The 64,523-nt window shown below is 44.1% G+C and overlaps 2 protein-coding genes across 2 annotated transcripts; both read right to left on the bottom strand.

Annotated features, from left to right (window-relative positions):
• Nucleotides 1-623: 623 nt before the first annotated feature.
• Nucleotides 624-29,005, bottom strand: LOC142471085 (vomeronasal type-2 receptor 1-like). The gene is made up of 11 exons (XM_075577882.1): nt 28,810-29,005; nt 28,354-28,590; nt 21,458-21,659; nt 12,433-12,654; nt 11,491-11,782; nt 10,327-11,088; nt 5,318-5,545; nt 4,455-4,578; nt 3,478-4,377; nt 2,208-2,247; nt 624-804 (listed from the first exon to the last, which is right to left on the bottom strand). Exons 1-11 carry the CDS (start codon nt 29,003-29,005, stop codon nt 624-626), a joined length of 3,384 nt encoding a protein of 1,127 aa, XP_075433997.1.
• Nucleotides 29,006-33,160: 4,155 nt separating this feature from the next.
• On the bottom strand, nt 33,161-40,218 carry LOC142471086 (vomeronasal type-2 receptor 1-like). Its single transcript, XM_075577883.1, has 8 exons — nt 39,448-40,218; nt 39,281-39,312; nt 38,554-38,775; nt 37,656-37,947; nt 36,482-37,312; nt 35,086-35,313; nt 34,224-34,347; nt 33,161-34,146 (listed from the first exon to the last, which is right to left on the bottom strand). The coding sequence occupies exons 1-8, from the start codon at nt 40,216-40,218 to the stop codon at nt 33,236-33,238; spliced, it is 3,411 nt and encodes a 1,136-aa protein (XP_075433998.1). The 3' UTR covers nt 33,161-33,235.
• Between the last annotated feature and the right edge of the window lie 24,305 nt (nt 40,219-64,523).

Raw genomic sequence — 64,523 nt, forward strand, 5'->3', positions numbered from 1 at the left:
TTGTACATGAAAAATAATAATGAAGAACAACATAGTGCAAATAACGTTTTTTAACCCAAGTAAAGTGTGCCGGAAGAAGCTCTCTTCGGATGGAAACTCACATGGTATCAGAAATAAAAAAAGCATCTCCAAAACTGGGGCAAACCAAGGATTCTGTGTAGAGAGATGCCGTTCCCCCCCTTGAATGTAATGCTGGTATAGCGTAGTCTCAGTCGGATGACGACATCATCTCCGCGATGACGTCATATGAGGAAGTGATTCGGCTGTGATGTGGAATCAGCCTTCCTACACGTGTGGTGTTGGGGGTAAGTGATTTTACTTTGTAGGGGTATTTATAGCTGTTACTTTAGTGTCACATGAGGTGTCTGGTCTGATGAAAGGACGCTCTGGTCCTGAAACGTTACCCTGATTAGCTCTGATGCTGTAAACTTTGATTGAAGTTTTTTTGAAAACTCTTTACAAGTCTCCTGTGTGCTTCTTCTTACCTTTATTTTGTGAGCAGCTATAAAAAAGATTAAAATTATCCGGGCCCCTCCTTGGCGCAAAGCTGAGGCCCTTTGATATTAACTTCTCTACTGTCTCACTTAAGGTCTTACTATTAATATTAAAAATATTTTTCTTTATTAGTGGTCGTAAATCCTTTGTATTTGTCCCCTGTTATCCTCCTCTCGTTCCTTGGACTTTCCTCTGTCCTCCTCCTCTCGTTCCTGGGACTCTGTTTTTCTGCGAGTCCACTGATAACGTTCCTTTTCTGCTAGTGGTACAACTTTATTTGCACTATGTTGTTCTTCATTGTTATTTTTCCTGTACAACGTTGATATGGGTTAATTAGAGGAGTTATAGGGAGCGGTTATATGGGGTAAAAGTATTAGTTATATGGGGTAATAGGAGGAGTTATAGGGAGGGGTTATATGGAGCATTAGGAGGAGTTATAGGGAGCGGTTATATGGAGCAATAAAAGGAGTTATAGGGAGTGGATATGGGGAAATAGGAGGAGTTACATGGGTTAATAGGAGGAGTTATAGGGAGCGGATATATAGAGCAATAGGAGGAGTTATAGGGAGGGGTTATATGGAGTAATAGGAGGAGTTATAGGGAGGGATTATATGGGGCAATAGGGGGAGTTATAGGGAGCAGTTATATGGGGTAATAGGAGAAGTTATCGGAAGCGGTTATATGGAGCATTAGGAGGAGTTATAGGGAGCGGGTATATGGGGTAATAGGAGGAGTTATAGGGAGTGGGTTATATGGGGTAATAGGAGGAGTTATAGGGAGCGGTTATATGGAGCAATAAGAGGAGTTATAGGAAGGGGTTATATGGAGCATTAGGAGGAGTTATAGGGAGCAGTTATATGGAGCAATAGGAGGATTTATAGGGAGCGGTTATATGGAGCAATAAGAGGAGTTATAGGGAGCGGTTATATGGAGCAATAAGAGGAGTTATAGGGAGCGGTTATATGGATCAATAAGAGGAGTTATAGGGAGTGGGTTTGGGGAAATAGGAGGAGTAATATGGATTAATAGGAGGAGTTATAGGGAGTGGATATATGGGGTGATAGGGGGAGTTATATGGGTTAATAGGAGGAGTTATAGGGAGCAGGTAATTGGGGTAATTGGATGAGTTATAAGGAGTTTATACATATGGAGTAAAGGAGGAGTTATATGGGATAATAAGAGGAATTATATGGAGCATTAGAAGGAGTTATAGGGAGCAGTTATATGGGGTAATATGAGGAGCTCTATGGAGTAATAGGAGGAGTTATATGAAACGTGTATAGGGGGTAATAGGAGGAGTTATATGTATCATTAGGAAGAGGGTAGGGTGCAGGTTTGTGTTTTGAACGCCCGCTTTACAAAGAATTGCGACAATTGAATTGAAAATATTAAAATAATAAATACAACTTTATTCATTTTGACAAGTGTTGGACCGGGTCCTTATTTATTAAAAAAACGGGTAACGGGTACCCGGCCAAAATGAAAGGTTCTACCCGGTCGGGTGCCCGGTTACCCGGTTTGGCACTTACCTGCAGGGCGGCGGCAACATCTAGGACCAGCAGCAGCAGCAGTCCTGTGGCGTTGGCAGTGCTGGCGGCATCTTCAGCCGGCGGGGGAGCTGCAGGAATCACTTCCACAGCAGCGGAGCAGGTAAACAGTGTCTGCGTGAGCCGCCGGGGAACCGCGTGACCAAAGCAGGAGATGGAGCCTACCTATTGGACAGACGGCTGTCCAATAGGAACGCTCCGTCTTCTGTTTCGGAAAGGAAAATAATAAGATTATTTCCAGCTGCCCTGACAATACCCGACGCCGGGAGCCCACTTCTCAGTTGACGGGACCGGGTAATGTCCAGGTAGCTGGAAATGTGCCGGGTAATTCCGGGTACTCGGTACACCACTAATTTTGACACATTTCACATAAAGTATAAAATAAATAACAATTATACTTCAATTATTTACAAGTCCTGAAGATTCATTTGAAATTAGATTTTCTTTCATCTCTAAATTAGAACCTGTAGCTTTCCCCCTGAGATGTTCTCACAAGTTCATGTCGGGTCCCCATCAGTAGCATGGGAGAAACCCGCTCAGCCTCTGTGCATAATATGTGGTGGGTGCACCAGGGAAACAAGGTACTGTATATAGATGGTCTGAAACCTACCCTTTAAGAGAAGGGAGTGGGCAAAGAAAAAGCCCCTTTAACTCTCCTGCCCCAAAAATAATAGTAATAGTAATAATAATAATAGTTATTTTTGTGTTGGCGAGTGCATGTTTAAGGGGCTTTTTCTTTGCCCGCCCCCTTCTCTTAAGGAGTACATAGTTACATAGTTACATAGTAGATGAGGTTGAGAAAAGACATAGGTCCATCAAGTTCAACCTATGCTAAATTTAGACAACAGATACTTTATCCTATATCTATACTTATTGATCCAGAGTAAGCCAAACAAAAAAACCCATTAAGGGGAAAAATTAATTCCTTCCTGACTCCAAGAAATGTCAATTGGATTTCTCCCTGAATCAACATCCTTCCCATGTATACTTATTTGGTATATCCCTGTATACCTTTCCCATCTAAAAATATGTCCAACCTTTTTTTGAACAAATCTATTGTATCTGCCATCACAGTCTCCATGGGTAATGAATTACACATTTTAACTGCCCTTACAGTAAAGAATCCTTTCCTTTGTTTCTGGTGAAATGTCCTTTCCTCCAACATTAAGGGATGGCCCCGAGTCATTAGTACTGCCCATTGGATGAATAGTTCATAGTAGGGTAGGAATCGTCTGAGTAGGGTTCAGACTATTTATGGGTCCCCATCAGAAAAAAAGTCTGCCCCATATTATGAACAAAAACATATTTTCTACAATCACTTAATCAGACATTTTATTTATTTAGGAGAAACAGTGAGATGAATAACTATACATTAAACAAAACCTCAAAGGCAAACATTTATGGATGAATGTCAATTGGAATTTCTAAGTCTGACTTCTGTTTTTCCCCATGAGACGTTCTCTTGAGTTCATGTCGGGTCGGAACAATATGATGAAACATTTGGGCACAAACATGCAGACCACCAGAGCCCAGCTGGAGGACAGGATGGCAAAGACCTCCATGGCCACCGTGTACTTGCCACGGGCACTGAGGGAGGCCGGGATATAGGACACCCAGACACTGAGGAAGGCCAGCATGCTGAAGGTGATGAACTTGGCCTCGTTGAAGTTGTCAGGAAGCTGTCTGGCTAGGAAGGCAACAATTAAGCTAATGGTGGCCAAGAGGCCGAGATATCCCAGCATGCACCAGAAGGCAGTGGGGGAGCCCTCATTACACTCAGCGATGATGACTCCAGGTTTGGTTTGAATGTTGTTTTCTTGGAAGGGAGGAGAGAGGACCAGCCAAGAGATACACACAAGAAATTGTAAGAAGGAGCAGAAAGCTATGATCGTGTAGGACACCCGAGGGCTGGTCCATTTCCTCAACCTACTTCCCGGTTTGGTGGCCATGAAGGCAAAGACAACCATTATGGTTTTAGCCAAGATGCAAGAGACACAGAGGGTAAAGACCATGCCAAAAGAAGCCTGGCGCAGAAGACACTTCTCAGGATAGGGGTAACCAATGAAAGCCAAAGCGCAGAGGAAGCAGAGGGATAGGGACACAAGGAGAAGACAACTCAGAGAGTAGTTGTTGGCTCTGACAATTGGAGTGGTCTTGTAATAAATGAAAAGTCCTAAGACAGAAACTGGTATAATGGAGGAAAAGACACTGATAGCAGCCAAGGTGGTTCCCAAGGGCTCTTCATATGAAAGGAACTCAGTGGTCTTTGGAAGGCATCTGTCTTTCTGGAAATTTGCCCACTTATCCCATGGACATTTAAAGCAATCAACCGAGTCTGAAAGATAAAAGTGAAACATTCTTGACCACCTAACTTTTCGGGCTTGGTCGGCAGTGCTTCTGCGATCTGCTCACCGGTAAGATTGGAGATCTCTCCTTGGGGACATAGGACACATTGGAAACAGCAGCCAGGCTCCCCTTTCCTCAACACCTTCCTGAAACCAGGGAGGCAGCTCTGACTGCAAACTGAGTGTGGAACCTGGAGGGACAATGCATGTTCAACAAGTCACAAAATGTTATGCAGTGAGAAGAAAGACAAACTCAATGTCCATAAGTCCCTTCTCTTTTAACACTGTATCCCTCTATGGTGCGAAGCCAAAAAAATTAGCCAAAATGTAAGTCCAACTGACAAAGAAGGGATGCACAATATTTATATAAGTAACAAATGACTAATGGCCCATCGGATTAACACAGCAGGGGTTTCTGCGTTTGAATGAGACTCGTGCTGTGTGAATCTGGCCGGGCTGTGAGTCCGATTGAAACACAGGGACCCATGCTGTGTTAATATGATGTGCCATTACAGCCTGCTGTGGACCATCTCATGAGTTACATCAAAATGGTAAAAAATTGTCCTTGGCAAGCAGTCTACAACTGGCAGTTGCATCTGTAATTGTAAACTTTCAATCCCTTCCAATACTAATAATAATAATAATAATAATAATAATAATTTCTTTTTTTAACAATGCGAATGTATGCAGCATTATACACAGAATTTTACAGGCACAAACACTTCCTTTCCCATCAAGCTTGCAATTGAATTTATGGCTCGTATTAGATAAGGTGACTTGCCAAGGTCAAAAGTAGAACTGACACTGGGATTGGAACAAGATTCACCAATTCATTTACTTGTGAGTTTGGAAATATATAACATGCTCATCTCTTTTATCCTGAGTATCTGTATATGCAGAACTCACACTCAAAGCCGTGGCACTGCATACCTGTCTTCCCTCTGATGCCCACACCACAGCACTTGCATTGATATTAAAGGTTTTTCCATCTGAGGCTGTGGTATCGTAGCTTCCTACCGTGACCTGCCTCATCATGCCACCTGCACCCAGCTGCCAGTTCACAATATCGTACACCGCAGGTGGGTCCCCATTCCTATCAAAGAAGACCTCTCTTCCATTGCTCAGCTTCACACGTACGTTCTGGATGTAGTGTAACATCTGCAGGGGGGAAAAGGATTATCCCTCATTTATTTGCCCTGTATGGACTGAATATTTCTACTACACAGAATTCAATTGCTCGACGCTACTGGAAAGATAGATATATAATGGGACAACAAGTGTTGTTATCCTTTCTCACACTCTGTGTTTTGTTTGTAATCCCGAGTATCTGTTATTCCCCCGTCCCAAACAAGGGCTGTGTATTCCCTTTCACCACTTCTTCCAGGAGACATCTGTGTACACTCAGGTTCAACCACCGAGATATAACAGCCCTTCCTTACCCCTGTACCACTCAACCAAGTAACCTCCAGATGAGGGAACGTTCACATTACTCAGTTATTTACCACAAAGATATAACAGCTGCATTGAATGTCAACCACCCCAGTGTACATCTGCGTTGACCCAAAAGCAGACAGCCTGATGGGGCTCCCCAAGAGCTGCTCCCCTCTTCATAGGACCAGCGTGCTAAGGGTTAACATTTGCTTGTACTTTGTGGAACATCAACTCCACCTACTGGAATGTTAATGAGCTAAGAACTTTGTGTTCACAGCTGCATTGAATGTCAACCACCCCAGAGTACATCTGAGGGTCTGTGTTTGTTGTGTGTAAATAAGTTGCGGGTATCCACACCCTGAAGATATGTACAGAGCTAGTTACAGGAGTCATCCCACTGCCTCCCCCACCCACTATTATATCAATATTTATTCATTACTACAAAGGGCCTCATGCTGTAAGCAGAGATGAGCCCCTTATCGCCAACTTATCGCCAAAAAAGCCTACTGCTATTCAGTAAGCCCGATAAGTTGGCAATAAAAGCAAAAATCACCATTTTTTTTTCCTGAAAAAAAAAATGCTGACCGTTTGGCGATGTCACTTTTCGCCGTTCATCGCCAGCTTTTCAAACTCGCTGTATTCAAGTAGCCCCGATCAGTGTATCACTGCTGGACGCCACTCTAGAATGGAGATTTTCTCTCCAAATCGTCTCGCCGCAAAAAATTGGCAACAAGGTGGTGAGAAGCGGCGATGAGCGGCGAGACGGGACTTAGAAAAAATCAGGACTTATTCCTGCATCGGAATGATGCCGGGGGTCTCCGGAGCTGATACCCATTAATACCAACACCGGAGACCCCGCGGCATGAATCCCATGCAGGAAAAAGGCAGTGTCATGCTTATTGTGGGTGACGGAAGTGAGTGAAGGTGGTATTTGGCCCTTAGTGTGTGTTTAGGCCTTGCAGGTGGGTAACGGGTGGACTTAAGCCCTTCATTACCTTAGCAGTTAATACCGCTAAGGTAATGAAGGGGTTAACCACCCCCTGCTACCCACACAGAAGGCCTAAACACCCATTCTTGAGGCTACTACCCCCTTCACCATCCCCCGCATACCCACAATAAACCCAAATACACACAACAGCACCACTACCCACCTCTTAGGCCCCCAATATACATTACAATATCTAATACACAACCCACACACCCCCTGTGGCCCCCCCCTCCCCCCATAAAACTATTATTATTTTTTTACACACACGATTATTACCACAGGCCGGCGGGGGTCTCTGGGTAGTCCCGACGGGTGTCGGCAGGCCCCGCATTGAACCCCGGGGGGGGGGGGCTGGGCTCTGTTTGTGTTTGTTTCTAGTATATATTGCCATGCCCAGTAGCACTCCTTTTTGACACATATATATATATTTATATATATATATTTTTTTTTTGGTAACTTTTGTGGCTTAAATGAGCTTACTGGGTATCTGTGTGTTTGTTAACTTTGTCCGGCTGGTCTCAGCTGTTTGGGAGGTTGGCCCCTCCCTCCCAGGTTTAAAGCTCGTCCCATCCCACTTTCCACATGCGCAGGTCTTTGCGTGCAGCTGATTGTGACAGGTCTAATACAGAGTATTCTTCCTGGTATTGTCCAGGTAAATAAGAAGTTCAATCAGATTTAGATGCCGCTGATTATGACGAATAACCATGATCATTCTTCCTAGAATTGTAATCAGTGTTAGGACCTGTGAATTATGGTCATGCCTTGGAGGAGCTCACAGGCTTGCAATGCTTTGGCCCAAGTGTTAAACTAAATGACCCTTTTATTCAAGAGATATTTAGGTATTTCACTGTGTATTGTTGCCATTGGATGTAGCACTGGGCTCTGTGTTTGTTTGTACTATATATTGCCATGCCCAGCTGCACTCCTTTTTGACATTCATATACATATATAAATTAGTGGTAACTTTTGGGGCATAAATGAGCTTACTGAGTATCTGTCTCCCCATTTATTGCTTAGCTCACTCTTTTTTACACTTTGTATTCATTCCTAAAAACCTAAATTAGTGGGGCTATGCCTCGCTCATTTAGAGACACTACTAGAGCTCAAATAACCTTATCTGCAATTCCGATACGTTTTCTGATAAGACCCTCTGTAGTATTTAGGAAAAACAACTATGTGCTGCCCAATGGAGAATGTGAGTGTGACGGTAGGAGGTAGCTAGTCTTTATAATAAAGGTGAAGCCCGACTGGTTACCCCTAAAAACCGTGGGTCCCTGGTAGCCAAGTAGCACCATAAGCCGGGGACACTGCATGTATCACCTAAAATCTGTCCAGAATATGTGTTTTGCTTTTTCCCCTTGTACAATAAACATGGGATTTCGGGAGTGGAGTTTCAAGGGGGATATTTGGGTCAAAGTTTAGATTTTTGTGTAGGAGTTGGAGGGACAAAGTTACCGGTAGTCCCATAAATCTCCCCGACATGCAGGCAGGATTTATACTGTATGTATTCATCTATATACAGTCACCCCCGGCATCAACATCGGTGCCAAGATGTCTGCATAGAGATCGTAGATCAAAGGGAAGTCCAGAGGAGTCGGAACAGTTCAGTGAGCGGGGGAGGGCAGAGTACTGGGTCCGGAGAACAAGGGATTCCCACAGGAAAAACACTTGGACTTCCAGACCTAGTGGAGTGAGAGGCAATGGGTTGGCTGGGGGAAGCCCCTGCTCGTAGGCACGATTTCCATTGGCCAATTCATATTTCCCATTCACCCAGATTTTGGAGCCAGCTCTACACGTCCCCTCCTCTGATGTCAGCAGCCAGACGAACCCCCATTCTGATTGGCTGAGTTATGATCAGTTCTCTGATTTGTCGCCAGCCCCTGCTCCATGTTAGACATTGAACACCGAGGTCTGTGTAAGGGGACTGGCCCATCAGAGGACCTGACGATTTCAGGCTTAGTCCCAGAATATAGTGAGCGTGAGCGCGCTCTCCGCCGTGCATGCGGCACTTTTATTTGGCTGTGTTTGCCAGCCCTTTCTACAGTTTGGCAAGCACGCGGTCGGCCGTGAGCGGTGGCGCAGCAAACCAGTGAAAATACATTGAAAATGTATTTTCGCGATGCTACCAAGCCGCCGGACATTCAGAGTGCGGCCTAATATTAGTCACACCCCGTAATTGCGCCCACTAAATGCGCACGCCACGTGCCGCATGCCCACACCTACTATAGAACAAGCCTCGGTTCGGTGAGGCGTGGGTGGGCTTTTCAAAGTTGCTCTGTTGCGTATGGTAGAGCAACCGGCTTCGTTTTAAGCTGGAGACTAAGTCCTGCATGTTGTGGCCAAGATCTATTTTGCGCTTTGCTCGCGGTTAGAGGATATTAGCCTGGTATCTTCCCGGAGGAAGGTACCGTGAAGTTTCTGGACCAGGAGCAGACAGGGTAAGCCTTCTGAAGCGGGCGCCCTGCACCTAGTTAGTCTAGTGTCACCCCTGGACCCCCCAGTTAAGTGTGTATTTCTTGTATTTTGTGTATCATTTGTATGTCTGCTGGTCTCACCAGAATAAACCTCATTTTATTCCACTACCTTGTTTTGCTTTGTGAATTGATCCCGGAGGGTATAAAAGTGGTAAAAGTACTGGTCTCCCATGACAGTGAGAATACTTAGCAGGAGTTGCCATGTGAACAATATACTGTATTAGAAAAGAGGCGTCTAAGAGGGGATATGATAACTATATACAAATATATTCAGGGACAATACAAGGAGCTTTTAAAAGAACTATTCATCCCACTGGCAGTACAAAGGAATCGGGGCCATCCCTTAAGGGTGGAGGAAAGGAAATTTCACCAGCACCAAAGGAAAGGGTTCTTTACAGTTAGGGCAGTTAAAATGTGGAATTCATTACCCATGTAGACTGTGATGGCAGATACAATAGATTTGTTCAAAAAAGGTTGGACATCTTTTTAGATTGGAAAGGTATACAGGGATATACCAAATAAGTATACATGGGAAGGATTTTGATCCAGGGATTAATCTGATTGCCAATTCTTGGAGTCAGGAAGGAATTCATTTTTCCCCTTTATGGGGTTTTTTGTTTGCCTTCCTCTGGATCAATAAGTATAGATATAGGATAAAGTATCGGTTATCTAAATTTAACATAGGTTGAACTTGATGGACGGAAGTCTTTTTTCAACCTCATCTACTATGTAACTATGTAACTGCAGGTTTTGGGTCTTCTGAAATAAGAGTTAAAATAAACACAGTATTAATACAGCTGGGGGACAAATGTAAATTAATGTTGGTTGATGTGCTTTACGAGGTGTCACATGAACCTCAAATACTAGATAAGTCATACTAGGGGGAACAGGTAAAGAGGAGACAGGGATAATAGAGACATCACATACCTTATTGCTGAACCCCATTTTTACAAAGACACATTGATATATGCCCCCCCCAAATAGTCCACCAGAGCCTTTATGAACCTTCATATAAAATAATGTAGACATTTACTCGAGATTCGTACCTGCCATGGTTTGAAACTCTGAATATCTGCACAACTTCCATTATAAAATGGTCCTCTCCCCTCCTGGCATGTTTGCAGATCATGCAGAGCTGTGGCTATGATGTAAATTGCGGTATAGATGTTGTAGGACCCTCTTAAGCTGGACACATCGGTGTACTTGTTCTGGACACTCTCTAGTTTCTCATTTCCCGTACATAACTTTGCAGGATTATCCCATGAGCCGGTGAGGTTTCTCTGGTCCATGAATCTGCATCCAAAAACTTCTTCCCAGAATATTTTAGACCAGGTTTCCCCCGGGGAATTGAAAGGATGGACGCTGTTTAGATACCCTCTAAACCCTGCCATCTTTGAGCTATAGAAAGCAAAACCGATAGAGCCGGAGAGAATTGTAAAATATTTGGACAGTAATAATATGATTGAGTTTGACCAAGCATCACTGGCCACAAATATCTTCCCAGTCACGTTCTGCCTCAACATCTCATCCAGAAGTGGGATCATTTCAATATCCGTGGTGAAGAAAAGAATAGCCTTGGCTGTTGACTCTCTGATGACCCTGGTGAGGTGGGGGGCATTCTTATCAAGACGGTTGGTGATGATATATTCAATGAAGGCAACACAAGCTCCGGCCTTGAAGATCTCCTGCTTAATGCTTAATGACCTGGATGCCCTGTTGTCCATAGTCAGTCCACGAAGCCACCAACCCAACCCAAGTCCAGCCAAAATGTAACACCAGATGGGCCAGTCCTTGGGATTGGAACAGTCCTGAAGAAGGAAGGGAACTGTGTCCTGTCACTCAGGAGGGAGCTGGTTGAATAATGACTGATCTAAGGTGATAAATGTGAGTTTGATAGTGTACAGCTATCCTGGTTCACTGACAATATCAATATTAGTATAGCTATTACTTAATATTAACATATTGCTTTTTTCTGACATTATATTTTTAAAAATTGAGATAAATGTAAAAATGTATACATTTTATTAACCTTATTCACAACCATATACATCCATTATATTAGGCATTGATGGGAGTCAATGGGATAAATCTGTGAAGAGCAATTACTAATTCTGTTGAATGGTGGTAGGAGTCAAATGTTGAGTTGTTGTTGGAAAGAGAACAGTGAGATAAGAGATTCAGCACTGTGGACAGCTCCCACTTATCCTTACCTGTGGGGATCTGTACAGACCCAGGATATGAGCCATGAGAATGGAGAGGGTGGAGGTTGAGTGTCCAATGATGGCAGCCAGAGGTGGCTTTTCCCGGCAAGAGAAATTGGGGATTCCCTGGTTCTGACCTGTTAGAATCTTCAGGGTCCCATCCAGCTCCCTCTGCAGTACACGACAAGAGTCATAGATTTGAAAGCCCATTGTGAGGTTGGGGAGGAGGTCAGGTCTTCTGTCGATCTCCTCCATGGCGAACCTCATGGCCTGAAACTGCTGGAAGACCCTTAAACTGAAACTGGGGTGCAGAAAAGGGAAATCAATTATGTAATTTGACGCTCGGCCTATAGAGAAATGGGCGGGGGAGTTAAATACATTGGGAGTAGAGAAAGAGAGAGTGAGGATAAGGAGAAAGAATGGTGGTGAGACAGACATACAGATAGGCAGATGTGGGAGTAAGGGAAACAGAGAGTGGGTGGAGAGAGAGAGTTAGAATGAGACTGAGTGAGAAATAGAAGGATGGAAAAATGAAACAGAGAGAGGGAGGGTGAGAAGAAGATAAAAAGAAAGGATGAGAGAGGTGTGAATAAAGGGGGGAAGAAAGATATTTATATGTAGAAAGAGAGAGTGATAACGAACGAATAGGGAGATCGTGAAAGAGCAGAGACAGGGGAGGGGGAGGTAGTATAGTGAATGATGTACAGACAGACGGAGAGAGAAAGAATAATAGAGATGATGAGAAAGGGCGAAATAAAATTAGTCAAGAGTCAAGCAGACAGATGGAGAAAGGAGAGAGAGCAAGAGCGGGAGATTTAGAGGGGTAAAGGTAGTCATTATGTACAGAAAATAAATTAAAGGGTGTGGAGAGAGTAGAAAGTGTGTAAAGAAGAGAGGGGGAGAGAGAGGGGGAGAGAGAGAGAGAGAGACTGAAGACATTGTAAACCTTACAATTTACAGGCTCCTTGTGGGGGGGTCTCTGTGAAGAGGATTTCAGGATACTCTTTATCAAGATGTAAGGGAAGCACCGCCCCTATTAAGACATCTCCATGCTTGTAGACCCCAGTGAGGTCCGAGCCCCGCAGTTTGCACCCCAGGCTGTCAGAACGAGAGGCAGGAGTGAGGTAGGAGAGAACGAGGTGCCATATGGACCAGTATAAAAGGGACATCACTCTGCAACAAGACAGAAGGAGGACATTCAATCGTAATCCTATATTTATAGGACGAGAAATCGGAACCCTGCCATGTAATGGAATTACCCACTCATTATAAGATCTACATAATGTATTCCAGGTCTGCTAGATCCTGAGGTAAAATGTAAGTTATATTTATTAGAATGTATACAATTAACAAAAACTTCCAAGATATTAAAATCACCACGCAACATAAAAATATCATCGATATATCTGCGCCAGACGACCAGATTATCACCAAAGGGGTTATTATTAAAAATATGGTCGTGATCCCATATCCCCATAAATGCACCAAAAACTTTTTGCAAATATGGTCCCCATGGCATTGCCACACTGCTGTAAATAAAAAGTGTCTACAAAGAAAAAAAATAGGTTAAAAAATTAGTCTGGGAGAGTTCTAAAACATTCAATTTCAATTGTGTGTCCTCATAACAACTTCACAACCTTGGGGTCTATGCATGTGTAAAGGGAAGTCACATCCTTGTGGTTTATGCATGTGTGTCACGGTAACTACTGTAGCACAGTGTTATAATATACATCAAAATATCACTGGGTTGAATTGAATGCGACTGTGATATGATAAATATAGTTTATTCCTTAAAGAAGGTGAACACAGAAAATATACAAATAACACACAGAATATGGACACTTACTTATGGGTTGGACAATGACGCAATCAGGTACAGGATTGGCAATTCATTCAGGCATCAGGTAACAAGAAGTTGTAGAAAAGAAGACCAAATGAAGACAATGGGCATAGAGCTAACACTATTTTATATGGGATTCCAGCCCTATACCCTACCATTGGGTGACAGACATTGGGTGACAATTATCTGCACCCAATCCCTCTTTACCAGCTAACGTGGGAAGCATTGTTGGACCATGCCCCCAGTTAGTTGGCACATTCACACATCTGGCCTTTGGGGTCTCATTTCTCTAGCCCCACACTAAAGACAGGGCGCCTAAAAGTCTACAAGACTTGTATCTGGTCAGGAAATCCTTTGTCTGTAAGTGTGAATTACAGCACTTACAGACCACACAAGCTCTGCGTTTCTCCGCCCTATTGTACACAATCTGAGTGGTGAAGCCTTTGATCCGGGGGTCTGTTGTAGACAACTGGTCACCCCCTTTAGCATTAACATGTAGAAGAGCCAGTAACTTTCGCTGGCTATTATACCAGACCCCAAATAAAATACATTTCTTAATATCTACACATATTAAAATAATTCGTTCGGCTGGGCCGAGCGGGTTGAAACTTGCCAGACCCTCATGCCGGAGGGGACTCTCCATGGTGGCCAAGTCTCAGCTCACTGCGACCTACCAGATCGGAGTTACACAATTGCAGTTTTAAAAGCACATTTACAAAAGAGGCTTTTTTCTGCCATGCAAGTCAATGGCAGAAACCCAAATTTTACAATTATCCTGACTCTGTCCTGTTGCTCCAAGAGGGTCAGTATTTGCCATGCAATCATGCCGGAACTATGACTACATGGTGACCGAATCTCAGCCCTCTAGGTTGAACAGACCCGGGGTTATGGGTTCCATGTTTCTGCTCATTCTGACATAGCTGTTTCAAAGCCATGCGGCTTTCCTCCATTAGAAGCAATATGGCCGGCGCTGCTATAGGATTCAATGGGACCTCCGCTACCATTGAAGTCAATGGGAAACGCACACTTATTTACAGTTAACCCTACTCTGTTCGGTTCAGGGAAGAGGGCTGGAAATTGCCATGTAGTCATGCCGAGCAGTGACTACATCCTTGCCAAATCCCAACCCTCTTGTCCCCACGGAACCGGAGATATGGGTTTTTAGTTTACACTGTTTTCCACTTAGTGCTTGAAAGCCACGCGGCTTTCTCCGCCATTACAGTCAATGGTGCGACCCTCGTAACGAACGCGACCCTTTACCGGGGTCATTGATTGTCGGACCCGGTTGGGGTCGAATTAGGGGGGTCCTAGGATCTAGGGGCAAAAATAACTTTATTCCGGGGTGCCCTAGAACCTATGTTTCCCACGCCAATTGAACTTGAACTTGACTGGGGAGTGATCAAAGCTCTCTTCAAGATAATGTTTCCACTTTTGCGGTCTGCGGTTTGGAAGGCTGCCAACCCGTTCCTGGAAGTCTAAGTCGAGGAATCCCCATTGAAATACATTGCTCCATTGACTTTCAATGGGGAACCGCTGCTCCTCCTCCTCTTGGGCGCCACCTGCAGGTCTTCTACGATATCAGGCCCAAATTGCCAGAATCTCCATAGGGTAAAATGGGGCTGCAATGGCGACCTATGGAGAGACTGCAAAATGGAGCTTGCAAAGGCAGGAAAAGGAACAAAGGGCTATAAACACCAATAATTGTATCAATATACACATCTAGCAAATAAAACAGTTTGCCATGAGGCAGGGAATAAAAATACATTAATTCCCTCTAAATGTGGGAATAGGATAACCAAGGGACGTACCTTTTGGTTGTGAAGCAGGGGAACATATGTGTTGTACGTACATTTCTGGTTAACTCCTCACTTCCCAGACGGTGGAAGGGGGTGCCTAGTGGGGGTGACCCCTTTATTACTCGCTTGGCACCCCTCCCCCGTCACAATGTGTAAAGTGAAGTCACATCCTTGCGGTTAATGCATGTATAAAGTGAAGTCACATCACAAGTGACTAATATGAAATCATCTTCCCACTTTATTTCATTTAGCAGGTTTATAATTTGTGCGGTGTCTTATAAATGGGATGGTAACCCCGGACGAAGTGGGGTGATGTGTGTATATTTGCACTCCCCAGGAACCCCCCTCCCCTCCCCCTCTGCTGTGGACCTCTGCTTGACACATCAATTTGTGAATTTTGCATTGTACCATCTCTGGAACTGTTTGAGGATTTTCATGCTGGCAATATCACTAGTGACTTTAGAGCTTACTGTTTATTGTATTACAGTTTATATTACTGCTCTAGGGTTTATACATATACATTATATGCCTCATGTGTGTGATCAGAGTGGTACTGCATTAGCACTGATTTATTGTAGTAGTGTTTAAAAAACGGATATATATCATGTGTAAAGTGAAGTCACATCACAAGTGACTAATATGAAATCATCTTCCCACTTTATTTCATTTAGCAGGTTTATAATTTGTGGTGTCTTTTAAATAGGATGGAAACTTTGAGACATAATCTTGTAAAAATAAATTGATGTACAAAGGCAAACTTGGATGTGGCAGAATTCATCACTGAAATAATTGGTCTTCCCGGAGGTTTAGTTTAGATCCTTATGGCTTTTCGGTAGGAAATATAACAGAGGTATTTTTTGGATGCTCATTGTATAAAAACTTGATTTCCATCCCCGGAAGTATTCCCTCATCCCTACCTCTGATTAAAAGTGTTTCCAGATTTTAAAAAATACATTTTTTTAAATAATTGAGAAATACTGATATCCCAAAGTACCACCATTCAAAATCACTCTGTAGACCCATTTGAGCATACTCTTTTAAAAAAATAAATCCACATTTTACCCATCACTTGATAAGGGATATTTTATTAACACCTTTTATCAAATGATTAAAAGCGATTTTGATTGTCTTGCTGATAAAACAAAAAAACAAGAAAACTGTAAATCTATCAGAAAAAATTAATTCCAGCTATCAATGAACAATTAGAAAATAATAATTTAATTATAAAACCTGACGACAATAGGGATGATACAGTTATTATGAACTGGGGATTTTACATGCAAGAATCAAACAGGATTTTAAGTGATTCTAAGAAAACAAGTTTGAAAAGAAAATCGTACAATTTAAAAAAAAAAAAAAAAAAAAAATCTGGAAACACTTTTAATTAGAGGTAGGGATGAGGGAATACTTTCGGAGATGGAAATCAAGTTTTTATACAATGAGTATCCAAAAAATACCTCTGTTATATTTCCTACCGAAAAGCCATAAGGATTTAAACTAAACCTCCGGGAAGACCAATTATTTCAGTGATGAATTCTGCCACATCCAAGTTTGCCTTTGTACATCAATTTATTTTTACAAGATTATGTCTCAAAGTTACCATCTCATTTAAAAGCCACCACAAATTATAAACCTGCTAAATGAAATAAAGTGGGAAGATGATTTCATATTAGTCACTTGTGATGTGACTTCACTTTACACATGATATATATATATCCGTTTTTTAATTTATATATATATATATATGTGTGCCCATCTCTTTGTGCCAGTCTGTATGTATGTGTGCATATATGTATGTATATATTCCTGTGTTAATCAGTATTGTGACTGAGGAAGAGAGTGGAACTCTCCAAAGCCTGTCCTATGACATTAATTGTTAGTCCAAATAAAAAAGGTATCACCTAATACTGAAGAACTGATTTATTCTGCACTATTAGGTGATACCTTTTTTATTTGGATTAACAATTTATGTCATAGGACAGGCTTTAGAGAGTTCCCCTCTCTTCCTCACTAACAATACTGATTAACACAGGAATATATACATACATACATACATACATACATACATACATACATACATATATGCAGCCTGGCACAAAGAGATGGGCACACATATATATAGATAGGCACACAGAGAGACGGGCACACATATACAGTATACAGATAGTTTCTCAGGTCAGCAATACTGATATATAAAGGTTTCTGTGACTTAGACAGGGATTGGAAAAGTAAAAAAAAAAGAAGAAGAAGAAAGAATAAAGAACAGAGAGGCACTGGAGGGGTGTTAAAACTGAGATATGGAAGGTGAGAATTAGGGATGGGGGGAGGACTGTACATCCACAGCAGCACAGAGGAGGAAGAGGATGTTGGGGGGGGGGGGAAGGTATAGGATGGAACAATATCAGGGAGGACCCTTACAACAAATTCTGATAGTGTGTGAGAAACTCCATGTCTGCATTAAGTCCACTTGTTTTGGTGTCAAAGAGTCTTATCATTCTGAGCTCAAATATTTTCTGTTCTTGGGTGCGTTTGAACATATATATATACACACACACAAACGACAGTAGTTTACCTCATTCCACCTCTCTGTAGATTTCCTGCTGTTTGCATATTATTATGAAATGCCTCTTTTTATATTGAAATTAATTCCCTCGTTAACAGAAACGCAGTCGCCAAAGCACTAATTAGCATTGACCATTTCAGTTCTGCAGAGCACTGTGAGTTTGCAGCGTGTCCCCAGCCGCCTGGCACAGAGGGACTAGCATGAGGGATATTGTAAACAGGATAATTGTTTCCTCAGTGGAGGCTCAGAAAGATACAGGCTGGGATTTACAATGCTGCAATGCTACCGTTAACTGCTAGCCAAGATAAAGTGTCGTAGTAATGGGGAGGCTGGCACTGCCGCTGCCCATGCTGTACCTGTGCTGTGTATACATGGTGAAGTTGTGTGTTTGGGGGAGAGGCTTGCACTGCTGCTGCCCGCGCTGTACCTGTGCTGTGTATACATGGTGTAGTAGTGTGTGTGTGAGGGTGAGGCTGGCACTGCCCGCGCTGTACCTGTGCTGTGTATACATGGTGTATAAGTGTGTGAGGGGGAGGCTGGCACTGCTGCTGCCCGTGCTGTACCTGTGCTGTGTATACATGGTGTATAAGTGTGTGAGGGGGAGGCTGGCACTGCCCGCGCTGTACCTGTGCTGTGTATATATGGTGTAGAAGTGTGTGTGAGGGGGAGGCTGGCACTGCCCGCGCTGCACCTGTGCTGTGTATATATGGTGTAGAAGTGTGTGTGAGGGGGAGGCTGGCACTGCCCGCGCTGTACCTGTGCTGTGTATATATGGTGTAGAAGTGTGTGTGAGGGGGAGGCTGGCACTGCCCGCGCTGTACCTGTGCTGTGTATATATGGTGTAGAAGTGTGTGTGAGGGGGAGGCTGGCACTGCCCGCGCTGTACCTGTGCTGTGTATATATGGTGTAGAAGTGTGTGAGAGGGGGAGGCTGGCACTGCCGCTGCCCGCGCTGTACCTGTGCTGTGTATCCATGGTGAAGTTGTGTGTTTGGGGGAGAGGCTTGCACTGCTGCTGCCCGCGCTGTACCTGTGCTGTGTATACATGGTGTAGTAGTGTGTGTGTGAGGGTGAGGCTGGCACTGCCCGTGCTGTACCTGTGCTGTGTATACATGGTGTATAAGTGTGTGAGGGGGAGGCTGGCACTGCCGCTGCCCGCGCTGTACCTGTGCTGTGTATACATGGTGTATAAGTGTGTGAGGGGGAGGCTGGCACTGCCCGCGCTGTACCTGTGCTGTGTATATACTGCACCGACACACTTTATTCGAGCAAATACCCGGTATGTACCTGGCAGATACCTGGAATGCGCCGCTCCTCACCTCTGACAAGCCCCGTTGCGTTTGCCTTCCCAGCCTGGGTTCATGCCTGGCTGACGGGCGGCTGATCTGTTAAATGATAATGATTAGGATTTAATAGGCTGCAATGCTTCGCGTGTCTACCAGATGGCATAAATTCATGAATTGTAATGCAGTATATATATATATACTGTGCAGTATTGCAGCCAGCGGGAATAAAATGCTTCAATCCCTGCATGGAAAATACCTCAATGCACTCGGGCAGAAAACAGTCACAAACCTCAATACACCCGGGTATACCCGAATTCGTGGGACTAGCCGAGCTCGAATAAAATGTGTCGCCAGTGTATGGTGTAGAAGTGTGTGTGAGGGGGAGGCTGGCACTGCCCGCGCTGCACCTGTGCTGTGTATATATGGTGTAGAAGTGTGTGTGAGGGGGAGGCTGGCACTGCCCGCGCTGTACCTGTGCTGTGTATATATGGTGTAGAAGTGTGTGTGAGGGGGAGGCTGGCACTGCCCGCGCTGTACCTGTGCTGTGTATATATGGTGTAGAAGTGTGTGTGAGGGGGAGGCTGGCACTGCCCGCGCTGCACCTGTGCTGTGTATATATGGTGTAGAAGTGTGTGTGAGGGGGAGGCTGGCACTGCCCGCGCTGTACCTGTGCTGTGTATATATGGTGTAGAAGTGTGTGTGAGGGGGAGGCTGGCACTGCCCGCGCTGTACCTGTGCTGTGTATATATGGTGTAGAAGTGTGTGTGAGGGGGAGGCTGGCACTGCCCGCGCTGTACCTGTGCTGTGTATATATGGTGTAGAAGTGTGTGTGAGGGGGAGGCTGGCACTGCCCGCGCTGTACCTGTGCTGTGTATATATGGTGTAGAAGTGTGTGTGAGGGGGAGGCTGGCACTGCCCGAGCTGTACCTGTGCTGTGTATACATGGTGTAGAAGTGTGTGTGAGGGGAATCTTTTTTTTTTTTAAATACAAAATACAAATACACACAATACTTACAGAATAGCATCCAGAAAATGACATAAACAATACATTTATCTTAGAGAGATTCGCTTTTCAAAGATCTCTAAACGCATCTCTCCAACCTCTCAGATTCCCCCTGTTATATACACAAGAATAGAGAGCGTTGATAGCGCACTGCCAGGGGATCCTGTGAAAATCATTCAGGAAAAGGAAACAGCCCGGCCACTCCAAGAATGAAAAAATGCTTTGAATTTAATGCATGCTGAAAATTACACACAAAAAACGGACAGGTAAACGCACCGACGCGTTTCGTACTTAGTGTACTTTATCAAGGTGCATGATAAAGTACACTAAGTACGAAACGCGTAGGTGCGTTTACCTGTCCGTTTTTTGTGTGTAATTTTCAGCATGCATTAAATTCAAAGCATTTTTTCATCCCTGGAGTGTCCGGGCTGTTTCCTTTTCCTGCATGACTTTCACAGGATTCCCTGGCAGTGCGCTATCAACGCTCTCTATTCTTGTGGATCTTCAACAGATGGACCGCACGCCACCTACGACACGAGTGCCCCCCTGGTAGTACAGGTAAAGAGCCGCAGTGCCTTTTATTTATCCCTGCTTACCATGGTCACTGACCACTCATTTCTCATACACGGGTTGGGATGATTTATTGTAATCTAGTGAGAGTCTGGCTGATTCCACGTCTGTCCCACCAGTGGTTAATCAACTCTATTGGGGGCACTCTATCGTAATACGGATTAACCCATTGTGGATTTAAACTATACCGGATATCCAATACAGGACTGGTTACAATTGGGAGCATCACATCCACCTTGGTTCTATGTTATATACACTTTACTGATAGATAAATAACACAAAGTAATCAGGCAAGTTTCCTGCAAAAAGAAAATCTAATTCTTAATGTCCTTTAGACTAGAAAAGACTTGAGTCTGTATCTTTTCCCCTTAATACTATTCATATTAATAGTTGCCACTTTCAGCGGAGAGGGGCACTTTGCATATTTAGTGAATCACCACCACCCTTTTTTTTTCTTTTTTGCACCATTTTTCTTTTTGACCATTTTCTTTCTCCCGGGGGGGGCTCTCTGATGGCAGATTTCTCTTATTCAATGGTCCGGCCATCTCAATGTCCTCAATAGATCCAGACCGAAGCGAGGTCTGACTGTCTGACATATCGGGGTCTGCGTCATCCATCTTTTCACCCCAACTCTTTTCCTCCAATACCTTATAAGTATTGTGCAGCGAGATCTCTTCTTGGACAGTTTCTGTAGTTTTCTTTCCAGCAGAGCTGGTTTGGGCACTCTTGTTTTTATTTGTTATGGTTTCCCATTCATTATTGCCATCTTTGCGAGTTTCGCCGCCATCTTTGCAGGGTTCGCCGCCATCTTTGCGGGGTTCGCCGCCATCTTTGCAGGGTTCGCCGCCATCTTTGCAGGGTTCGCCGCCATCATTGCGGTGTACATCACCTTCCTGAGTAGAATTCTCTGTGTTTTGTACACTCCTGTGCTCTCTGTCTGACCCCCTTTGGGCTGGAAGCGTATATATGTCAGACCCAGAGACTTTAAAACCTCTTCTGCAGGTGCAAGTTGAAGACTTTCTGATGACTCTGTGGTATTCTCTTTATCACTAGGAGACGCTGTATTCTGTACACAAGACATTTCCTTCTGCGTATAATGGTTGTGCTCGGCTTCTGGGCAATCTTTAAAGGAATAACCACATTTATAGCACAGGTTGCAGACTATGGGCCTTATATAGTAAGCGCCGATAAGGCTTTTTTCGGCATTTTTTGCCCTCCCGATTCAGTAAGCACCGATAAGTGGGAATTATCAGCAACTTTTCTTCCCGATAAAAAATTATCGGCAGCCGGCTGCCGGTTAGCCACTTATCGGCACTTTTTTAACTCGGTGGAATTCAGGTAGCCCCGATCAGCTTTTCGCTGCTGATCGGCACTCCAAAATTGAGAGTTTTTCGGCAATCCAGCCCGCCAACTAAAGTTGGCAACTTGGTGGAGGAGAAGCATCGGCAAGGGCGACACTTAGAAAAAATCAGCCCTTTTTCCTGTCTGTAATTGATGCCGGGGGTCTCCGGAGCTGATACCCGCACCAGAGCCCCCCGGCATGCATCTGTGGCAGGAAAAATGCATTTAAAGGCCACTTCATTACCTTAGCGGCTAACCGCTAAGGCAATGAAGGGGTTAACCCACCGTGCCAGGTTTATTGTGGGTAGCGGGTGTGGGTGAAGGGGGTATTTAGCCCTTGTTGTTTGTTTAGGTCTTGCGGGAGGGTTGCGGGTGCACTTTACCCCTTCACGACCGTAGCAGTTAATACCGTTATGGTCATGAAGGGGTTAAGCCCTCCCGCTACCAACCCGCAAGCCCTAAACAAACACCGTTGGGTCTAATACCCCCTTCACCCACACCCACTACCCACAATAAAAAATAATCACACACAGCAGTCCCACACTAAATAAATAAATAAATCTAAATAAATAAATAAATAAATAAATAAATAAATATATATATATATATAACCCCAACAACCCCTAACATACACATATATGCACATCAATGATACTATAGGCCGGCGGGGGCCCTCGGGTGTTACCCGCAGGCCTGCAGTACCAATTATGTGCCCCCCCAAATTAATGTCTAAACACATACTGTACATACTTATAAAGAAATACCCCCCCCCCCCTTAACACATACAGTATAGTAATGGCCACAATTACTATTATCCACAAAGGGATAATAGTGAATGTGCCCATTTTAAATACATAAACAGCAATAAATACATTACATACATATAGCACTCACCCGTGTCTGGCTGCCACCATGAAGGCCATCCTCCTCTTCATCCTGCCCATGCCCCCTCCGCTGCTGCAAAACAGACACAAGCATGAAAACATCCAATGTATTGTCCCCTAACCCCTTAATCACCATAGTGGTTAATAACCACTACAGTCATTAAGGGGTTAACCCAACCTCACCCACCACTCGGGAGGCCAACATACCCTCCCCCACTAACCACCCACCCCGTGAGGTCTAACCACCCTCACCCACTACCCACAAGGGAGGCCTACCCACATACCGTTGGGGAACCTTGGGGAAGCCCCCCTCCCCACCCCCAGTTCCACAATAAAAACAATACAATGACACACAATAAACATCATTATATTTATTAAATACATTACCCACCCCCTGTGCCCCCCCATAAATACAAGATTTATCCTTTTACAAACAGAGTTCATAACACAGCCCCACGCGAGTTCCCGGTGGGCTGGCGGGGCACCTGACAGACATACAGGGTACCAGCAGCTCGTTTCAAACAGGTTCTGGAGGCCTGTTGGTGAGTCCCGTCAAGCGCCATGGCCCCCAGGTGGTCTCCTTGGGTACCGTGGGCCACAATTGGGTCCCCACGGTAGGTCCAAGGATGTCTGGGAGCCCCGGGTCAGACCCACAGGTGTCTGCGGGGCCTCAGATGGTTCCCATGGGGGTCTGGAGAACACACGAGTGCTCACTACGGGTCCGCTTCATCCCCGCACCTATGGGTCGGCGGTGCCCCACGGATGTGGGACCACCGCTTCATCCCCGCAGACTACGGGTCCGCGGTGCCCTCACAGATGTGAGGCCACCGCTTCATCCCCGCATGTGTCACCCGTGGAACCACCAGCCTAATATCCGTGAGATACCCGAGGAGACCACAGGTGGTCTCCAGAGGTCTCACGCAGAACCACGGAACAAACCCTGAATGTAAAAAAAAATAAACCTGGCCAATACATTCAATACATACACCCTCCCCCCACCCCACACCTACAGTACAATAATGTGCAAAATAACTATTATCCAGATTGGGATAATAGATTATTTGCCCATTATTAAAAACATTAACTAGCATATTCAAATAAATAAAGTACTACTGACCTCATCAATAAGAAGTCTCCGTCGCCAGCAACATCCTGGTCTTGCCCACAAAATACATAGCCAATACAAAGCCAATACATTGCAAGTACATTCAGATATCAATTAACCCCTTAAACACCTTAACGGATAATAACCGCAAAAGTAATTAAGGGGTTAAGCCACACTGGCCTGATACCCATCCTTCACCCATGAATTTATACAGATGCTTCATCATGCATATATATATATATATATATATATATATATATATATATATATATATATATATATATATATGCATGATGAAGCATCTGTATAAATACAGAGAGATATTTATATATATATATATATTTATATATATATATATATATATACACACACACACACACACACATGATGAACCAATATACAAATAAATGTAGAAGGGTTATCAAAAACATGCTGTACTCAAAATAACACTTCTCCATACAGACACACTACAATAAAATGAAATTCCTTTAATAATCTTAACTGAACTTACAATCACAATCATCAACTGCCAAACAAATACCTCAAATGCCAATCAACACATTGCATTTACATTGTATATATGATGCATACAATCTATGCACCATATACATTCTGCAAATGAAGTTAACAATAACATTGCAAGCAAAATACAAATACCTCCCAACAAGTATACTATTTTAACCAATCCAGTAAACATAAATCAATTACCATTAATTAATGACATCCCTAAACAATTTACATTCCATCCCTAACAATTAAACAATTAACTAATTCAAGCCTTTAACATAACAATTTAGCCTGTGAAAAGCCTTCTTCCCGTCTTCGGCCACGCCCTGGTCTTCTTTCTTCAGTAGGAGGTCCTTCCTCCTCGGCGGCTGGCTTCAAAATGAGACAACATAGGCTTTTAATGGCCTATGACGTCACATTTTTGTCCTGATTGGGCCATGAAAACCATGTGTTTTGGCCGATAAAAAAAAAATGATGACGTCACTTAAAGGCAATGAAAGCACAGCCAATCAGAATGGCTTTGCTTCAATTACCTTTAAGATGACGTCATTAAAATTAACATGGCCGCCCTCACATGGTACGGTAGCCAATCAGAGCGTGGGAAGTCTATCCCTACTCTGATTGGCTCTAGTATACCATGTGACAGGCTTTCAATGACATCACATCCATTCTACATTTATTTGTATATTGGTTCATCATGTGTGTGTGTGTATATATATATATATATATATATATATATATGCATGATGAAGCCACTGTACAAATTCATGGGTGAAGGGTGGGTATCGGGCCAGTGTGGCTTAACCCCTTAATTACCTTTGCGGTTACTATCCGATAAGGTGTTTAAGGGGTTAATTGATATCTGAATGTAATTGCAATGTATTGGCTTTGTATTGGCTATGTATTTTGTGGGCAAAACAAGGATGTTGCTGGCGACAGAGACTTCTTATTGATGAGGTCAGTGGTACTTTATTTATTTGAATATGCTAGTTAATGTATTAATAATGGGCAAATAATATATTATCCCTATCTGGATAATAGTTATTTTGCACATTATTGTACTGTAGGTGTTGGGGGGGGGTGTATGTATTGAATGTATAGGCCAGGTTTTTTTTTTTTACATTCAGGGTTTGTTCCGTGGTTCTGTGTGAGACCTCTGGAGACCACCTGTGGTCTCCTCGGGTATCTCACGGGTATCAAGCTGGTGGTTCCACGGGTGACACATGTGGGGATGAAGCGGTGGCCTCACATCTGTGAGGGCACCGTGGACCCGTAGTCTGCGGGGATGAAGCGGTGGTCCCACATCCGTGGGGGCACCGCCGACCCATAGGTGCGGGGATGAAGTGGTGGTCCCACATCCGTGGGGGCACCGCTGACCCATAGGTGCGGGGATGAAGTGGTGGTCCCACATCCGTGGGGGCACCGTGGACCCGTAGTGAGCACTCGTAAGTTCCCCAGACCCCCGTGGGAACCACCTGAGGCCCCGCAGACACCTGTGGGTCTGACCCGGGGCTCCCAGACATCCTTGGGCCTACCGTGGGGACCAAATTGTGGCCCACAGTGACCCAAGGAGACCACCTGGGGGCCATGGCGCTTGGCGGGACCCACCAACAGGCCTCCAGAACCTGTTTGAAATGAGCTGCTGGTACCCTGTATGTCTGTCAGGTGCCCCGCCAGCCCACCGGGGACTTGCGTGGGGCTGTGTTATGAACCCTGTTTGTAAAAGGATAAATCTTGTATTTATGGGGGGGCACAGGGGGTGGGTAATGTATTTAATAAATATAATGATGTTTATTGTGTGTCATTGTATTGTTTTTATTGTGGGTACTGGGGGTGGGGGGTTCCCCAACGGTATGTGGGTAGGCCTCCCTTGTGGGTAGTGGGTGAGGGTGGTTAGGCCTCACGGGGTGGGGAGTTAGTGGGGGAGGGTTTGTAGGCGTCCCGAGTGGTGGGTAAGGGTGGGTTAACCCCTTAATGACTGTAGCGGTTAATAACCGCTATGGTGATTAAGGGGTTAGGGGACATTACATTGGATGTTTTCATTTTTGTGTCTGTTTTGCAGCTGCGGAGGGGGCATGGGCAGGATGAAGATGAGGATGGCCTTCATCCTGGCAGCCGGAAATGGGTGGTGAGTACTAAATGTATTTAATGTATTTATTGTTGTTTATGTATTTGAAATACACAGTAGGTGTATGTTGTTTATTGCTATGTTTATTGGGGGCAAATGTCCCCAATAAACATGCTATTCTGCCTTAACCCCTTCTTTGCCTTAGCGGCTATCCGCTATGGTAATGATGCAGCATTTATGTATTTTTAATAATATTGTGCGGAAGCAGGGGTCCCCTGTGCTGAACCGCATTGATTTGTGGCTCAGAGACCCCCTGCTTCCCGAGTTACAGGCCCTGGTTTGGGGCACCGGTGCCAGTGTCGCCGCCATATTTATAGCGGACACGGCGCGAATGGGTTGCTATAAAGATGGCGGCGACACTGCCACCCGATGACACATTCCGGGGCCTGTAACTCGGGAAGCAGGGGGTCCCTGGTCCACAAGGCAATGCGGTTCAGCTCAGGGGACCCCCTGCTCACTGTACACTATTATTAAAAATACATTTATGCTGCTTCGTTACCGTAGCACATAGCCGCAAAGGTAAGGAATGAGTGTTTATTGATATGTGTGTTTTACTGATAGTGTAGATGTGCAGAGGGTCTCCGGAGCTGAAGCGCTTTGGTTTCAGGTCCGGGGACACCCTGCTTCCCGAGATACAGGCCCCTTTAGGGGGTGCCGGTATCCCTCTCTTTGTTTACATTCCGCGGTCACGTGATCGGGACCTTTAAATGCAGAGGGATACCGGCACCTCATAAAGGGGCCTGTATCTCGGGAAGCAGGGGGTCCCCGGACCTGAAACCAATGCGGTTCAGCTCCGGAGACCCCCTGCACATGTACACTATCAGTAAAAGTTGTTTATAAATACTTTATTTTTTTCCGATGTTTGCGCTGAGAGAGCGGCTGGTCTCTCTCTGCTGCAAACACCTATCGGCAGAAAAGGCTTATCGGAAGGCTTATCGGGAGCCAGGCTGTATCGGCACAGGCTCATCGGCAGTTTTGCTTTCGCAGTGATTCGGCAGGGATCGGCATGGATTCGGCCCTTACTGAATACTGCGAGGGCAAATCGCCAAAAAAAGGCCTATCGGCAACCCTTGCCGAAGAGATTTTATCGGGGCTTACTGCATGAGGCCCTATGTCCTTGTCACACTCAGAGCTGTGATGACCAATAGAACCACATAAAGTGCACCTGATTTTGTCACATTCTGAGCTTAAGTGCCTGGGGGAATCACATTTAAAACATTTTTTAGGCTGTCCCCAATAAAAACATCGCCCGCGATCTCTTCCGATATATATGGCGTTTGGGAGGTGACATGAAACATTGTGTGCGTATCTGAGCTTAACTTTAAACTTGTAGCCCCCATTCCAGAAACCTTCAGCATCCATATTTTTCACTGGCCCAGACTGAATATTGCACTCTCTTTGTAGCCAAAAACGTAAATCTTCTACCGCTACAGTCTCAATATCAAAGATAATATTTACTTCGGTCACAGGGCGAAATACTTGGATAACTTTCAAGAATTCCCATTCTGGATTATCCTTCACTTCTCTGTAACGAAAACAGAATTTTTCTAGCCCTTCTGGTGTCTTAAAGCTAACTTAATAGTTTCTGCTATTAGGAGCATGTAACAAAGCATAAACCTCACTGGGTTGGAAGCCAAGAGAAACTTTGATCAAGTCTTTTCCTATAACAAATCTGTCCGGTATAGGAACCATATCCCCACAATAATGCAGTCTGACAACGTTCCTGCGCTTTCTGGCATCATCAAATGACATATAAGATGTACCTGGGAGTCTTGAACTCCATGCTGACTCCTGGGGGGGGGGGAGCTGGCTCAGCCGCTCCTGTTGGTTTTGCTGCCGTTCCTGCTTCACCTAAGGACTTTGCCTTTGCTGCTCCTGTTTCTGAAAAGGGCTTTGACGCTGCTGCAGGCTGTATGGATTTCTCCCCCATTTTAGGAATCTCCATTTCTTGTGCCTCAAAAGCCTCTACTGCTTCAGCGTTCTCCACTGCTTCAGCCATTTCCACTTCAGACACTTCTTCCTGTGTTTGGGCTGTTTCCTGCTCTGTCTCAGGTGTATTGCCAGCATTATTCAGGCTCTCAGCCTGGGCTGTTCGTAGTGTGTTTGTCTTGGGTGTGGCTGCTAATTCCTGCACCTATCTGTAACCCTCAGCTGCTTGCAGGGTCTCTGTGTCAGGTACAGTGGTATGCAGAGTTTCTGTATCAGGTACAGTTGTATACAGGGTCACTGTGTCAGGTTCAGTTGTTTGCGGGGTCTCTATGTCGAGTGTAGCTGCAGTTGCCTGTGCAGTAGTGCGTATGTCCTTACAAATTTGTGGGATAACAATTTCTGTGACCCCAAGTCTCCTTTTCTCATGCTCTGCCTGCCTTTTACTCCTGGCTTCATTAGACCCTGAGCTGGTTTTAACCGCAGTTCTCTTACCCATCTGGTTCTGAGCCGGACTTTCAGTATTCTCCATTTCAGCTTCTTTCTGCCCAACATTTTCATTCATCTCTTTTTCCATATTTTCTGACTCTTTCTTTTGCAAACATTTCTGCACTTTAGCTTTCAGGGAAACTTTCTTATCCGCATTCAGATTAGCTTGAGACCTGGTTCCAACTCCTCTCCCTCCTCCAGGGTCTTCCGCCATCTTGGCTCACAGCTCCTCCCCTTCCTGTGTGTCACTCTGCCGCTGCCCGCGCTGTACCTGTGCTGTGTATATATGTCATGGTGTATGGAGCAATAGGAGGAGTTATAGGGAGAAGGTATATGGATCATAAAGAGGAGTCATAGGGAGAAGGTATATGGATCAAAGAGAGGAGTTATAGGGAGCAGTTATATGGGTTAACAGGAGTAGTTATATAGACAGGTTATATGGGGCAATAAGAGGAGTTATAGGCAGGAGTCATATGGGGTAATAGGAGGAGTTATAGGGAGGGGTTTTATGGGGTAATAGGAGGAGTTATAGGGAGCAGTTATATGGGGTAATAGGAGGAGTTTTTGGGAGGGGTTTTATGGGGTAATAGGAGGAGTTATAGGGAGCGGTTATATGGAGTAATAGGAGTAATAGGAGTTATAGGGAGCGGTTATATGGGGTAATAGGAGGAGTTATAGGGAGCAATTATATGGGGTAATAGGAGGAGATATAGGGAGCAGTTATATGGGGTAATAGGAGGAGTTATATAATTTAATAGGCAGAGATATAGGGAGCGGATATATGGGGTAATAGGAGGAGTTATATGCGTTAATAGGAGGAGTTATAGGGAGCAAGTATATGGGTAATAGGAGGAGTTATAAAGAGTTTGTACATATCGGGTAATAGGAGGAGTTATATGGGGTAATAAGAGGAGTTATATGGAGAATTAGAAAGAGTTATAGGGAGCAGTTACATTGTGTAATATGAGGATCTATATGGAGTAATAGGAGGATTTATAGGGAGCAGATAAATGGGGTAATAGGAGGAGTTATAAGGAGCAGTTATAGGGAGTAATAGGAGGAGTTATAGGGATGGGTTATATGGGGCAATAGGAGGAATTATAGGGAGAAGTTATATGGGGCAATAGGAGGAGTTATAGGGAGGGGTTATATGGGGTAATAGGAGGAGTTATAGGGAGAGGTTATATAGAGCAATAGTCATTATAGGCAGAGGTTATATGGGGTAATAGGAGGAGTTATAGGGTGCGGTTATATGGGATAATAGGAGTTATAGGAAGCGGAAATATGGGACAATAGGAGGAGTTATAGGGAGAGGTTATATGAGGCATACAGTAAGGAGGAGTTATAGGGAATAATAAGAGGAGTTATATGGAGCATTAGAAGGAGTTATAGGGAGCAGTTATATGGGGCAATATTTGGAGCTATATGGAGTAATAGGTGGAGTTATAGGGAGCGGGTATATGGGCTAATTGGAGGAGTTATAGGGAGTTGTTATATGGGGGAATATGAGGAGCTATATTGAGTAATAGGAGGAGTTATATGAAATGGGTATAGGGGGTAATAGGAGGAGTTATATATGTATCATTAGGAAGAGGGTAGGGTGGAGGTTTGTGTTTTGAACGCCCGCTTTCCAAAGAATTGCGACGATTGAATTGAAAATATTAAAATGATAAATACAACTTTATTTGTTTTGACACATTTCAGATAAAGTATAAAATAAATAACAATTATACTTCAATTATTTACAAGTCCTGAAGATTCATTTAAAATTAGATTTTTTTTTTCATCTCTAAATTAGAACCTGTAGCTTTCCCCCTGAGATGTTCTCACGAGTTCATGTCGGGTCCCCATCAGTAGCATAAAGGGAGAAACCCGCTCCGCCTCCGTGCACAATATGTGGTGGGTGCACCAGGGAAACAAGGTACTGTATATAGATGGTCTGAAAACTACCCTTTAAGAGAAGGGAGGGGGCAAAGAAAAAGCCCCTTTAACTCGCCTGCCCCAAAAATAATAGTAATAGTAATAATAATAATAGTTATTTTTGTGGTAGGCGAGTGCATGTTTAAGGGGCTTTTTCTTTGCCCGCCCCCTTCTCTTAAGGAGTACATACTGTAGTTACATAGTTACATAGTTACATAGTTACATAGTAGATGAGGTTGAGAAAAGACATAGGTCCATCAAGTTCAACCTATGCTAAATTTAGACAACAGATACTTTATCCTATATCTATACTTACTTATTGATCCAGAGTGTTTTAAGCAATCGATTGTAACGGCACAAACTTGTGAAAAGTGTCCTAATACAAATACAAGTGATATAAACAATATAATCTATATAAGAAATATATTAAAGTGTATTTGAAGTGAATAATTAATGTGAACAGCGATCAATTAGTAAATACAGTGCCGAAATGAATTCCACCACCCAGTGTAAAGGTGCTAATTGAAAAGCTACTCAAAACCCTTGTTTAGACTGTTCTCTTAGTCTTTTCGGTTCCAGGATTCTTCAAAGGTTTAGGGGAGCGCCAATGCTCACGTCATCGTTATGTAAGTGAACAATAAAAGCAAGATTTGTTTCTCTAACGATTACATTTCATTGACTTGTCTTTTTTCCTGCCTCCTCTTTGGATTATAATATCTGGTTATTTTAGCATTTTTCAGTTAGTTAATTGGATAGAGATTTTATATATATATATATATATATATATATATATATATATAAATATATATATATAAATATAAATATATATATTTTTTTTATTTAATCAATGGTTAGATTGTTATCTCTGTATGTTTATTAAATTGTTTTTTTTAGATAATATTGTTCTTTTATATAGGGTTGCGCAATTATGAATTGATATGTGTTATGCATTTGGAGCACTACTATGGAGTGAGTAGCTGTTTTAATTCTTTTTTCATTATATAATATCATGTAAATTGAAATGAAGGGATTAATTCAATTATACTTAATTAAACTTCATTGTGCCTATAAATACATTGAGGAAGGGCAGGGTAATTAGACTCCTGAAGAAGTCGTACCGACGAAACGTGTTGAATCAGTGTTCAGTCAACGCACGTACGTGACGCGAAGTCCTGGCAGCCGGAGATCCTCCAGCACAGCCTTTCCGCCCTCAACCCTCCGTAGCCGGAAGTGACGCCGTTAGGAGCCGAGACGCGGAAGTGAGCGGAATAGAGTGAACCGGTGAATTGTTCACATCCAAACATCGGGATTTCGTAACATGACTGCATTTTTATATGCTATGTGAGTGCGCATCTATATGATTTTATCTGTTGTGATCTTCAATACATTTTGAGACGTACTGCGCAATTTTATTCTCTTGTTATTTCCTGGGTATATCCATTACGACGGAGAGGAGGAGGAGAAAAGGGTTTGCATCTGTGGATGTCCTGATTCATTGCTCTGTTCAGAGAGAGGAGTATCTCTCTGTTGCCTTATTGATAAGGAGAAAAGTGTGAGTGAATTATTTTTCACTTTTAAGAAAATTACACCAGGTTGAAACTGTACCATACCATGTTGCTTTTATTGTTCTCTTACATAATGATGACGTGAACATTGGCGCTCCCCTGAACCTTTGAAGAATACTGTATACAGGCATACCCCGGTTTAAGTACACTCACTTTAAGTACACTCGCGAGTAAGTACATCTCGCTCAATAGGCAAACGGCAGCTCACGCATGCACCAGTCAGCACGTCCTGAACAGCAATACCGGCTCCCTACCTGTACCGAAGCTGTGCGCAAGCGGGGAGACTATAGAGGCTGTTACAAATGCCTTATTTACATCAGTTATGCACGTATATGACTATTGCAGTACAGTACAAGCATCGATAAGTGGGAAAAAGGGAGTGCTTCACTTTAACTACATTTTCGCTTTACATACATGCTCCGGTCCCATTGCGTACATTAATGTGGGGTATGCCTGTATAGATGGTCTGAAACCTACAATTTAAGAGAAGGGAGTGGGCAAAGAAAAAGCCCCTTTAACTCGCCTACCCCAAAAATAATAGTAATAGTAATAACAGTAATAGTTATTTCAGTAATAGTTATTTCTGTGGTAGGCGAGTGCATGTTTAAGGGGCTTTTTCTTTGCCCAATCCCTTCTCTTAAGGTGTAGGGTTCAGACGATCTATGGGTCCCCATCAGAAAAAAAGTCTGCCCGATAATATGCAAAAAAACATATTTTCTACAATCACTTAATAAGACATTTTATTTACCTACGGAGAAACAGTGAGATGAATAACTATACATTAAACAAAACCTCAAAGGTAAACATTTATGGATGAATGTCAATTGGAATTTCTAAGTCTGACTTCTGTTTTTCCCCATGAGACGTTCTCTCGAGTTCATGTCAGGTCGGAACAATATGATGAAACATTTGGGCACAAACATGCAGACCACCAGAGCCCAGCTGGAGGACAGGATGGCGAAGACCTCCATGGCCACGGTGTACTTGCCACGGGCACTGAGGGAGGCCGGGATATAGGACACCCAGACACTGAGGAAGGCCAGCATGCTGAAGGTGATGAACTTGGCCTCGTTAAAGCTGTCAGGGAGCCGTCTGGCCAGGAAGGCAACGATGAAGCTGATGACGGCCAGGAGGCCGAGATATCCCAGCATGCACCAGAAGGCAGTGTGGGAGCCCTCGTTACACTCAGCGATGATGACTCCAGGTTTGGTTTGAATGTTGTTTTCTTGGAAGGGAGGAGAGAGGACCAGCCAAGAGATACACACAAGTAATTGTAAGAAGGAGCAGAAAGCTATGATCGTGTAGGACACCCGAGGGCTGGTCCATTTCCTCAACATGCTTCCCGGTTTGGTAGCTATGAAGGCAAAGACAACCGTTATGGTTTTAGCCAAGATGCAGGAGACACAGAGGGTAAAGACCATGCCAAAAGAAGTCTGGCGCAGAAGACACTTCTCAGGTTGGGGGTAACCAATGAAAGCCAAAGCGCAGAGGAAGCAGAGGGACAGGGACACAAGGAGAAGACAACTCAGAAAGTAGTTGTTAGCTCTGACAATTGGAGTGGTCTTGTAACAAATGAAAAGTCCTAAGACAGAAACTGGGATAATGGAGGAAAAGACACTGATAGCAGCCAAGGTGGTTCCCAAGGGCTCTTCATATGAAAGGAACTCAGTGGTCTTTGGGAGGCATCTGTCTTTCTGGAAATTTGGCCACTTATCCCATGGACATTTAAAGCAATCAACCGAGTCTGAAAGATAAAAGTGAAACATTCTTGACCACCTAACTTTTCGGGCTTGGCCGGCATTGCTTCTGCGATCTGCTCACCGGTAAGTTTGGAGATCTCTCCTTGGGGACATAGGACACATTGGAAACAGCAGACAGGCTCCCCTTTTCTCAACACCTTCCTGAAACCAGGGAGGCAGCTCTGACTGCAAACTGAGTGAGGAACCTGGAGGGACAATGCATGTTCAACAAGTCACAAAATGCTATGCAGTGAGAAGAAAGACGAACTCAATGTCCCATAAGTCCCTTCTCTTTTAACACTGTATCCCTCTATGGTGCGAAGCCAAAAAAATTAGCCAAAATGTAAATCCAACTGACAAAGAAGGGATGCACAATATTTATATAAGTAACAAATGACTAATGGCCCATCAGATTAACACAGCAGGGGTCTCTGCGTTTGAATGAGACTCGCGCTGTGTGAATCCGGCTGGGCTGTGAGTCCGATTGAAAAGGAGAGACCCCTGCTGTGTTAATCTGATGTGCCATTACAGCCTGCTGTGGACCATCTCACGAGTTACATAAAAATTGTCACACATTGTCCTTGGCAAGCAGTCTACAACTGGCAGTTGCATCTGTAATTGTAAACTTTCAATCCCTTCTAATAATAATAATAATAATAATAATAATAATGATTTTATTTTATAACAATGCCAATGTATGCAGCATTATACACAGAATTTTACAGGCACAAACAGTACCTGTCCCATCAAGCTTGCAATCGAATTTATGGCTCGTATTAGATAAGGTGACTTTCCCAAGGTCACAAGTAGAACTGACACTGGGATTGGAACAAGATTCACCAAATCAATTACTTGTGAGTTTGGAAATATATAACATGCTCATCTCTTTTATCCTGAGTATCTGTATACGCAGAACTCACACTCAAAGCCTTGACACAGCATACCTGTCTGCTCCCTGATGCCCACATCACGGCACTTGCATTGATACTAAAGGTGTTTCCATCTGAGGCCGCGGTGTCATAGCTTCCCACCGTGACCTGCCTCATCATGCCATCTGCACCCAGCTGCCAGTTCACAATATCGTACACCGCAGGTGGGTCCCCATTCTTATCAAAGAAGACCTCTCTTCCATTGCTCAGCCTCACACGTACGTTCTGGATGTAGTGTAACATCTGCAGGGGGGAGAAGGATCATCCGTCATTTATTTGCCCTGTATGGACTGAAACAGAATTCAATCGCTCATCGCTTCTAGGAAGATAGATATATAATGGGAAATCAAGTGTTGTTATCCTTGCTCCCACTCTGTGTTTTGTTTGTAATCCTGAGTATCTGTTATTCCCTGTGGCGCAGCTGTGGCTGTGTTTGCCAGCCCTTTCTACAGTTTGGCAAGCGCGCGCTCGGCCGTGAGCGGTGGCGCAGCAGACCAGTGAAAATACATTGAAAATGTATTTTCACGATGCTGCCAAGCCGCCGGACAATTAGAGTGCGCCCTAATATTAGTCACGCCCCGTAATTGCGCCCACTAAATACGCACGCCACGTGCCGCATTCCCGCACCTACTATAGAACAAGCCTCAGGTCGGTGAGGCGTGGGTGGGCTTTTCAAAGTTGCTCTGTTGCGTATGGCAGAGCAACCGGCTTCGTTAAGCTGGAGAAGTCTGCCTAGCTGAGACTCAATCTTGCATGTTGAGGCCAAGTTCTATTTTCTGCTTTGCTCGCGGTTAGAGTATATTAGCCTGGTATCTTCCCGGAGGAAGGTACCGTGAAGTTTCTGGACCAGGAGCAGACAGGGTAAGCCTTCTGAAGTGGGCGCACTGCACCTAGTTAGGCTAGTATCGCCCCCAGACCCCAAGTAAGTGTGTATTTCTTGTATTTTGTGTATCATTTGTATGTCTGCTGGTCTCACCAGAATAAACCTCATTTTATTCCACTACCTTGTTTTGCTTTGTGAATTGATCCCGGAGGATATAAAAGTGGTAAAAGTATTGGTCTCCCGTGACAGTGAGAATAAATAGCAGGAGTTGCCATGTGAACACTATACTGCAGGTTTTGGGTCTTCTGAAATAAGAGTTAAAATACATACAGTATTAATACAGCTGGGGGACCCACGTAAATTAATGTTGGTTGATATGCTTTAAGAGGTATCACATGAACATCAAATACTAGATGAGTCATAATAGGGGGAACATGCAAAGAGGAGAGAATATATACTTTCACATACCTTATTGCTGAACCCCATTTTTACAAAGACACATTGATATATGACCCCCCTCCTATTGACCACCATAGCCCTTGTGAACCTTCATATAAAATAATGTAGACATTTACCAGAGATTCGTACCTGCCATGGTTTGAAGTTCTGAATATCTGTACAACTTCCATTATAAAATGGTCCTCTCCCCTCCTGGCATGTTTGCAGATCATGCAGAGCTGTGGCTATGATGTAAATGGTTGTATAGATGTTGTAGGACCCTCTTAAGATGGACACATCGTTGTAACTGTTCTGGATACTCTCCACTTTCTCATTTCCCGTACACAACAATGCAGGATTATCCCATGAGCCGGTGAGGTTTCTCTGGTCCATGAATCTGCATCCAAAAACATCTTCCCAGAATATTTTAGACCAGGTTTCCCACGGGGTATTGAAAGGATGGACGCTGTTTAGATACCCTCTAAACCCTGCCATCTTTGAGCTATAGAAAGCAAAACCGATAGAGCCGGAGAGAATTGTAAAATATCTGGCCACTGATAATATGTTTGAGGTGGACCAAGCTTCACTGGCCACGAAGATCTTCCCAGTAACGTTCTGCCTCAGCATCTCATCCAGAAGTGGGATCATGTCAATATCCTGGGTGAAGAACAGAATAGCCTTGGCCGTTGACTCTCTGATGACCCTGGTGAGGTGGGGGGCATTCTTATCAAGACGGTTGGTGATGATATATTCAATGAAGGCCACACAAGATCCAGCCTTGAGGATCTCCTGCTTAATGACCTGGATGCCCTGTTGTCCATAGTCATTCCCCAAAGCCACCAACCCAACCCAAGTCCAGCCAAAATGTAACACCAGCTTGGCCAGTCCTTGAGATTGGAAAGCATCGCTGGGGACAGTCCTGAAGAAGGAAGGGAACTGGGTCCTGTCACTCAGGAGGGAGCTGGTTGAGTAGTGACTGATCTAAGGTGATAAACGTGAGTTTGATAAAGTACGGCTAACCTGTTTCACTGGCAATATCAATATTAGTATAGTTATTACTTAATTTAAACATTATGTTTTTTCTGATATATCATATTTAAAAAAAAATTGAGATACATTTAAAAATGTATACATTTTATTAACCACATACACAACCATATACATCCATTCTACTAGGCATTGACGGGATTGAATGGGTTAAATCTATGGAGAGCAATTACCAATTCTGTTGAATGGTGGTAGGAGTCAAATGTTGAGTTGCTGTTGGGAAGAGAACAGTGTGATAAGAGGTTCAGCACTCTGGACAGCTACCACTGATCCTTACCTGTGGGTATCTGTACAGACCCAGGATATGAGCCATGAGAATGGAGAAGGTGGAGGTTGATTGTCCAATGATGGCAGCCAGAGGTGGCTTTTCTCGGCAAGAGAAATTGGGGATACCCTGGTTCTGACCCGTTACAATATTCAGGGTCCCATCCAGCTCACTCTGCAGTATGCAACAAGAGTCATAGATTTGAAAGCCCAGGGTGATGTTTGGGAGGAGGTCCGGTTTTCTGTTGATCTCCTCCATGGTGAACCTCATGGCGTGGAACTGCTGGAAGACACTTAAACTGAATCTGGGGTGCAGAAGAGGGAAACAACTATGTCATTTGATGATCTGCCTATAGAGAAATGGGTGGGGAGTTAAATGCAGTGGGAGTAGAGAAAGTGAGGGTAAGGACAAAGAGGGGTGGCGAGACAGACATACAGATAAATAGATAAATGAAATGGAGTTGTGGGACTAACAGAAAAAGAGAGTGGGTGGAGAGAGAGTTAGAATGAGAGAGAGTGAGAAATTGAAGATTGAAAAGATGAAACAGAGAGAGGGAGGGTGATAAGAAGAGAAAAAGAAAGGATGAGAGAGAGGTGGATAAAGGGGGGAAGAAAGATATTTATATGGAGAAAGAGATGGAGTGGTAACGATGGAAAAGGGAGATCGCGAAAAAGCAGAGACAGGGGAGGGGTAAGTAGTATAGTAGTGAATGATGTAGAGACAGAAGGAGAGAGAAAGAATGATAGAGATGGTGAGAGAGGGCAAGAGCGGGATATTTACAGGGGTAAAAGTAGTCGTTATGTACAGAAAGAAATGAAAGTGTGTGAGAGAGTAGAAAGTGTGAAAGGAAGAGAGGGGGAGTGAAAGAGAGCGAGAGAGAGAGAGAGACTGAAAACATTGTAAACCTTACATTTTACAGGCTCCCTGTGGGGGGGTCTCTGTGAAGAGGATTTCAGGATACTCTTTATCAAGATGTAAGGGAATTACTGCCCCTATTAAGACATCTCCATGCTTGTAGACCCCAGTGAGGTCCAAGCCCCGCAGTTTGCACCCAAGGCTGTCAGAACGAGAGGCAGGAGTGAGGTAGGAGAGAACGAGGTGCCATATGGACCAGTATAAAAGGGACATCACTCTGCAACCAGACAGAAGTAGGACATTCAATCGTAATCCTATATTTATAGGACGAGAAATCGGAACCCTGCAATGTAATTACTCACTCATTATAAGATCTAAAAAAAATTCTCCAGTTCTGCTAGATTCTGATGTAAAATGTAAGTTATATTCATTAGAATTGATACAATTAACAAAAACTTCTAAGATATTAAAATCACCATGCAACATGAAAATAATATCATCGATATATCTGTGCCAGACAACCAGATTCGCACCAGAGGGGTTATTATTTAAAATATGGTTGTGATCCCATATCCCATAAATGCACCAAAAACTTGGTGCAAATATGGTCCCCACGGCCTTGCCACACTGCTGTAAATAAAAAGTGTCTACAAAGAAATAAGTCGGTAATAAAATTAGTCTGGGTGAGATCTAAAACATTCAATTTCAATTGTGTGTCCTCATAACAGCTTGTAGTAGGAGGTAGTCTGGCACACGAAAACTCTGTATAGATAAGATATCACCTGATGGTGCCCACGAACAAAAGGGGGCAGTCCTGCAACGTCCCCAAGGGTTCACAGGTAGAAGGCAAAAGTCCAGGCACTCGGTCTTCAATATAAGTAGTTTAATACAGCAAAAAAAATCCAACGTTTCGACTGCAAATGCAATCTTTGTCAAGGTGAGAGCTCACATCCTTGTGGTCTATGCATGTGTAAAGGGAAGTCACATCCTTGTGGTTTATGCATGTGTAAAGGGAAGTCACATCCTTGTGGTTTATGCATGTGTAAAGTGAAGTCACATCCTTGTGGTTTATGCATGTGTAAAGGGAAGTCACACCCTTGTGGTTTATGCATGTGTAAAGTGAAGTCACATCCTTGTGGTCTATGCATGTGTAAAGTGAAATCACATCCTTGTGGTCTATGCATGTGTAAAGTGAAGTCACATCCTTGTGGTTTATGCATGTGTAAAGGGAAGTCACACCCTTGTGGTTTATGCATGTGTAAAGTGAAGTCACATCCTTGTGGTCTATGCATGTGTAAAGGGAAGTCACATCCTTGTGGTTTATGCATGTGTAAAGTGAAGTCACATCCTTGTGGTCTATGCATGTGTAAAGGGAAGTCACATCCTTGTGGTTTATGCATGTGTAAAGTGAAATCACATCCTTGTGGTCTATGCATGTGTAAAGGGAAGTCACATCCTTGTGGTTTATGCATGTGTAAAGGGAAGTCACATCCTTGTGGTTTATGCATGTGTAAAGTGAAATCACATCCTTGTGGTCTATGCATGTGTATAGTGAAGTCACATCACAAGTGGCTAAAATGAAATCATCGTCCCACTTTATTTCATTTTCTGTAGCAGGTTTATAATTTGTGGTGTCTTTTAAATAGGAAGGTAACTTTGAGACATAATCTTCTAAAAATAAATCGATGTACAAAGACAAATTGGATGTGGCAGAATTCATCACTGAAATAATTGGTCTTCCCGGAGGTTTAGTTTAAATCCTTATGGATTTTCGGTAGGAAATAAAACAGAGGTATTTTTTGAATACTCATAGTATAAAAACTTGATTTGAATCACTTAAAATCCTGTTTGATTTTTTTATATAAAATCCCCAGTTCATAATAACTGTAATTCCTCTATTGTCGGCAGGTTTTATAATTAAATTATTATTTTCTAACAGTTCATTTATAGCTTGAATTTCTTTTTTCGATAGATTTCCAGTTTTCTTGTTTTTTTTGTTTTATCAGCAAGACAAAATCGCTTTTAATCACATGATAAAAGGCGTTAATAAAATGTCCCTTATCATGTGATTGGTAGAAAGTGGATTAATTTTTTTTAAAGAGTATGCTTAAAAAAGTCTACAGACTGATTTATACACATTTATAGACATATATATACACACACATATATTTATACATTTATGGGGCATTTAACGGTTAAAATACATTTTTTTTAAATAATCGAGAAATACCCATAGACCAAAGTACCACCCCTCAAAATCAGTCTGTAGACTTTTTTAAGCATACTCTTTAAAAAAAAAAAATCCACTTTTTACCAATCACATGATAAGGGACATTTTATTAACACCTTTTATCATGTGATTAAAAGCGATTTTGATTATCTTGCTGATAAAACAAAAAAAAACTATATATATATATATATATATATATATATATATATATATATATATATATATATATATATATATATACACAAACTACAGTAGCTTACCTCATTCCACCTCTCTGTAGATTTCCTGCTGTTTGCATATTATTGTGAAATGCCTCTTTTTATATTAAAATGAATTCCCTCGTTAACAGAAACACAGTCACCAAAGCACTAATTAGCATTGACCATTTCAGTTCTGCAGAGCACTGTGAGTTTGCAGCGTGTCCCCAGCCGCCTGGCACGGAGGGACTAGCATGAGGGATATTGCTAACAGGATAATTGTTCTCCCAGTGGAGGCTCAGAAAGATACAGGCTGGGATTTACAATGCTGCAATGCTACCGTTATCTGCTAGCCAAGATAAAGTGGCTTAGTGAGGGGGAGGCTGGCACGGCCGCTGCCCAAGTTGTACCTGTGTTGTGTATACATGGTGTAGTAGTGTGTGTGAGGGGGAGGCTGCCGCTGCCCGCGCTGTACCTGTGCTGTGTATACATGGTGTAGTAGTGTGTGTGAGCGAGGCTGGCACTGCCGCTGCCCACGTTGTACCTGTGCTGTGTATACATGGTGTAGTAGTAGTGTGTGTGAGGGGGAGGCTGCCGCTGCCTGCGCTGTACCTGTGCTGTGTATACATGGTGTAGTAGTGTGTGTGAGGGGGAGGCTGGCACTGCCCGCGCTGTACCTGTGCTGTGTATACATGGTATAGTACTGTGTGAGGGAGGCTGGCACTGCCGCTGCCGGCGCTGTACCTGTGCTGTGTATACATGGTGTAGTAGTGTGTGTGAGGGGGAGGCTGGCACTGCCGCTGCCCGTGCTGTACCTGTGTTGTGTATACATGGTGTAGTAGTGTGTGTGAGGGGGAGGCTGCCGCTGCCCGCGCTGTACCTGTGCTGTGTATACATGGTGTAGTAGTGTGTGTGAGCGAGGCTGGCACTGCCGCTGCCCACGTTGTACCTGTGCTGTGTATACATGGTGTAGTAGTAGTGTGTGTGAGGGGGAGGCTGGCACTGCCGCTGCCCGCGCTGTACCTGTGCTGTGTATACATGGTGTAGTAGTGTGTGTGAGGGGAGGCTGGCACTGCCCGCGCTGTACCTGTGCTGTGTATACATGGTGTAGTATTGTGTGTGAGGGGGAGGCTGCCGCTGCCCGCGCTGTACCTGTGCTGTGTATACATGGTGTAGTAGTGTGTGTGAGCGAGGCTGGCACTGCCGCTGCCCACGTTGTACCTGTGCTGTGTATACATGGTGTAGTAGTGTGTGTGAGGGGGAGGCTGGCACTGCCGCTGCCCGCGCTGTACCTGTGCTGTGTATACATGGTGAAGTAGTGTCTGTGAGGGGGAGGCTGGCACTGCCGCTGCCCGCGCAGTACCTGTGCTTTGTGTACATTGTGTAGTAGTGTGTGTGAGGGGGAGGCTGGCACTGCCGCTGCCCGCCCTGTACCTGTGCTGTGTATACAGTACATGTCATGGTGTTATCCAGGTCCATGTGACCGTAACTACATAACTGATCGTTTTTTTCTCAAATCAATTCTATTCTCACTGTTTTTCCTAATTTAAGCTCACCCCCTCCCACATTTAAATGGTTATGGGCTCACTCCATAGCATCTTCCACTCAGGGGAACTTGCCTGCTTGCAGTTTGGCTGTGACATCTCTAATACAGAGTGCTTTTCCTGGTAATGTACAGGTTAATAAAAGCTTCAGTCAGACTCAGAACTTTGCAACTAATATTGACAGATTTACTATAAATCATTCTTCCTGTTATTACACAGGTTATTAAGAATTTATATTAGCGTTAGGGACCCCTGATATGTGGTCTGCCTTGGCGTTGGCTCAGGGGCTTACAACAATTTTGGCCAAAAATGTCAAACTAAAAGACCATTTTACTTATTAGATATTTATACATATATATTTAGGCACTGTACCGTGTATGAGTCTCACTGGATGTGCTAAAAACTGAGCTTTGTCTGTGTTTTATGTTCTGTCTCTGGTTTTAAAATATATATTGCCATGCTCAGTAGCACTCCTCTGTGACACTCATATGCTTATATATATGTTGTGGTCATTTTGGGGGTTCAATAGGAGCTTGTTAGGTGTCCAGTATGTTTTACAATTCTTGTCCAGCTAGTCATGGCTGATTGGAGGGTGGCAACCTCCTTCCTAATTTAAGCTCACCCCCTCCCACATTTAAATGGTTATGGGCTCACTCCATAGCATCTTCCACTCAGGGGAACTCGCCTGCTTGCAGTTTGGCTGTGACATCTCTAATACAGAGTGCTTTTCCTGGTAATGTACAGGTTAATAAAAGCTTCAGTCAGACTCAGAACTTTGCAACTAATATTGACAGATTTACTATAAATCATTCTTCCTGTTATTACACAGGTTATTAAGAATTTATATTAGCGTTAGGAACCCCTGATATGTGGTCTGCCTTGGCGTTGGCTCAGGGGCTTACAACAATTTTGGTCAAAAATGTCAAACTAAAAGACCATTTTACTTATTAGATATTTATACATATATATTTAGGCACTGTACCGTGTATGAGTCTCACTGGATGTGCTAAAAACTGAGCTTTGTCTGTGTTTTATGTTCTGTCTCTGGTTTTAAAATATATATATATATGTGTATGTGTATGTGTATGTGTATGTGTATGTGTATGTGTAAAGATATGTGTATATATATATATATATGTGTGGAACACACAATAGATGCCGCAATCAAATCACCCTTGTGTGATTAAATAATCAGTTAACCAGAGGTCAGGGTAAAAGGTAACCCTCTGGTGGTGCTACCGACCCAAAGGAATAATATGACTAAAAAGGAGGGAGAGTAGGGTCAAAAAGGTGCACTCAAATGCTGAATTATGAAAAATAGAAATGGACTTTATTAACAAAGAGTATAAAAAACACAAAAGACAGACCCACACAAATCACGTCAGATCGCTATGCGACACAACGTAAAAACATCAAAGAGGTACAATTGGTCTGATAAGAGCCAAAGCAGGGTAACAATATATCATTACAAATATAACATAACAGAACTAGGGGAAAAATATTTCTCCCCAAGTAATGTTTATTGAGATCGGCCGATCCAGAACAAGAGTAGCAATGAATATAAATGGTAAGTAGATACAGACCACAAGGAAAAGATTGGATATATATTGTAGTAAATATACATAAACCTCTTAATGATGATGAGAGATAGTTAGGCACATAGCTAGAAATACATAAAGTTGTGACCCTTAAATGTGCTGTAAATCAGCTGAATAAAGTGATGCCCAAATTGAGCTGCACATGTAAGATAAGTAGCAGCAGTGGTAGATCTATAAAGTGCACTGGTAGCGCTCATATAAAGTCCCCTGAGATACAGAGCTCAAAAATAATGAGCAGTGGTGGTGTGTGAATAACACAGGGACATAGAGCACTGCTGTGTGTGGTGTGCACAAAGCACTGAGGAAATCCAGTGATAAATACCAGCGTTACTCAGTCAGGCAGCAGGAGAATCAGATGATAAAGACCAAAGTCTTGCAGTGGGACATCAGCAGTAAAACGGAGGAAAGTCTCACGCAGTATGGTAAGGCACACGGGTCACAGGATGGAGGGGTGCTGTCACAGCTCTGCTCCTACGGCCGTTTCGCCAAAAAGGCTTGCTCCCGGAAGAAGACTTTGGTCTTTATCATCTGATTCTCCTGCTGCCTGACTGAGTAACGCTGGTATTTATCACTGGATTTCCTCAGTGCTTTGTGCACACCACACACAGCAGTGCTCTATGTCCCTGTGTTATTCACACACCACCACTGCTCATTATTTTTGAGCTCTGTATCTCAGGGGACTTTATATGAGCGCTACCAGTGCACTTTATAGATCTACCACTGCTGCTACTTATCTTACATGTGCAGCTCAATTTGGGCATCACTTTATTCAGCTGATTTACAGCACATTTAAGGGTCACAACTTTATGTATTTCTAGCTATGTGCCTAACTATCTCTCATCATCATTAAGAGGTTTATGTATATTTACTACAATATATATCCAATCTTTTCCTTGTGGTCTGTATCTACTTACCATTTATATTCATTGCTACTCTTGTTCTGGATCGGCCGATCTCAGTAAACATTACTTGGGGAGAAATATTTTTCCCCTAGTTCTGTTATGTTATATTTGTAATGATATATTGTTACCCTGCTTTGGCTCTTATCAGACCAATTGTACCTCTTTGATGTTTTTACGTTGTGTCGCATAGCGATCTGACATGTGATTTGTGTGGGTCTGTCTTTTGTGTTTTTTATACTCTTTGTTAATAAAGTCCATTTCTATTTTTCATAATTCAGCATTTGAGTGCACCTTTTTGACCCTACTCTCCCTCCTTTTTAGTCATATATATATGTGTATATATATATATATGTGTATATATATATATATATATATATATGTGTGTATATATATATATATATATATATGTGTATATGTACATACATTCATACACACACTTTCTTTCAATTGGCGCCCGTGGCAGGACGGCCTCGCGGTGTGGTCAGTAATAGTCCCAAACAGTAGGTAAGGCTTTAACTTCAGTGGTTTATTTTCCACAATCAAATAATTAATAGGCACTCCGTCCTGTTAATTAGAACAAACCATAAAACAAAACTCTACTCCTCTTGGGAGATTGACTATACAGCAGGTCCCTAGCTATCCCCCTGGGTAGTTAGCCTACTTCCAGTGGGAAAAAAACACAACCTCAGCGCTATACCCCTAAAATGTGCTACAAATGTGCATATAATACAATAATAGCCATATCAAATCAACACATATATAGATGTAAATACGTGAATGAATATCAATGTGCTCAATGATCACCTCTTCGATTCGGAAGTCCGGCAGCCAGGAGGTGACAAGGACTGTCCAGATCCTATGTTGGTCCTAAAGAAGAAATTGTCCTCCTGAAAGAAAAAAAAAACACAAGAGAAAAGAAAACAGTGTACAGTAGTAAACTGTGCACTTAATCAATATTATCCTGGGGTAAATAACCCACCAATTTTACAAGAAAATAGATGGTAGACAGATACCATATATCGTAGACCACAATTCTTTAAGGACACCAAACAGGAGAAAAGAACATTGGGTATACGGTTTCAGAGAAGGTCACCTTGAGTGGGAATAGTAGATAATTTCACCTATTATAGTGCACTAATTACAAACACTTGATAGGAACTCAATAGCACACTCGCCCTGCACTGATAATCTTTAACGTAGTCACCAGTTGATGGACGGTAGTCACCAGTTGATGGTGACTAGTCACCAGTTGATGGGGAGTAGATACAGATAATGGGGCGTTGTCTCAGTAGTAATGGGAGAGACAAAAAATAGGGAAACATAGTACAGATCCACAAAAATACCTAAAATGTAATAAAACATATAACAAGGACACCAGGAGTGCCACAGTGTCATTCATCATTTAAACACTTTATGGAGAATACTATTCTAATGTATCTACTATTCACACTCAAGGTGACTTTCTCTGAAACCGTATACCATATGTCCTTCTCTCTTTTTGGTGTCTTTAAAGAATTTTGGTCTAAGATACAGTATATGGTATCTGTCCATCTATTTTCTTGTACATTTGGAGGGGTATTTTATTTACCCGAGGATAGTATTGATTAAGTGCACAGTTTATTACTATACACTGTTTTCTTATCTCTTGTTTTTTTTATATAAAAAACTGAGCACCGATTGAGGAAGAACAGCACTGAGGAGGGCAATTGTTTCTTTATAGCCTACTTCCAGGTGAACAAAATATTATTCAAACATCTGGCATGAAAATATAAAAGTTCTTACCTGTGTTTTGGGGAACTCACCCCAAGAGAGTCCAAGTAATCCCTTCTGGATACTGCAACGGCAGCTTTAATTCCTCTTGTGATTGGATGGCCATTTCCTTAGAGACAGGGCTGTGTCCAGCAGGCTTGTCTCTGCTTATGCTATTCCTCTGTCTGGGGGACCTTAGCCTCCAGAGTACTTCCTGGTTAGGAAAATGGAAAATCTCTCTCCATTCCTGCTCAGGTCTGGAACCTTATACAGCTGTCTAACAGCGGCCTTAACTCAGCCCTGATTACCCAGGTATCTCTGACTGGGTTAACCCTCCGACTGCTGCTGGATTAATCCGTCAGAGGTATGTTTCTCATGCATAATTATCAGCAATTGACTTCATCCTGTCACAGCGCCATTTTATTTTGGCGGGGGGGGGGGGGGGGGGGAAGCGCCAGTGCTATGACCATCTCCATTCTGCACTTAAATTTTTTTTTTTAAATACAAAAACAGGAATGGGTCAGCAAGAGAGAGAAAGAGGGACAGAATGTGAGCAGAGGAGAGGATCAGCAAGAGAGAAAGAGGGACAGAAAGTGAGCAGAGGAAAGGATCAGCAAAAGAGAGAGATAGAGGGACAGAAAGTGAGCAGAAGAAAGGATCAGCGAGAGAGAGAAAGAGGGACAGGAAGTGAGCAGATGAGAGGATCAGCAAGAGAGAAAGAGGGACAGAAAGTGAGCAGAGGAAAGGATCAGTGAGAGAGAGAAAGATGGACAGGAAGTGAGCAGAGGAGAGGATCAGCAAGAGAGAGAAAGAGGGGCAGAAAGTGAGCAGAGAAGAGGATCAGCAAGAGAGAGAAAGAGGGACAGAAAGTGAGCAGATGAGAGGATCAGCAAGAGAGAAAGAGGGACAGAAAGTGAGCAGAGGAGAGGATCAGCGAGAGAGAAAGAGGGACAGAAAGTGAGCAGATGAGAGGATCAGCAAGAGAGAAAGAGGGACAGAAAGTGAGCAGAGGAGAGGATCAGCGAGAGAGAAAGAGGAACAGAAAGTGAGCAGATGAGAGGATCAGCAAGAGAGAAAGAGGGACAGAAAGTGAGCAGAATAAAAGATCAGCGAGAGAGAAAGAGGGACAGAAAGTGAGCAGAGGAGAGGATCAGCAAGAGAGAGGAAGAGGGACAGGAAGTGAGAAGAGGAGAGGATCAGCAAGAGAGAGAAAGAGGGACAGAAAGTGAGCAGAGGAGAGGATCAGCAAGAGAGAGAAAGAGGGACAGAAAGTGAGCAGAGGAGAGGATCAGCAAGAGAGAAAGAGGGACAGAAAGTGAGCAGAGGAGAGGATCAGCAAAAGAGAGAGAAAGAGGGACAGAAAGTGAGCAGAGGAGAGGATCAGCAAGAGAGAAAGAGGGACAGAAAGTGAGCAGAGGAGAGGATCAGCAAGAGAGAAAGAGGGACAGAAAGTGAGCAGAGGAGAGGATCAGCAAGAGAGAGAACGAGGGCCAGAAAGTGAGCAGAGGAAAGGATCAGCGAGAGAGAGAAAGATGGACAGGAAGTGAGCAGAGGAGAGGATCAGCAAGAGAGAGAAAGAGGGGCAGAAAGTGAGCAGAGGAGAGGATCAGCAAGAGAGAGGAAGAGGGACAGGAAGTGAGCAGAAGAAAGGATCAGCGAGAGAGAAAGAGGGACAGGAAGTGAGCAGATGAGAGGATCAGCAAGAGAGAAAGAGGGACAGAAAGTGAGCAGAGGAAAGGATCAGCGAGAGAGAAAGAGGGACAGGAAGTGAGCAGATGAGAGGATCAGCAAGAGAGAAAGAGGGACAGAAAGTGAGCAGAGGAAAGGATCAGCGAGAGAGAAAGAGGGACAGGAAGTGAGCAGAAGAGAGGATCAGCAAGAGAGGAAGAGGGACAGGAAGTGAGCAGAGGAGAGGATCAGCAAGAGAGAGAAAGAGGGACAGAATGTGAACAGAGGAAAGGATCAGCAAAAGAGAGAAAGATGGACAGGAAGTGAGCAGAGCAGAGGATCAGCAAGAGAGAGAAAGGGACAGGAAGTGAGCAGAAGAAAGGATCAGCGAGAGAGAGAAAGAGGGACAGGAAATGAGCAGAGGAAAGGATCAGTAAGAGAGAGGAAGAGGGACAGAAAATGAGCAGAAGAAAGGATCAGCGAGAGAGAGAAAGAGGGACAGAAAGTGAACAGAGGAAAGGATCAGCAAAAGAGAGAAAGAGGGACAGAAAGTGAGCAGAAGAGAGGATCAGCGAGAGAGAAAGAGGGACAGGAAGTGAGCAGAAGAAAGGATCAGCGAGAGAGAAAGAGGACAGGAAGTGAGCAGAAGAAAGGATCAGCGAGAGTGAAAGAGGGACAGGAAGTGAGCAGAAGAAAGGATCAGCGAGAGAGAAAGAGGACAGGAAGTGAGCAGAAGAGAGGATCAGCAAGAGAGCGAAAGAGGGCCAGGAAGTGAGCAGAGGAGAGGATCAGCAAGAGAGAGGAAGAGGGACAGGAAGTGAGCAGAGGAAAGGATCAGCGAGAGAGAGAAAGAGGGCCAGGAAGTGAGCAGAGGAGAGGATCAGCAAGAGAGAGGAAGAGGGAAAGGAAGTGAGCAGAGGAGAGGATCAACAAGAGACAGAAAGAGGGACAGGAAGTGAGCAGAGGAGAGGATCAGCAAGAGAGAGAAAGAGGGACAGGAAGTGAGCAGAAGAAAGGATCAGCGAGAGAGAGAAAGAGGGACAGGAAATGAGCAGAGGAAAGGATCAGTAAGAGAGAGGAAGAGGGACAGAAAATGAGCAGAAGAAAGGATCAGCAAGAGAGAAAGAGGGACAGAAAGTGAGCAGAAGAGAGGATCAGCGAGAGAGAAAGAGGGACAGGAAGTGAGCAGAAGAAAGGATCAGCGAGAGAGAAAGAGGACAGGAAGTGAGCAGAAGAAAGGATCAGCGAGAGTGAAAGAGGGACAGGAAGTGAGCAAAGGAGAGGATCAGCAAGAGAGAAAGAGGGACAGAAAGTGAGCAGAAGAAAGGATCAGCAAGAGAGAGAACGAGGGCCAGAAAGTTAGCAGAAGAAAGGATCAGCGAGAGTGAAAGAGGGACAGAAAGTGAGCAGAGGAGAGGATCAGCAAGAGAGAGGAAGAGGGACAGGAAGCGAGCAGAGGAGAGGATCAGCAAGAGAGAGGAAGAGGGACAGGAAGTGAGCAGAGGAGAGGATCAACAAGAGACAGAAAGAGGGACAGGAAGTGAGCAGAAGAGAGGATCAGCAAGAGAGAGGAAGAGGGACAGGAAGTGAGCAGAGGAAAGGATCAGCGAGAGAGAAAGAGGGACAGGAAGTGAGCAGAGGAGAGGATCAACAAGAGACAGAAAGAGGGACAGGAAGTGAGCAGAGGAGAGGATCAGCAAGAGAGAGGAAGAGGGAGGGGAGAGTGGTCAGAAGCAGTTGGCAGGCAGGTACTGATGGTCAGAAGCATGCTTCAGGCAGTTAACAATGGTCACAGGTCAGGCACTGGTTAGAGGCAAGCAGCAGGCAGTTAACGATAGTCAGAGGTCAGTCAGTGGTCAGATGCAGGCGGCAGGCAGATAATTATGGACAGAGGTCAGGCAGTGATCAGAGGCAGGCGGCAGGTAAGTAATGATGGTCAGAGGTCAGGCAGTGGTCAGAACCAGGTGGCAGGCAGGTAATTATGGTCAGAGGTCAGGCAGTGATCAGAGGCAGGCGGCAGGCAGGTAATGATGGTCGGAAGCAGGCGGCAGGCAGGTAATGATGGTCAGAGGTCACGCAGTGGTAAGAAGCAGGCAGCAGGCAGGTAACGGTGGTCGGAAACAGGCAGCAGGCAGGTAACGGTGTTCAGAGGTCATTCAGTGGTTAGAAGCAGGCGGCAGGCAGGTAATGATGGTCAGAGGTCACGCAGTGGTCAGAAGCAGGCAGCAGGCAGGTAATGATGGTCGGAAGCAGGCGGCAGGCAGGCAGCAGTGGTCAGAGGATGGGCAGTGGATCCAGACAGGAAGCAGTCAAAGGTAGTAAGGTTGGAATAGGGTCTGGTACATGGACAGAATATTAGCAGGAAGTGGTAGCATGTTAGACTACTGGGGAACCTCAATAACCAGGGAGCAGGTAAGGGGGATAGAAAGGTCTGGCCGCTGATTGTGAAGCAGGTATCTTCTCCAAAAATACAGGGCAAAACGGTGAAAGGTGTAACACGCTTGAGACACACACACATCACCTCTCTGTGATCCATGCTGTTTCCTCCTCTCCCTGGCCCCACCATTGGGCTCCTGACACCTCCTCCTGATTGGCTGCTGCTGGGTAATGCAGCCAATCAGGAAGAAGGAAGCTGCCCAGCCCCTTAGCAGCAGCCCTGCTCTCTCGTTACCCAGGAGAAATCCTGTGGCCCCCCCAAAGCCAGTCAGGTCACTATGTCCAGAGAGGTAATATCGGTACGTACATACATACCCAGAGAGGTAAAACCGGTATATACATACGCACAGAGAGGTAATACCGGTATACACATACATACCCAGAGAGGTAAAACCGGTATAAACATACATGCCCAGAGAGGTAATACCGGTATACACCTACACGCCCAGAGAGGTAATACCGGTATAGACATACACGCCCAGAGAGGTAATACCGGAATACACATATACGCCCAGAGAGTAATATCGGTATACACATACACGCCCAGAGAGGTAATACCGGTATACACATACACGCCCAGAGAGGTAATACCGATATACACATACACGCCCAGAGAGGTAATACCGATATACACATACACGCCCAGAGAGGTAATACCGGTATACACATACACGCCCAGAGAGGTAATACCGGTATACACATACACGCCCAGAGAGGTAATACCGGTATACACATACACGCCCAGAGAGGTAATACCGGTATACACATACACGCCCAGAGAGGTTATACCGGTATACACATACACGCCCAGAGAGGTAATACTGGTATACACATACACGCCCAGAGAGGTTATACCGGTATACACATACACACCCAGAGAGGTAATACCGGTATACACATACACGCCCAGAGAGGTAATACCGGTATACACCTACACGCCCAGACAGGTAATACCGGTATACACATACACGCCCAGAGAGGTAATACCGGTATAAACATACATGCCCAGAGAGGTAATACCGGTATACACATACACGCCCAGAGAGGTAATACCGGTATAAACATACATGCCCAGAGAGGTAATACCGGTATACACCTACACGCCCAGAGAGGTAATACTGGTATACACCTACACGCCCAGAGAGGTAATACTGGTATACACATACACGCCCAGAGAGGTAATACTGGTATACACCTACACGCCCAGAGAGGTAATACTGGTATACACATACACGCCCAGAGAGGTAATACCGGTATACACATACACGCCCAGAGAGGTAATACCGGTACACACATACACGCCCAGAGAGGTAATACCGGTATATACATACACGCCCAGAGAGGTAATACCGGTATACACATACACGCCCAGAGAGGTAATACCGGTATACACATACACGCCCAGAGAGGTAATACCGGTATACACATACACGCCCAGAGAGGTAATACCGGTATACACATACATGCCCAGTGTTACCTCTCATTCTTTACTGGACAGAGTGTTAAAATACAGGACAATCTGGTTCAATACTGGACACCAGGCAACCCTAATTTTGTTAACAGGTGTCGCAGAAAATCAGTTCCAGGTGTTTTTCACTGTTACATTACCCCACCCATGTGTTTATTGGTAATAAATGAGCTTAAAGTTGCAGACCAGGTAATAACCTACTGTACATGCTTGCATTTATTTTTATATATTTAAATCAGTTCTGTACTATGAGAAAATACTTGTAGCATTTTTTTTAAAAACAACTCTGAATGACATTTTAATGTGTCATAATGTAACAAGCATTTTTTTTTGTTTCTATAGCAACCATTTACAAAGTCATATCCCCTTCCTCTTCTGAAACAGGCTCTGGCACACACCACTTTTTGAGCCCTGCCCTCTTTCTATCAGTGTACCAATTGTATCCAGTGATCACATGATCTTCCCCACAGAACTTTGCATCTTTGGTCCTCTTCTGCTGCACTGACTGCCATTTAGTGAACCCCCCGGATCCGAATCTTCACCGATCGATCACAGGAGAACGGATCGATCGGCAGCTTAGCTAATTACTGATCATTGTGTGGATTGTATTGATGCGCATATTAAAAGAGAATACAATTTAACTTAAAATAAATGTCAGCTTGGACGGCAGCTTTAAATGTTTCCATAGTTTGACACTGTTATATTACACCGTCATTTTTAGTTATTCTGGTTGGCATACAGGTTGCCCAATCTGACCTCTCTCTGCTAATATACTAGCAAATAATTCCATGAAGGGTTAAAACCTTTACATCATACTGGTGTTGACTGTTGAGTAAAGCGTTTGACATAGACTATACCGGTGGCACCAGGTGGCACCATCTACTCTCTTTGCTGGTATTCCAATTAATCATTCCCATTAGGTTTAAACCGGTGTTGTCTACTGTACATGCCAACAGTGCCATCTACTGTCTGCTAGTGTTACACTAGCCAATAATATTCAGGTGTTTCACACTGTTACACTGTCACTGCAACATCTGACTTATAATAATAATAATAATAATAATAATAATAGCATGTTCTTGTATAGCGCTGCTAGTTTTACAGAGACATTTTGCAGGCACAGGTCCCTGCCCCGTGGAGCTTACAATCTATGTTTTTGGTGCCTGAGGCACAGGGAGATAAAGTGACTCGCCCAAGGTCACAAGGAGCCGACAATTGAACTAGGATTCCCCTTCTTCAAACTCTGTGCCAGTCAGTGTTTTTACTCACTGAGCCGCTCCTTCTCCCAGGTTCCCCCGCTTCACACTCAGTGCCAGTCAGTGTCTTTACTCACTGAGCCGCTCCTTCTCCCAGGTTCCCCTGCTTCACACTCAGTGCCAGTCAGTGTCTTTACTCACTGAGCCGCTCCTTCTCCCAGGTTCCACTGCTTCACACTAAGTGCCAGTCAGTGTCTTTACTCACTGAGCCGCTCCTTCTCCCAGGTTCCCCTGCTTCACACTCAGTGCCAGTCAGTGTCTTTATCACTGAGCCGCTCCTTCTCCCAGGTTCCCCTGCTTCACACGCAGTGCCAGTCAGTGTCTTTACTCACTGAGCCGCTCCTTCTCCCAGGTTCCCCTGCTTCACACTCACTGCCAGTCAGTGTCTTTACTCACTGAGCCGCTCCTCCCAGGTTCCCCTGCTTCACACTCAGTGTCAGTCAGTGTCTTTACTCACGGAGCCGCTGCTTCTCCCAGGTTCCCCTGCGTCACACTCACTGCCAGTCAGTGTCTTTACTCACTGAGCCGCTCCTTCTCCCAGGTTCCCCTGCTTCACACTCACTGCCAGTCAGTGTCTTTACTCACTGAGCCGCTGCTTCTCCCAGGTTCCTCTGCGTCACACTCACTGCCAGTCAGTGTCTTTACTCACTGAGCCGCTCCTTCTCCCAGGTTCCCCTGATTCACACTCCGTGCCAGTAAGTGTCTTTACTCACTGAGCCGCTCCTTCTCCCAGGTTCCCCTGCTTCACACTCAGTGCCAGTCAGTGTCTTTACTCACTGAGTTGCTGCTTCTTCCAGGTTCCCCTTCGTCACACTCACTGCCAGTCAGTGTCTTTACTCACTGAGCCGCTCCTTCTCCCAGGTTCCCCTGCTTCACACTCAGTGCCAGTCAGTGTCTTTACTCACTAAGCTGCTCCTTCTCCCAGGTTCCCCTGCTTCACACTCCGTGCCAGTCAGTGTCTTTACTCACTGAGCCGCTCCTTCTCCCAGGTTCCCCTGCTTCACACTCAGTGCCAGTCAGTGTCTTTACTCACTGAGCCGCTCCTTCCGCTGCTTCACACTCAGTGCCAGTCAGTGTCTTTACTCACTGAGCCGCTCCTTCTCCCAGGTTCCCCTGCTTCACTCTCAGTCCCAGTCAGTGTCTTTACTCACTGAGCCGCTCCTTCTCCCAGGTTCCCCTGCTTCACACTCAGTGCCAGTCAGTGTCTTTACTCACTAAGCCGCTCCTTCTCCCAGGTTCCCCTGCTTCACACTCAGTGCCAGTCAGTGTCTTTACTCACTGAGCCGCTCCTTCTCCCAGGTTCCCCTGCTTCACACTCCGTGCCAGTCAGTGTCTTTACTCACTGAGCCGCTCCTTCTCCCAGGTTCCCCTGCTTCACACTCAGTGCCAGTCAGTGTCTTTACTCACTGAGCCGCTCCTTCCGCTGCTTCACACTCAGTGCCAGTCAGTGTCTTTACTCACTGAGCCGCTCCTTCTCCCAGGTTCCCCTGCTTCACTCTCAGTCCCAGTCAGTGTCTTTAGTCACTGAGCCGCTCCTTCTCCCAGGTTTTCTGCTTCACACTCAGTGCCAGTCAGTGTCTTTACTCACTGAGCCGCTCCTTCCCCTGCTTCACACTCAGTGCCAGTCAGTGTTTTTACTCACTGAGCCGCTCCTTCTCGCAGGTTCCCCTGCTTCACACTCAGTGCCAGTCAGTGTCTTTACTCGCTGAGCCGCTCCTTCTCCCAGGTTCCCCTGCTTCACCCTCAGTGCCAGTCAGTGTCTTTACTCACTGAGCCGCTCCTTCTCCCAGGCTCCCTGCTTCACACTCAGTGCCAGTCAGTGTCTTTACTCACTGAGCCGCTCCTTCTCCCAGGTTCCCCTGCTTCACACTCAGTGCCAGTCAGTGTCTTTACTCACTGAGCCGCTCCTTCTCCCAGGCTCCCTGCTTCACACTCAGTGCCAGTCAGTGTCTTTACTCACTGAGCCGCTCCTTCTCCCAGGTTCCCCTGCTTCACACTCAGTGCCAGTCAGTGTCTTTACTCACTGAGTCGCTCCTTCTCCCAGGTTCCCCTGCTTCACACTCAGTGCCAGTCAGTGTCACTGCACCATCTGTGTTTCTGCTAGTATACCAGCCCATAATTTCCAGTAAGGTTAACACAGACAGACTAATGGCCCATCGGATTAACAGTGGGGGTCCCTGGCAGTCCCATTCAAACTGAATGGGACTGCCAGACACCCCTGCTGTGTTAATCCGATGGGCCATTAGTCTCTGCAGAAATGTCACTGAAATGCTGCAACATGTACCCAGCATGTACCCAGCATGTACCCAGCATGTACCCAGCATGTACCCAGCATGTACAGTACCCAGCATATACCCAGTTTATACCCAGCATGTACCCAGCATGTACAGTACCCAGCATGTACCCAGCATGTACCCAGCATGTACCCAGCATGTACTGTACCCAGCATGTACCCAGCATGTACAGTACCCAACATGTACCCAGCATGTACCCAGCATGTACCCAGCATGTACAGTACCCAACATGTACCCAGCATGTACAGTACCCAACATGTACCCAGCATGTACCCAGCATGTACCCAGCATGTACCCAGCATGTACCCAGCATGTACCCAACATGTACCCAGCATGTACCCAGCATGTACCCAGCATATACCCAGCATGTACCCAGCATGTACCGGGCTCTTGTTGGTGATAGCCCCAGATTGTCCAAGGCAAGTTTAAGGCGCGTTTTAGAATACGCGTTGGCGCGCCTGTATTTGTAAGTGTACGTTTGCTTTTTTTCAATCTGGAATAAAGTTTATACCTCTAACTTCCTGCCTATAATCTCCTAACTTGGGACTCCGTGGTACTGCCGGTGGGACTGTGGATGTCACCGTACTGTTGACGTCATATTGACCGGGGCTCATAGGACGGTGTAAAGATACCTTCTATCAGGTTCAGGCTCACACACAGCCGTGTGAGTACAGCTATTATTGTTATCATTGTATACCCCCCCCCCCCCCCATCCACTGATTTATCAGTATTTTTGGATGATTTTGTGTTCTGTCTCTCTTTAATAGACTGTATATTTGTGTCCCCTCTGTTCTCTATGTGCGCGCACCATCTCCATTTTTGCATGCGTCTTTGAGGATCAAGGGATCATCCTCGTCAGGTTGAGCAGCCGATTCAACCAAGGGCTAGTAAAATACCATTTTTTCCTGTATTTTTAGATTGTTTTCTACTGTATCCACTTCCCCTTGGTGTATGTGCCTGTATTTTTGGGTCTAGACACTGTCTATTAAATTGCTAGGGAGCGCCGTAGTTATTCGCTCTCTTGAGATGTAGAAGGGGCAGAGGAGTACATAGTGAGATAAGGGTGAGATGTAGAAGGAGCAGAGGAGTACATAGTGAGATAAGGGTGAGATGTAGAAGGGGCAGAAGGGGGCATAGTGAGATAAGGGTGAGATGTAGAAGGGGCAGAAGAGGGCATAGTGAGATAAGGCTGAGATGTAGAAGGGGCAGAGGAGTACACAGTGAGATAAAGGTGATATGTAGAAGGGGCAGAAGAGGGCATAGTGAGATAAGGGTGAGATGTAGAAGCGGCTGAAGGGGGCATAGTGAGATAAGTGTGAGATGTAGAAGGGGCAGAAGGGGGCATAATGAGATTAGGGTGAGATGTAGAAGGGGCAGTAGAGTATGAGCAACAAATGGGATTCCTCACATTTGTATTAAAGGTTAAACCATTTTCTGTTGCACCCTATATAGCGATGAAGAACTGTAATATGTAAATACTCATTCCTGTCTGTTTCAAATGACTTTATCTGATTGTTGTTAATAGCACTGTCCCTTCTTATTGTTTTTTTTGGTGGGGGATGTACAGTACATACAATACGTCTGCTTCTTGTCTGACCCATACCGAAACTCTGATGTACGCGCTGTGTGCAGCGTGAAACGCGTTGGGCCCATTTGTTTTCATTTGTCAATTTTTTTTTATGTCTTAAACTGGAAGATTCTTTTATTGATTCCTGTGGAACTATACATGGGGTGGAAGTTTGATGAAAGAACAGTTCTACAGTGCGTCATTAAATTGTCTGCTTCCACCGGCTATTTTTATTTTATTTAATGTGTTACCAGGAAGTAATACAGTGAGAGTTGCCTCTCGTTTTCACGTATGTACTGGGCACAGAGTTATGATGACAGATACATGGTTACAAATACAAATACATAATTACATAAGTGATACATGGTTATACATTATGTATAAATACATTGCATGCAAAGTTAAAGATAATATGTGTTATAGGCGTATGTAACAGTTACAGGTAATATATATTATAGGCGTATGTAACAGTTACAGATAATATATATTATAGGCGTACAGTATGTAACAGTTACAGATAATATATGTTATAGGCGTATGTAACAGTTACAGATAATATATATTATAGGCGTATGTAACAGTTACAGGTAATATATATTATAGGCGTATGTAACAGTTACAGGTAATATATATTATAGGCGTATGTAACAGTTACAGATAATATATATTATAGGCGTATGTAACAGTTACAGATAATATATGTTATAGGCTTATGTAACAGTTACAGATAATATATGTTATAGGCGTATGTAACAGTTACAGGTAATATATATTATAGGCGTATGTAACAGTTACAGATAATATATATTATAGGCGTATGTAACAGTTACAGATAATATATATTATAGGCGTATGTAACAGTTACAGATAATATATATTATAGGCGTATGTAACAGTTACAGATAATATATATTATAGGCGTATGTAGCAGTTACAGATAATATATATTATAGGCGTATGTAACAGTTACAGGTAATATATATTATAGGCGTGTGTAACAGTTACAGATAATATATATTATAGCGTATGTAACAGTTACAGATCATATATATTATAGGCGTATGTAACAGTTAGAGATAATATATATTATAGGCGTATGTAACAGTTACAGATAATATATATTATAGACGTATGTAAAAGTTAGAGATAATATATATTATAGGCGTATGTAACAGTTACAGATAATATATATTATAGGCGTATGTAACAGTTACAGATAATATATATTATAGGCGTATGTAACAGTTACAGATAATATATGTTATAGGCTTATGTAACAGTTACAGATAATATAATATATATTATAGGCGTATGTAACAGTTACAGATAATATATATTATAGGCGTATGTAACAGTTACAGATAATATATGTTATAGGCTTATGTAACAGTTACAGATAATATATGTTATAGGCTTATGTAACAGTTACAGATAATATATGTTATAGGCTTATGTAACAGTTACAGATAATATATGTTATAGGCGTATGTAACAGTTACAGATAATATATATTATAGGCGTATGTAACAGTTACAGATAATATATGTTATAGGCTTATGTAACAGTTACAGATAATATATATTATAGGCGTATGTAACAGTTACAGATAATATATGTTATAGGCTTATGTAACAGTTACAGATAATATATGTTATAGGCGTATGTAACAGTTACAGATAATATATATTATAGGCGTATGTAACAGTTACAGATAATATATATTATAGGCGTATGTAACAGTTACAGATAATATATATTATAGGCGTATGTAACAGTTACAGGTAATATATATTATAGGCGTATGTAACAGTTACAGATAATATATATTATAGGCGTATGTAACAGTTACAGGTAATATATATTATAGGCGTATGTAACAGTTACAGATAATATATATTATAGGCGTATGTAACAGTTACAGACCAGGTTAAAATGTGAGACAGCTTTATTTATGAAAGAACTTAGGGGCTTATGCAGAGAGGATAGAAATGGAAATCGCGCCATCTTCTGGCCAAAAAACTCGGCACAAAAACTTTTCCTCCCGAGGACATGGCGAGATTTAAAAAAAACGCCAGAACAGTTTTCGGAAGTTTAAAATTCGCCAAACACGTGGCGAGAACCTGTAACTCGCCATGTTGATGTAGCGTGGAATTCCAGTAGGACCGAAGCGCTTGAACACGCCATTATGTGGCATACTATAGCGAGTTTCAGGTCTCCACCAAAAGCTGGCAAGTTGCTGATTTTCGCCGCCGTTACAAAACTTCTATGAAATGAGGTAACGCAGGTTCCTGCATACGGCCATAATTTACGGCAATTCAGTGGCTATTTTATTGCCGTTTTCCCTGTAACTCGCGTTGCTCTCTGCATAAGCCCCTTAGACTGGTGGCGGCTGTGAGAGTCTCCAGCAGATTGTTCCAGTTGTGGGGTGCACGGTAAGAGGAGGAGCGACTATGGGGGGGGGGGGGAGCGTGGATGCTGGCACCGTCAGCCATGGTGTCTAGCAGATTCCTGCTGCTAAAAGGTCTGTGTTGTCTAAAAACCTTGCACAAATATATGTAGGAACAGGCAAAGAGCACAGGGTTTCACACAATTACACTGGTGTTAGGTAAAGTGTATAGCACCCTTTACTTTATGCTAGTAACACACTAGCCACCGGTGTTGGGTGCAGTGTATGGCATACAGCATAAAGATATGTGGGGTATGGTTGAGGCGGTAATGTTTATAAACGTATTGATAACATCTCCTAACCCCAGTGCCGTTTGCTGTGCTGGATATGGCTCCAAATCAAAGCGAGAGCCCATATCACAGGGAGAATTAAAGCTTGGCCATGAGATTCCATTTGCAGAACCACACAAGTACATGGAGGGGGATCGCCATTCTCTTAATCTTCAGTCTTCATTCACATATCTTTAGTCTTGTCATTTGTTTTTGACAGTCTTACTGTCATTCCTCTTGCTGGCTTGTGTCCTACTGTCATCTGTCTCACTGTCTTCTACCCTACTGTCTGTGATCCTACTGTCATTTGTCTCACTTTCTTCTACCCTACTGTCTGTGATCTTACTGTCATCTGTCTCACTGTCTTCTACCCTACTGTCTGTGATCCTACTGTCATCTGTCTCACTGTCTTCTACCCTACTGTCTGTGATCCTACTGTCATCTCACCTACTGTCTTCTATCCTACTGTCTGTGATCCTACTGTCATCTGTCTCACTGTCTTCTATCCTACTGTCTGTGATCCTACTGTCATCTGTCTCACTGTCTTCTACCCTACTGTCTGTGATCCTACTGGCATCTGTCTCACTGTCTTCTACCCTACTGTCTGTGATCCTACTGTCATCTGTCTCACTGTCTTCAACCCTACTGTCTGTGATCCTACTGTCATCTGTCTTGCTGTCTTCTACCCTACTGTCTGTGATCCTACTGTCATCTGTCTCACTGTCTTCTACCCTACTGTCTGTGATCCTACTGTCATCTGTCTCACTGTCTTCTACCCTACTGTCTGTGATCCTACTGTCATCTCTCCAACTGTCTTCTGCTCTACTGTCTGTGATCCACTGTCATCTCTCCTACTGTCCTTTGTCTCACTGTCTTCTACCCTACTGTCTGTGATCCTACTGTCATCTCTCCTACTGTCCTCTGTCTCACTATCTTCTACCCTACTGTCTGTGATCCTACTGTCATCTCTCCTACTGTCTTCTGCTCTACTGTCTGTGATCCTACTGTCATCTCTCCAACTGTATTCTGCTCTACTGTCTGTGATCCACTGTCATCTCTCCTACTGTCCTTTGTCTCACTGTCTTCTGCTCTACTATCTGTGATCCTACTGTCATCTGTCTCACTGTCTTCTACCCTACTGTCTGTGATCCTACTGTCATCTCTCCTACTGTCTTCTACCCTTCTGTCTGTGATCCTACTGTCATCTGTCTCACTGTCTTCTGCTCTACTGTCTGTGATCCTACTGTCATCTGTCTCACTGTCTTCTGCTCTACTGTCTGTGATCCTACTGTCTGTGATCCTACTGTCATGTCTCACTGTCTTCTACCCTACTGTCTGTGATCCTACTGTCATCTGTCTCACTGTCTTCTACTCTACTGTCTGTGATCCTACTGTCATCTCTCTTGCTGTCTTCTACCCTACTGTCTGTGATCCTACTGTCATGTCTCACTGTCTTCTACCCTACTGTCTGTGATCCTACTGTCATCTCTCCTACTGTCTTCTGCTCTACTGTCTGTGATCCACTGTCATCTCTCCTACTGTCCTCTGTCTCATTGTCTGTGATCCTACTGTCATCTCTCCTACTGTCCTCTGTCTCACTGTCTTCTACCCTACTGTCTGTGATCCTACTGTCATCTCTCCTACTGTCTTCTACTCTACTGTCTGTGATCCACTGTCATCTCTCCTACTGTCCTCTGTCTCATTGTCTGTGATCCTACTGTCATCTCTCCTACTGTCCTCTGTCTCACTTTCTTCTACCCTACTGTCTGTGATCCTACTGTCATCTGTCCAACTGTCTTCTGCTCTACTGTCTGTGATCCACTGTCATCTCTCCTACTGTCCTTTGTCTCACTGTCTTCTACCCTACTGTCTGTGATCCTACTGTCATCTCTCCTACTGTCATCTGTCTCACTGTCTTCTACCCTACTGTCTGTGATCCTACTGTCATCTCTCCTACTGTCTTCTTCTCTACTGTCTGTGATCCTACTGTCATCTCTCCTACTGTCCTCTGTCTCACTGTCTTCTACCCCACTGTCTGTGATCCTACTATCATCTCTCCTACTGTCATCTGTCTCTCTGTCTTCTACCCTACTGTCTGTGATCCTACTGTCATCTGTCTCACTGTCTTCTGCTCTACTGTCTGTGATCCTACTGTCTGTGATCCTACTGTCATGTCTCACTGTCTTCTACCCTACTGTCTGTGATCCTACTGTCATCTGTCTCACTGTCTTCTACTCTACTGTCTGTTATCCTACTGTCTGTGCTCCTACTGTCATCTGTCTCACTGTCTTCTACCCTACTGTCTGTTATCCTACTGCCATCTATCCTACTGTCTTCTGCTCTACTGTCTGTGATCCTACTGCCATCTATCCTACTGCCACCTGTCCTACTGTCTGTGAACCTACTGTCTGTGATCCTACTGTCATCTGTCCTACTGTCTGTGATCCTACTGCCATCTATCCTACTGTCTGTGATCCTACTGTCATCTTTCCTACTGTCTTCTGTCCTACTGTCTGTGATCCTACTGCCATCTATCCTACTGTCTGTGATCCTACTGTCATCTCTCCTACTGTCTTCTGTTCTACTGTCTGTGATCCTACTGACTTCTGTCCTATTGTCTTCTACCCTACTGTCTGTGATCCTACTGTCTTCTGTCATTCTCCGGCTGATGAGGTGATGTATTTCCGTGTGTTTGCAAAATCTCCTAACCCAAAGCCCTTTAGTGTCTATAGTGTAGATATGCCTCAAAATAATACGAAAATTATCTCCATAATGCTGGGAGAATGACATTTTGGCCCCACCCATCCCTGCCTGTGACCTGATTGGTCAAGAGAATAAGTGGTCACTCAAGCCACAAAGACATTGAGTTGCATGGTCTACAACATACATACGTGTGGACGTCACATAGCTTCTGCAAATAACACACACCCTGTCCGTGACCTTCGGTTGACCAAGAGGCATCGTTTGAGTTGAGCTGAATATCTGAGGGGAGGGGCATTCAGGGCTATGAAAATCCCTCTAAGGCGGGACTACTATGGAAGGAAGGGGCATATGGGTCCTGTAGAAAGATGGCCATGGGGGGTTTGTGCCAATTTTCATGTTAAACGTGTAGGGTATTGAACATATTGTACTAAAAAGAGAAGATCCCCGTCGTTGCTGACCGAGACCACTCAAGTTGGGGGGGGGGGGGGGTGTTCTTGATAAAAAAAAATCAATTATTTTAAGGTTTTCTGTTTCAGTATATTTACATTTTCTCATTTGTATTATAAGTTTATTTTAGGAATGATTTGCAGGATTTTTGGGGGACATCTTCATTTTCTTTTCATCATTTGGTAAAAACCCAAGACGAAACACAGCGCCAAATCACTAAATACCAAAAATATTTTATATTTATATTTGTATGCTTATCTAGCTATGGAGTTAGCGATATGTGTATAGATATATAGAGACATTATATATATATATATATATACAATGCGCGACAAATCAGGTCACCCGATCGCCAGGGGCGACCTGATTTTGCCCGCTGGCGATTGGCCCAAACAGCGCACGTGGTTCTGTCCTCCTACCTGATTGGTTGTGACACGACTTGGCACGCTGCCATTTTTTTTGGGGGGGGGGCGCACAGCCAGGCTCTATATGAGCCCGCACATTGAAGCGGCCCTTCCTTTTCAATCCTGATCCTGTGTGAGCAAGTAAGTACTCTCCCATGCCTCTCCCATGTCTCACCCATGCCTTTCCCATGCCTCTCTGATAGCCCCACATTACTCTCCGATTCATATCCCATGCCCCACATGCCTCTCCCATGCCCCCTATGCCTCTCCGATGCCACCCATGTCTCTCTGATGACCCCATGCCTCTCCGATGCCCCCACATGCCTCTCTGATGACCCCATGCCTCTCCGATGCCCCCATGCCTCTCTGATGACCCCATGCCCCTCAAATGTCCCCCATGCCTCTCCGATGCCCCCATACTCTGCCAATGTCCCTGCTGAACACGGTGATCGGGACCTGGGGCAGGACTCCCGGCACCGGTTCCGCTTAGTCTCGTGGGATTTGGAGCACTTCCTCACCCGCTCTTTCTCCTGTGAGCGGCTCCATTTTTGTTGTGTTTGGTCTCCCCCTTGTCTCCTGTGAGAGTGTGTGTGAGTGTGTGTGTGTGTGAGTGTGTATATATACAGACACCCACCCACCCAAAGTCAGATACATACCCACCCAGTCAGTCACCTACCCACCCAGTCAGTCACCTACCCACCCAGTCAGCCATAGTCACCCACCCAAGTGTCAGTCATAGTCACCCACCCAAGTGTCAGTCATAGTCACCCACCCAAGTGTCAGTCATAGTCACCCACCCAAGTGTCAGTCAGTCACCCACCCCTCACTCACCTCCTCACTCACCCCC

This window comes from Ascaphus truei, chromosome 20 (genome assembly GCF_040206685.1).
Source record: "Ascaphus truei isolate aAscTru1 chromosome 20, aAscTru1.hap1, whole genome shotgun sequence".
NCBI classification, from domain to species: Eukaryota; Metazoa; Chordata; class Amphibia; order Anura; family Ascaphidae; genus Ascaphus; species Ascaphus truei.

What these genes read in the sequence shown, in the direction of transcription:
- LOC142471086 (XM_075577883.1), bottom strand. Translation starts at nt 40,218, where the DNA reads ATGAATTCTGCCACATCCAATTTGTCTTTGTACATCGATTTATTTTTA. An exon ending in GTCTGTACAGATACCCACAG is followed by an intron (nt 37,313 to 37,655) that starts GTAAGGATCAGT and finishes TTATCACCTTAG; the next exon opens with ATCAGTCACTACTCAACCAG. An exon ending in GGGCATCAGGGAGCAGACAG is followed by an intron (nt 34,348 to 35,085) that starts GTATGCTGTGTC and finishes TTGTCCCTCCAG; the next exon opens with GTTCCTCACTCAGTTTGCAG.
- LOC142471085 (XM_075577882.1), bottom strand. Translation starts at nt 29,005, where the DNA reads ATGGAAAAAGAGATGAATGAAAATGTTGGGCAGAAAGAAGCTGAAATG. An exon ending in AGCAAAGGCAAAGTCCTTAG is followed by an intron (nt 21,660 to 28,353) that starts GTGAAGCAGGAA and finishes ATTCCTTTAAAG; the next exon opens with ATTGCCCAGAAGCCGAGCAC. An exon ending in CCACAAGGAGCCTGTAAATT is followed by an intron (nt 11,783 to 12,432) that starts GTAAGGTTTACA and finishes TCTGCACCCCAG; the next exon opens with TTTCAGTTTAAGGGTCTTCC.